The 72,089-nt window shown below is 25.5% G+C and overlaps 2 protein-coding genes across 2 annotated transcripts; both read right to left on the reverse strand.

Moving 5' to 3' along the window:
• Window positions 1–15,406: 15,406 nt before the first annotated feature.
• Window positions 15,407–22,502, reverse strand: LOC145833254 (sialate:O-sulfotransferase 1-like). The gene is made up of 9 exons (XM_082940446.1): window positions 22,484–22,502; window positions 22,066–22,179; window positions 20,464–20,593; window positions 20,034–20,212; window positions 19,299–19,497; window positions 18,330–18,461; window positions 18,024–18,169; window positions 15,923–16,135; window positions 15,407–15,774 (listed from the first exon to the last, which is right to left on the reverse strand). The coding sequence occupies exons 1-9, from the start codon at window positions 22,500–22,502 to the stop codon at window positions 15,407–15,409; spliced, it is 1,500 nt and encodes a 499-aa protein (XP_082796572.1).
• A 15,346-nt stretch (window positions 22,503–37,848) lies between these two features.
• On the reverse strand, window positions 37,849–51,746 carry LOC145835256 (GDP-mannose 4,6 dehydratase-like). Its single transcript, XM_082942828.1, has 7 exons — window positions 51,659–51,746; window positions 49,723–49,931; window positions 47,917–48,102; window positions 47,306–47,528; window positions 47,029–47,122; window positions 42,754–42,868; window positions 37,849–38,516 (listed from the first exon to the last, which is right to left on the reverse strand). The coding sequence occupies exons 1-7, from the start codon at window positions 51,708–51,710 to the stop codon at window positions 38,313–38,315; spliced, it is 1,083 nt and encodes a 360-aa protein (XP_082798954.1). The 5' UTR covers window positions 51,711–51,746; the 3' UTR covers window positions 37,849–38,312.
• Window positions 51,747–72,089: the final 20,343 nt, after the last annotated feature.

Raw genomic sequence — 72,089 nt, forward strand, 5'->3', positions numbered from 1 at the left:
ATAACAAGTTAGTTATAAATAGTTAGTTTAAAGTAAATCTGCTTACTCTTTTATTTTAAATTAGTAAGTGTAATTGAATACCTCCACTTGAAAAAGATCAACGATTTTTCTATGAAACCAAGTGTTTAATTTTACTTTAAATTAAAACTTTAATATCTTTGTTTAATCTGTTTTGGCTATGATTAAATCGCCACATAGTTACTTAAGCATGACCTTTTAGTTAAAACTTGTTTACTATAGAAAAAGTTTTATTTTTAGTATTCTTTGTTTTTAACAAGTTACAAAACTGCTTGTAATTTTTATAAAAATTTATTACAAATCGAAGTCTTATTATATTAGATTGTTAGTTATAAAGACTAAGCCAATATAACAAAAAAGAAATCTACTTTAGTATTAATACTGTAGTTAAGTTTAGTTTTATGTAAAAAGCATTGTTTTTATTTTTTGCTATTTGAATTAAGTTTTAATCAAAGAACTCTTAAGTATAATAAAGCATTTGTGACTAAGCAAAGAAAACTAAAACTGTGAAAATTAGACGTGTAGTAAGTAGAGTTTACTACTACAGTAGAGACTAGAGTCTGGTCTGGTCTCTACTATAGAGGTTAGGAATTGATATGTATCATCAGTTTTTATTAAATACCAAATAGCAACTTATATATCTTTTAAACTTGGTTTGCGTTTTTAACTTTTTATAAACCCTGTATACGTCATAATAATGCTATCAAAATTATATTTCCAAAACTGGACCACAGAAAATGTTTCAATAAAAAATAGTCCATTTTTTCATAAAAGTAAAAAGTCCATTTTATCTACATGACGTTGAATAAAGGTTTTGTACTTCATTTCTAGAAAAAGACTTTAATTTATAGAAGCTATAATTCAGTAAAATAAAGTTGTTAAAATTGAAGCAGTTTTTGGAAACTAAAAAAAAGTTACAAAGTCAGTTACAAAAAAAAGTGTTCTTTTTGTACAATAGTCAGTTTTACGTTAACAATTTTAGAAATAAATTTAATTTTAGTTTTGTTCACACTAGAAATAACACATACTTACAAATTATTATCTAAAATTAAATTTTGGTATTCATATCAGGTACACCACTAGATAAATTAGCAAACATTTTGGTTATTAAAAAGAATATAGCTGCACACGTTTGAGCATGATGCTTTTACATTTTTTAAAGGTCAGGCTGACTAAGGCTTATTTAATTTATTTTCAAAACTCAGGCTGGTTTTGATACTTTTTCCTAAATTTTAATCAAGGTCGTTTATACTTTTTTTTTATAATTATTTTTGCAATTAGTAATTCTTTTAAACAATTTTTAGGTATTTAATCTTGATCAACAGTTGTTATTTACATTTTTTGACTCAATGTTTACATTCTAATCTCATTTTAAAGTTCTTTTTAACTTAAGTAGCAGTACCATTTTTCCATTCTCAAAACCAAATTAGTTTTTGAGATACAATGGCACAAAGTCTGATAATTGAAATCAGGACAGCCCAATTTAAAATTTTGTGAAAACACTTTTTTTTAAATATATCTTCTATACTTGTTTTAGATATTTTATATGTAAATTTGACTTATAAATCATCATGTTGAGTTTTTTTTTTCTAAATCGTCTAGTACATTTCATATAAATTTCAATAATTTTTTCCTACAAATTTTAACTTTATAAAATATTTTTTTATTTTATAAAACACAGGAGAGAATAAATACTTTTGTGTAAGAAATTTTTATGAAAATTACTATACCCAAAAATTTTATTTAAGCGTTATAAATTCTTTAAACACTAACTTGAAGTTTTTACAAAAAGCTTTTATTTAAAATATAATGTTGCCTTTACTTATTCCCCTTATGCCTGAATTTTTATTCTTAACTAAAAGTTCTCTTATTTTAGTAGTTCACTAACAAATTGATAATTCCATTTTACTCACAGTAATGATTTTAGTAATTTAAAAAATAATCACCAGATTTTCCTGGGCTTTACTTTATTTTTAACTTGTGTTGGAACTTTTTTATATAATAATTTAATAAAGATGTTTTTAACAAAGTGTATTTATGTTACAGAGTTTAAAAACAAAGTAATTAAAGGGGATATTAAACAGTATTTTTATTACAGGGTTACTACTTTACCTGGAAACCTTGAATTTGAGAAATTTTGAAAAAAACTGGCAAAATCTGGAATTTTGAACAAAAATTACTAAAAAACTTGGAATATTTACAATTTTCACATATTTAGTAGTAAAGTTATGATTTGTCTCAAAAAATCTATCAAATAAGTAAAAAAAAAATTGTTAATTATTAAATATTTTTATTACAAAACATATTTAAAGTAGCTTGATAGTATCTTTTCAATGTTTTTATACTATTTAACACAGTTTTTTACCTTAAACTAAACTTTAAACTAAAAATAGACCCAAAAATGTGTACTTTTAAAAACGTGGAAGAAAATTTAAAAATCTGGAAAAATTTTTGAAAAACGAGTGGCAACCCTGTTATTAGGACTTATTAGTTTTCATTTATTCTGTATGAGGAGTTAAAGAAAAAAGGTTAAGTGTTAAAAGTGTAAAACTCTGTAGTTTTTTACTCAAGAAATGGTTGGCTTTCTTAGAATATTGTGTAAATATTGTTTTCTGTTAAGACTTAAGTATGCTTTAAAAATAAAATTTTATTTGTTTTTATTTGAAAATTAAAGTTATAAAGAAAAATTAATTTACTTTAGAAAGTCAAGGTTGCCAAAGACCTGGAACTTGTGTAACTTACTGCAAGGGGATTCCATTGTAATTTAGGCTAATATTATTATTAAATTTATTATGACATTAATTAAAAGTTATAATCTACTTCTAGTTGTTTTTTAAGTGTTTCAAACACATTTGTGTTACCTTTTATCTAATTTGTGCATTTTTTAAAATTACTACAAGCTGACTATTTTACCTGGAATTTTGAAAAGTTTTTGTACATATAATGATAAAGTTTAAGTTGAAATAGAAATTACTAATATATACAAAACAATTTAATCAATTTTGATTAGGTGTTTTATTATAAAAGTAAATAATAGCTTAAAGTAGCAATATGGTATCTTTCTATCAACTTTGTTAAAAGCATTTTCTACTGTATTTAAGTTTTTGATAAAAAAAAGTCAGCAAACTAGAACTTTTAAAAACCTGGAAGAAAGACAAGTGACCTGTATGTTACTAAGAATAAATAAGAAAATATGCTATTATAAAATACTTACTGTTAAGTTTCAGAGATAAAAAACTCTTTCAGTGTGTAATCTAAAGCATTTTTTAGTTTTCATGGGTAGCAAAGGGAAAATGTATCTACAGTATGGTTTTTACCAATACAGATATTTAAGGGTCCATAAACAGCATAAGGCCCACAGAGAAGCCGTGAGGCCATAATTCTAAACTTACACTAGATTTTCTTGAGTTGATGATGAAATCAAAAAAAGTCTTATGCGTATTTAATGGAAATTTTTTGAGAAATATTATCGGAGGGGTGCATAGCTTTTGTATTGCATTAAAGAGGGTCTTACATTACAGGAAAAAAAAAAGTAAAACTGCTTTTGCTGTTAAGAAAACTTAGTCTTAAATTGTCTTACGTTATCTATTTTAAAAAGTAAAAAAAAATGTTGTGTAAACATCAAGCAAATATTTTCGCATTATCTTAAGTTATTTTGCGTTACAATTTTTATTCTTTGATTTTAGCTTATTTCAAATTCTATAGACTTTTTTTCACTTGGGCCGTTTACTTAAATTTTGTGAAACATTTCGGTTCAGTTTAGAATTACCAAACTAATTTTTAGATTTGTAGACTTTTAAACGTTTAAAAGACGTTTAAAAGGTTTTAGACTGTTTTACTTATTTGTAAAAGCCTAAACTATAGTATTTACTCAAAATTTTAAAAATATTTAATAAGTTTTTTGGGTGCACGACTATTTAAATTCGGACAGTTCGAAATCGGACAATTCAAATTCTTAAATAAAAATTGAAAGTGTCACTACTAAAAAAGTAATGTATTTGTCAAATGTAAAATAACATATGTAGGTCCAATTAACATCTACAAGCCTTTTTTTTTCTGCAAAACATTAAATATTTTTTGAGATATGGCTTAAATGAAGTAAAAAACATTATAATTTTTAGTAATTTTAAAATACCTTAATTTTGCTAAAAAGAAAAAAAGTGGCTATTGATAACTATAAGATCTACATGTGTATTGTTTATTTTTTTCAAATTTATATTACTTATTGACATATATATACAGTCTTTTAAATGTTTTTTTAAGAATTTGAATTGTCGGAGTTTGAGTTGTCCGAATTTGAATTGTCATGTAATCTATTTTTTTATTGTTTAAAGTTTTAGTTTATTAGTAACAACTTCAATAGTTATTTAGTTTTAATGCTGCATTTGTAACACAAATTTTTATTTTATTTTACATCCGCTATAGATTTTTCATTACAAAAAATTCTTTTTTAATATACTACAGTATATTTTGTAGCAAAATTTATAAATAGCTACTTAACTTAACTTTTATCAGTTTTTAGTGCAATCTCGTTGCCTATTGTTTGTCTTTTATATTCAAAATACTACTCATTATTATTTAATAAAATTCCAAAACAACTCGGTCAGCTAGAGAATTTTTTTTGCAGCTTGGCCCGTAAATAGTTTTTTTTTTACAAAATTAGCACAATTTACAAAAATTTACATATGTTAGTTAACCCTAGCTTGGACAAAAGATGCTCAAATTATGGTCTGTAATGTACAATACTCTGGCTATAAATGTATTTATAATTGCTTGAGTAACCTAAACTAAGCTTTTTCACAATAATACTTTTAAAATATACTTCCAACCTTCAGTTTAGTAAACAGTATTGCTTAAGTTATGTTTATTTTACCACTATATGTTAAATTACTTATAAAAAACTTAGCTTTTGAACTTTAAAAGTTCCGACAATAATAAATTGTTATGAAAATACTCTGAGTAAAATAATGCTAAACTGATATTTATGTATGCAGTTTTTAATTTTTGTTAAAAGTCAAAAACTATCCTTGGTTAAAACTTAAACTAAATTGTTCTACCATTAGCCAATATTGTCATATTTCTTATCACAAAAACTCAGTTATTATCCAATTTCAAATCACTAAAAGATACTAATTTTCAGTGTAAGTAAACAAACGTTTATTTGGCAACATTGCTATTTGTTTTTAATTACTTAACAAATACTTTGAAATTCTATACCAAAACAAAAGTTAGCAAAAAATGTTTTTGAACTACAAAAGCTATTAGCTTGGCGATCTACTAATGTATAAATTCGTACTCCTCTAAGTTTTTTATATCGTACAACGTTAACTTTAAATGTTTACTATACTTAATATTTGTTGTTTAAGCTTATATAAAACTTTTAAAGTACATGTACAAGTTATTTTTTTAACCTAAAAAAATTATTTAAAGCATAAATATTAAAAATAAAATGATTTGTAAAAAGTCCTGTGGTGACTCTCTGACAACGTCGGTTGGAACGTATACTTTCTACGACTTTGAAATGACAAAAAATGACGCCACAAAGTTTTGTGATGATAAAGGACAAATTCTAGCTCCAATTACATCTCAAGAAGAGTTCGACAAAGTGCACCAGTTTGTAAACAAATGCTGTAGTACTCTTAATGCTTACCACGTTGGCCTCTTTGTTTTCGGAAAAGATGCTAAAATGTTTACAAATTGTGAAAAGTGGGACTCAGCTAAGCACGACAGTCTATATGAATTGGATTTGGAAGATGGCCCTTGTTATGAGCCTTACTACTTTCCAATGGACGGCAAAATGAGGGTTGATCAAGACCCTCGTTGCGGAACCACCGTAATGAATCCAATTTGTTTCAAGGCCGCAAACGCTCAAGCGCTTGTCAAGACTGAAAATTCCAACGCTTTTGCCAGCGTAAACACTCTTAGCGTTATGATGGCTGTTGCTGCATTGGTTGTTAGTTTGGCTGTTGCACTTTTCGTTTCAGTGAGAAAGTTGAAGCATTTAAAGCAGAACCTGCCAGTGTCAACTAATTAAACTTTTTTTAGTTTAACCTATGCATAAGGTGCTATTCTAGTAATAAATTCTTGAAAATAGTGCTGTTTATTAATAAATAATATAATTTTATTTATGTGCTTTTCTACATCTTAACAATTTTTTAGGCTTGAACTACAACTTTATGTTAAGATAAGTTGATGTTTAAAACTAATTTATTTCCCAGACCTTCGTGGTTTGTAAAAACTCTGAGTATCTTTTTTGTGGCAAAATTGTTTTTTTTAATAACACAGGGTTGTTACCAGTTGAGGCAAAAAAAATAGCCTGAGTGACCATAATTAGCTTTAACTTAAGATAAAAATACAAAAAAATAATCTTAAAATTCTAAAAACACATAGTTAATAACAAAAATACTAAAACATACATTTTATAAAAAAAAGGTTACGTTTAAAAAAACTAATCTAAAATTAAGAAAATATTTAAGCAAGCATAAGTTTTGAAAAAACAGCTTGGCCACATTAAGGACACTCAGAGAGACTTAAGGTAGTTTGGACGACCAAAAAATCTCAGATTGACTCAGGTCAACTCAGGCTAGTTTAAAATTTAAAGAAATTACGCTGATTCAGTCTATTTTAGCACAAGATAGTTTTTCTTTAAATCTATGGGTAGTTTAATTTTAAAAATCAGGATAGATTTATGGCCTGAAAACCATTTTCATTTTATAAACAAGTAAATATAACCAAATTGATTTATCTTTTAGTTTAGGCAGCAGTTTCTTTTTATTGATTTTTTAAACTTGAATAGGTTTTTGACGTATAAGGGTACAAAGTAAGATAATTAAAAAGGTTTCTTAAGAACTACACAACTTGAAATTCCGTAAAAAGGCTGTTTCATTAATAATATATCGTTTTTCTAAGCTTTTAGGCAGTTTCAAGTCTAAATTTAACTTAAATACATCATGTTGTAAATATTGAAAGAGTTTTTATTTGTACTTAATAACTTTTTAATTAGATACAATAATGCTCTTATAACTAAAATAAAGCTTATATTGAAAATGAAGATAAAAAATACTTTTAAATTAGAAACTTTTTAAGTAAAAAACTATATCTCCAAAATTTAGTAAAGCTTTTATATTTTAAAAAAGAACTTATCATTTTTATTTAGAACTTTCTTATAACAGCCTATTTTAATTTTTTTAATAATGCCTTTATCCCTTCCCCTATGCCCTGTTTATTTTAAAAAATAAGTTCTTATTTTCATACATTTTTAGTATTGTTTATCAAACGACAAAATACGAAAATTTTGGGAAACCCTGTTCTAATAGTTTAATAACAAACAGATCATGTCGATTTTTCTTTTGATAATATATAGAATTTACTTTGGTGACATTCAACTTTTATACTAAACTTTGAATTTCGAATTAGTTTAAGTATTAGTAGTTCTTCAAACTGTTTAGTTTTGGGTTATATATTAAATTAACTTTGTAATATGAAATATCACTATTATAGTATCTAGGGATTTTAGCATTGGTAGTATTAAGAAGATTAATTATTGGATGCAAGGTTTTATTTTATATGTTGAATTATTAGTTTAGGAATTATATAAAGAGTTTATAAATTTCAACTGTAAAAATCCAGGTTGAACTATTTTTCTAAACCCAACTTCAAATGAAAGTGTCATGCGAAAAACCATCAAAATCCAAAACTATACAACCTATTTTTTTGGATATTTTAAACCCCAAAAAAATAGTTTGCTTCATTACAACATAGTTTCTAAAATCAAGTGAATGTAATTAAGTATTTTAACTATATTTTGTAATTAAATTATTCCAAATTACAGTTTGACCCCGCAAAAAGTTTTGTTTTTGAAAATTTGGCCCGCGAATACTAAACGCCTGCCAACCCTTTATTTAAACAAAAATTTATTATTAAATTAAGTAAAAATTATAAATCAAACCGCTCTTTTTAATAAGTTAAAAACATACCTGGCTACTTTTAACCTGATATTTACATTTAACTCATCTTTTTAAAAAAGTTACTATAAATGAACATACAGTTTATTGAATGACAAAAAAAGCGCTCAAAATAAACTAGTCTAAAGACCTGGTGCACAAAAAATCTTTTGGTTATCGGGTTTAACACCATAAAGATAACTTTTAACGTCATAGCCAGGGCAAGCAAATCTATTTACATATGTCAAGTTTTTGTTTTCAAAACCATTCTAGTTAATAACTTTAAACTCCTTTCTTTTATCTTGTTTTGTTTTCCAGAGGTACCAATGACATCTGTTTACAATTTAAAGCTATTCAAAATATAAATTTGAGCGTTTGTTAACAAAATATCCTTGCAAAACAATTTCACTGAAATGTATAATAATAACAAATTATACAGTATCTCTCTTTTATAACACTGACATATGTTTCCATGTGTTAAACGAGTCAACACACTTCAACTGAGCTCTTTAAAAAAGTAAATACTGTAAGGAAAGAATAGAAGCTAAAGTAGATATATGAATGTGTCCATTAATAAAAATAGTTGCTATATATATTTAAAGGTTAATAATAGAAAGAATACTTAATGTTAAAACCGACTGTTATAAAACTAATTAATAATTGTAATTATTAAGTCTATATTAAAGTAAAAATACAAAAAACATAACAAATCAAAAATAAACTACTTACATGAAAATGAAGGAAGTACTTATTCTAAATGTTTACTGGTTACTAATCACTAAAAAGAAATTATCTAATAATTGCGTCACAATATGTATGAACATTAGGACTAGCTGGTAAATTTATACTACAAAGTTAGATAATTTATTCCTTATGTTTGGAAAAAGTAGAAGAGCGCTTTAATTAAAAAAAGTAATATGTAATCTATTGTAAATAAAAAGTAAAACAAAAAACATTAATTATTGAATTAATAAATTAAACGATAGTAAGGGCAATAAAAGCCACTGAAACTTGGTATTATTTATACTTTATTTATTAAATGTTTATAATGGTTAAGTCTAAATTATAACAAAGTTAGATACAATTAGAAAGCAGATTAAATATAAGTTTATAAGATATATTTTAAAATATTTTAAAACAAAGCACAAAGATTAAACTTGTTATTAAGCTTTCAAAGTCCTGACCAATAATTAAGTTACAACACCATACATAAACCACCATGACTTAAACCAGGGGCGTAGCGTGGGGAGGGACACTGGCGCATGCGTGCCACCCAAAAAAAGAAAAATGTAAAAAAAAATGTAATATCTTTATCCTTTATAGTTTATTTTTTCTGCTTAATTGCCTTTTTTCAACTATGTTTATCTAGTATTCAAAAAGTTAAACGAAATTTTGAATACCAATTAGTGACAAGTTAGGAAAGTACATGTTATTACTCAATATACTGATTCGGTGCGTAATTGCAAATGCGCACCGATGTTGATGAAAAACTCCATAAGGAAAAATTTTATAAGTTCATTAACTTCATAAGAATTTAGACTCAAAAAGTACGCAATTAATATAGCGCACCGCTCTAGTATAACCTTATGGGAGATTATTTTTCTACAAAAAGTTTACAAAAATACGTCACGCTTAAAGAAAAATTAAACAATTTTACAATTTTTTTTTATGCTACATTGTTAAGACTACTGCTAGTTTTCTGAACTTTATTTTTGTAAACATACAAGATAAGCATGTCGGCCTATGAGAAATAAACTTTGTTTGTGATTTTTATTTTAAACAAATACAATCAAATAAATTAATTTTAAAAAGTATACTTTTAACTATTTTTTAAAGTTGTAATAAACTGTAATAACAGTTATAAAGTTGGTCTATTTTAACTTCTGTGTAACTTTAATAAATTTTTTTGTAAGGAAGTGTTGTTATCACTGTTGTATAGTATATTAAAGAGATTGATTTTTTTTTTGTAAATAAAACAGATGCTTTCGTTTTATTGAATATATTCATTTTTAAAGATATAAAGTTTAATATAAGTAATAAAAACAATTTTTATTTAGTAAGTTTACATTTTTGCAAGTATAAGTGAGTCTAATGAAATTTATACTTTTATTTGATTGTTTAATTTTGTAATATATAAATATTTTTTAAAACAATTAACGAACTTATTTTACTTAATAAATTTATTTCAGTTATATTACTTATAAAAAATTTTTTTATAGCTAATTACAAAAGTTTTAATTTAGAGGGTTTTTTGAGAAAAAAATTTGCGCACCCCCTGACCAAAATACCACGCTACGCCACTGACTTAAACTACATGAAAACTATACAATAAGTAAAATCTTTAATTAATTGTTGTTTTAGAAAGGAGCAGTCATGTACTTAAACTACATGAAAACTATACAATAAGTAACATATTTAATTAATTATTGTTTTAGAAAGGAGCAGTCGTGTAGCTAAATTGAAGATCTTATACAGATGTTTTAAATATTTAGTAATTAAACTATGTATAAATTACGGTTTGTGTTTAATATGAAAGTTTAAATGTAAAACATAAAACAACAAGGTGTTTATATGCTAAGTATATTGCGCGTAGTAGGTAAAAAGCACGGTTTATCTGTGATTTGAATACAGGTTTCCAATTAAACTTGGAACTTAACATTATATAACTTAACAAGGAATTATAGTCGAAGAATAAAAAGAATATACAAAATGTCGGAGAATAGAAAGTGACATGTGTGAAATAATTAATGAACGTATGGCAATTGTAGCAGAAGATAGTAAACAATACTAAACAAAAGACGTGATATTTCAAACAACTGTGTACACAACCGACGGTTCTTCTTCAAATAACACCTTGGCGCTTTCTCACCATCCATATTTTTCATTGACCTTTCACATAAACACACACGTTCACTTAATATATTTTAATATAATTATATACCCTAAGTAAAATATAGTTTTATTCATTTAATTTTATATATTTATTTCAAACATGTCATTTTTTATTCTCCGACATTTTTTATATTCATCAGTCTTCCTTTGTTATGTTTTTTTATACAAGGCTGTTTTTCTGGCATTAAGCACTCAATTTTTTTCCAAAACAGTTGAAAACAGCTTTTGTAAACTTTTATTGGTGAGTTTTGTCTTAATTAGGCATTAATTAGTTTAAATACACAAAAAAAGCAATTTTATCTCTCAATAAACATATAAGGCTCTTTGTTTAAGTAGTCTATAAATTCTAGAATTTCAATATTTCCTGGACAGTCCTGGACAAGACGTTAAAAGGTATCCGTGGTGTGCGACTCCATAACCGAAAGTTTTTTCGTGCACCAGGTCCTAGAAACAAATATTTTAACCGTATGTTTTTATCGTTCAATAAACTATATATATATTAACATGTTTTAGTTGGAATAGTTTCTGTTGTAGGCTTAATTTAGATAATTGAATTTTATTCAAGGCTGATATAATTCTATTATGTTCAATTTGTTTTAAATTAAATTGATAAAGTATGTAATAATTTTCTACCAAGGTCAAGTTGTATGAAATAGAAAAACACAACAGTTTTTACTTATTTGCATTTTTTATATACTACCTCAAATTTTTATTTGGAAGTTAATATTAGGGAGTAGCCGGCAAACTCGGCAACTTTCCCTATATCGAAGATTAAATTTAAATAAATAAAAATTGAAACTTTGATTATATTTATTTAGGCAAAGAGATGTTGTGAGTGTCCTTAGTAGACACTTTAAAAGGCTTTTATTTTTATAATGCCAAATAAACAGAACTTGTGGCTGTGATTTTATGCATGACTTAAAGGTAGTAAGTTGTAAGTAAAGTCCTTTAAAAAATACCTTTAACAGGACATATTTGATTTAGTAGTTGAATTAATTGTGCTTCTAATATTAAAAGTTTAATTCAACAAGTTTTACACATTCAAAATACTTCTTTTTGTTTTTAATTATAAGTACTAAACAATAAAAAAAGTTTGTTATAAATGTATAAACTAACAGGTTGTTTTAGAAAAAAAAAACTATATTGATTAGAGCTATACCCATTACCACCCTAAGTGCTTAAGTGTTTGTTTTAGTCTCAAGAATGAAGCTTATATATAAACTATCGGTAATGTAGCATATAAAACTGAATTACATACTCAGATGAGGTATACATAACTATGTGAGTTTTCTTAAAGTTAGATGTTAATAACAATTTATTGTCTTAATTTTTAACCGATTACACGAAATGTGTTTGTCCAATTAAGCCAATATTTGCAATTCGAAGTCAACGGCCAGGTCGCAGTACTTATGCATTTCGAGTGTTAAGGCTCTGATACAACTTTTGAAAAACTTTACTGTTGTTACTTGGTAATACTTAATGTATATAGTAAAGGTATAACGTTTGAACAATATGTTAATTTGTACTTTTAATTTCGACTAAGAAACTAAAACTTTAAATAATTAAAATTATATATACTATTTGTTAATTTGCTACTAACTATGCTATACTGACTTAGTCTATCTGATGATAACTATAACCTACTTGTAATTTAACAAAACTAATAACAATTAACACTATTATTTATAATGTAATTTATACAAGTATATTTTTTATAATGCTTTCTTAACTTTTTCTTAAAGTTTTAACTTATGCGAAGACTGCGGTAAACAATAATACAAGCTAATAGTATACTAAATAAGCTCAGTTTTTTAAATGAAGTTTTATTTTAAGTCTGATACCGCTTTTTTTTCTGTTTTAAGAGGTTCTAGTAATTAATGTTAGTAATATTCATAATAAGTTTATGTAACTATCAGTAGTTTTTGTGCAAAATATTAAATTTAAACTAGAATTAAAACTACAAACATTTTAAATAGGTTTACAACAGAACAAAACAATTGTTTTAAAAAAATCGGTTTACCCTACTTATGCTTTAAATTAGTTTTACTTTATCAAATGATTTCAGAAAAGTTGTTGTATTCTGTTTTTGTATTTTATGAACTTTAAAAATACTGCTATAACGTTATCAAACTAACTTAAAACCGTATGTAGTAAATTGAGTGTACTCACCAGGGGCGTCGCGTTTGTGGGGCGTTTGAGCAAATGATCCACGTAAAAAAAAGCTTATTATAACATTTTAAATCCTTTAAAATTTGTATTAAAAAAATAATATAAACGATTTGATGAGTTTTAATACTTTAATCTTTCTAAAACTTTTTTTTTTTATTTTAGTCAAGGGGTTTTATAATAACCAGTAATTCGCACTCCAATCAAAAATACCACGAGTTGCCACTGGTACTAACTTCAATTTAGACCTCCTAAACTTTATGAACAAGTTGTTAATTTAATGGAAAACCAACTGCATAGTGAATACTACACTTAAAATACTTTTTTACTTTCTAAGAAGTTTCATTCGTAAAAATAAGTTTGACATTTTAGTTTTAAAGATTTTACTTATTAAAACTATATCAAGCGCCAGTACTTAAAATGGTTAGTTTTAAACAATAAAACTTTGACATAAAACTTTGAAACAATTAAAAAAAAATCTAAAATTTGAGTCTAGTCTTGTGAATCTTTAGTGTATAGCTTTTTTGGTATATAAAATTAGTTATGATATGAAATACTTTTTACATATAAAGTTGTTTTTAGCTGCAAAAGACTTTTATTTGACTTTAAAAAGTAGTTTGAAGTAATCAAGCAGGTTACTAATAGCTTTTAAAGAATTTTGTTGACTTTTTCTAACAATAATGTTGTAATAAATTTTATTTTTTCAAGATAATCTTTACAAAAAAGTTTAAAAAAGTGTTAAACTTAACATTTTACCGAACAAATACTTTTAAATGTTATTTTAGCTCTAATATTTATTCCGCAGTTAAAACAGTTCGAAAAAAACAAAAAAAAATGGTAAATACTACAAACGTGGCATTTCAACCAATAGAAGCTTGTATACTTTATACCACAAAATTTACTCTCAAACTAGTTTTTGTTTTCAATAGTCTTTGCTCAATATTAATAATTTAGTATAAAAGCTTATTTAGCTTAGTAGTTTTTAAAAGGTACTTTGTTTGTTATAAGTTTGAAACTTTTCATGTTATGTCAATACTACAGGGATTAAAAAACTACGGGCCGATTTTTTAAGAACGTCCAATTTAGTTAAAGTTAAACACTGCATGGAAACAAACAAGTTTATTTTATCGAAAGCAAATTAAAAACGCGCTATCTTTTAACGATAAGTAAGCAATCGTAATAAATAGTATTTCATTTAAAACAAGCATTTTGAACATTTGGTACTTTTATTTTTCATAAAACCCTTAAAAATCCTAAAAGAATTTATTTCTAACAAATCAGTTCTATTTATAACAAAAGCCGCCGACCGCTGGTCTACTACTTTAAATGTTTTATTAATTGTTTACTTTATATAGGAACTACACTTATGTACGATAAAGCTAAATGGCAACAGAAATATGTTTAAGTTTAACGAAATCAAAAAATAGAATAAAATGCAAGATGCAGCTACTTGCTAGTTGTACACGATGTAATGTACAACTTTAAATTTAACTGTGTTGGCTGCAATTTCAAAATCTATGAAATTTTACTTTGGAAAAATACAAAATTAAACTAAGTCAAGGTCTTACCTAATTTTGAAGTTTACAAGTAATTAGCTTTCATATAATTTTTAACTACTTATTATATATTTTTTTATTAGGTAAAAGTTTAAACACGTTGTTTAGTTATAGCTTTTTGAACGATAAAAACGCTAAAATATTTAAGTTTAGTTAACACACGTGAAGTCTTTAAGCTGTTTTTATTACTTTTGATGAAAATAAAAGTTTCTCTAAGTTAACAAAATTTTTTAATAAGAACTTTTCTTATTCATATAAAACGATAAAAGACATCAGTTGTACTATAACGGTAAAAAAAACTTAAACAAGCTTGCTTAATATTCTAAATTACTATCACTGAAAGTATAGTTGTGCTGCATAGTATTTGTATTTGAATTTTACTTAGTGGCAGACTTTTAACAAACAAAACTATTATTTAAGCTGAAGCAAGTCAAGTAAGTATGAAATTCAAGGTTAAAGTAAAAAAATGCTACATTAAAGATACATTGATAAGGAAAGCTGTAAACACGAAAGTTTTAGATATGAGTTTTAAATAAGTTAAGTTTAAATATATAAATAAACAAAGTAAAAACTGTTAGTTAAATACTTATCTGCAAACATTAAAGTTAAAAAACAAATTTTTAACATATTAAAAATACTTCGACATGTTTTATTAGTTTTTAAGATTCAACGTACTTAAAAAAAAAATTGCAAAACTTAGCTAATAAAAACAAATTACTTTTTTAAATTTAGTTTTTGAAACTTCAAGCCTTACGTAAAAAGTATAAGCTCGTGTAGTATCATAGTTGACATTTTGTTTCGTAACTAAGAGAGATTTAAAGTGCAAAAGCTTTAAAAATCAGGTCTTGTGTAGTTCGGTATAACAAAACCAGCTTCTACCAAAACTTTTCTCGTTTGTCTGATGTCTTCATTTAATATATCTACTACTTGTTTAGAATAAAGATGGTCATAATTCAACTTTTGTTTTTTTCTTTTGAAAAGACCAGTCAGTTGAGAAGATAAACACATTAATCTATCTTCAAGTTCGTTACTGTTTGGAAGAATAGGTTTTAGAGGCGCAAAAGTTGTCAATAATTTTCTTATTTCACCAATGGGGTCTTTTACGAGGTCTTCGTATACAATTACGTACAGTGGCACTCCTTTTGAAGTCAGTGATTTGGAAAGTTTAGAAAGGTACATCGGGTTAGATATTGTTATTTCTGTGATAGTAATATAAAAATGCAAATTTGCTTGAATTGAAAAGCTAGAAAAACACTGAATTATAAATTAGTATGATGAAAATTGAATTTGTGAAAAGTTTATGATCTCATAATGGCAAAACTTATTACTAAAACATACAAACTAAACCTTTTTTGATATTTTCGAAATTTACCATTCCGGTATGACTACCGGTGTTTACCCTCTGAAAGTCGGAAATGATGGTGTTGTAAGGGTTCCTCACAATGAAAATGACGGCAGAATAAAAGTTGCTGACGTCACTTTCCAAAGGCACCTCGTTTTTAACTCCGAAGAAGTGATCTTTTATAATCACGGTTTCAGAGCTAGACTCACCCAGATAACCTGTTTAAGTTTTTTAAATATGTTGTATAAATAAGAGTTTTTAACTAAAAGTCAAAGTAATTATTCTGTTGTTAAAAACAGGGTCCTAGACTGTTATAGAATGTACAAAAGTATTTAATAAAATTGCGTTTATTTAACTAGGCCAGAATAAAGAATAGCACTGAAATACAATTATATAAGTTTAACTTATAGTTTTAACAAAAACATAGTCGACAAAAAAGTTTAAATGGCAATACTTAAACTTTTTTTAAAAATGTTTACAAAAAAAAGTAAATAATTAATCTTACTAATTGGTCTTAGCTTTTTGTTTTGAACCAAGAGTTGCTGTTACTAATTAATTAAAATTAACTATAATCAGCACCAAGTTTTTACAGAAAAATAATAAAACTGTAGAGGATTGTTTTAAAATTCTACTGTGCAATCTCGTATTTTTACCTTAAACCTTTTAAATAGCTTTTATAAGTTTGCTTTTAAATTTCTGTAAAAGCTTGTTTTATACACGCACATAATGGTTTTGAGCTTTAAGTAATATAACTATAGCAAAAACAGATAATTATAGCCGTCAAAAGTTGTTTAAGGAAATAAGTGGAACTTAAAAGTATAAGAGCAAAACTACTAATGTGAGTTATGTGACAATATGTACAACATGCTCATTAAATTAATACCAGCATGATATCTTTAAAAGCTTTTTTTATAAAGCACCATTTAAAGAAATTCACTGTTATTCGAGTAAACCATAATTTAAAAATTCTTAATAAATAGAGCATAAAAAACTAACGAGTTTTTGTAAAATTATAGATAAAAAAATATCTCAACTAGTTACCTAAAGTAGTTTATAGGTAAAAAAAAGAGTTGTTGGCACAAGTCCACCAAATCCCACGCTCTGATAAACACGAACTAGAACTTTGTTAATGAAGTCAAATCATTCAACTATGAAGCATAAGTAAACACTCAACAAGCTAATATAACTGAATATTATTCATTTTTAGGGTTCACAATCGTAAACAGTCAAACAGCGGTGATTGACAAATCGAATTCCATAAAATACATTTAAATTACGTAATAATATTTAATTTAAGCAGTAACTCTCAATTTAAAATTTATAATTTAACTTTAACTGCGTTGTGAAATTTATATAAAATTCATTAAAACACATAAATACTTATTCTAATAAGTACTTCTTGAGTTTACAAATACGAGTGTAGCCACAATACATAAAATCTAACATTTTACTTTTGTACTTTTTTACTAAAAGTACTTTTGAAATTGTTAAACACTGTCTTAATTCTATTTAAAATTTGTATTGAGTTCAAAACAAAAAATATACACTCATCCTTAAAACTGCTTTTCTTAATTTATAAACTCATAAGCAGGCCATTTTAATTTTCAAGACAACCGAATGGTTTTGGCGGCAAACAAATACTTCAAAGTAATTCGCTTGGGTTCGAAAACCGTGTAGTAATGATAAGTTTTATCAATTTACTTTTTAATAATTTAGTTAATAAAAATAAATAGAGCACCACCTTAAAATGTTTATAATATATATAACTTTTATTAAACATAACACCTAAAGTATAATGGTATGCCAGCCTAGCCAATAGATAATTAACAACAAAACTATAAGATCTATCTATCTCTACTAAATATTATTTTCATATCGTTTTCGTAAGTACTATCTACCTCTTAGCATCAATCATTATTAGGTTGCAAGATAATCTGTTTCTTGTTCAGTAGAGCGTGAGATTTGATGAACTAGAACCAAGCCACCAATAATAAAATGTTTATTTGTAAAGTTTGAATTTCTCTTAAGTTAATTGTTTGTAGTAGGAACATAATGTGAGCTTTGACCATTTTATTTAGAAGTTTTAAACAGCTTTGTTAAAAATGCCCTTTGAATAAAGCCGAGTATCTCTGTACACGCTCCCCGTGAAGTATCCTGAAGCTTTTTCCAAAAGATACCGAGTCCAGGTGTTTCCAGACGAAGGAGACGAAATTAAACCAACTCTTGATTCTTTTCCTATTCCGTTTTTCAATCTGGTGCAAAAACAAACAAGACGTTGCTTTATTAATAGATTAATGTCAACAAAATTTTTGCAAAAATTTGTAAATTAACGTAAATACTGTTCGTTATATGAAACGCTCGTTTTTTTACAATAAATATTTTTTATAACTGAAGATAAGAACAAAATATTACTTCATTGTTGAGCAACGTTTGTCTTCTACTGATGTTTTAAATAAATTCCAAAAGTTTACTGGTTCAAGATGCTCATTTCCTTGTAAATACAATGAACAGTTCGTATTTGACACCTTTTGTTCCAAATTAAAGCTTTAAAAAAGTTTTTTTTTTACTGTTAAAACTATAACCATAATTATACATTCTCTTATAATACTAAAACTATTATCGTAAATAAAAAATTATATAAATCTGAATATATGTAGTGATTGAAAACAAAATTATTTAAAAAAATTTATAAGACTAAAAAATAAAACTGCACCATTGTCTAAAAATAAACACTGGTTCAAAATAACAAAAACATTGTAAAACGTTAATGTGCTATCAACTTTTTACCCTACAAAGTATAATCATTTTAACTATAAAAAATATAATTAGCTGTAAGTTAAAAAATAATAATTATTCGGTTTATTATAAATTTAATTTTTTCAAGATATTTATTTTTTTGCTTTTAACAATGTAAAAAAAAAAAAAAAAAAACAACTTGTAGGTAAAATACTAGGTTTTGAAGTAAAATAATAGTCATTGTTATTAAAATTTATACTTAAACATTTGGAATTGAAACACATTATAAATCTAACCAATTAAAAGCTATTTAAGTGATTACTTATTGAATAAATAAATACTAAAAATTATATTAAATAAAAGCCAACTGTAAAAATTAAGTTTATTTAAAAACGTCTGAATGCTGTAAAAAAATATTACTGTTTGGTTTAAAACCTAAAATTTAATTGATAAAAAAAATAAACTCTTTATAAACTAGAACTTTAAAGAATAAGTTAAGTTAAAGTTAACAAGGAAATATACCAAAAAAATATTTTAAAAACAAATGATATCAGTTAAACGATGTACTAATTATAAAACACAATTTTTAATAGATAGCAGAAATCGCATATATATTATATGTTGTTTTCAATTTTCAAATCTTACTTTGATGTAAACTCTCCGCACAAGCACTGCTCATCGTAACTTCTATATCCTGAAACAACCCGACCTTTGTTTTCACAATAAGTAAAACAAGATAAAGTTGTTTGTTGTCGAGACATAGTCCATTTTTCTTCAGAAGATTTTTTGAGACTTTCATTGATCCTGAAACACCCTAACAGCTTTTGTTGAAGTGAGATAGGCTCTGAAAAATACAAATAAGTCACACATCGTTTTAGAATAGTTTAATTTATTCTAATAGATATTCTTTCTTTTAATTTTTTAAAAGTATAATATACACATCTATTAAGTTGTACTAGTATTTTAAAAGTTATATATGCTAACTGTTTGGCAAAATTTTCAGATGAATCTTAATACAGTATGATAATGGAATTTAATAGTAAATTTATTATAACCTATTATATTTTATCAGATTTAATACTTTACTTTAAATTTAAAATTAAAAGTAAACTATAAGAAAAAGTTTTATTCGCATTACGAACTTAAAAACATTTTATTCTAAAAGCTTGTTTAGACACGAATCTTTTTTTATAAAACTGTTTAAACATAGTTTTATTTAACTTAAAGTATTTCAAACTGATGATACATACTCTATTTTATAGTTTTTCAAAAACTTGAAAACTAGTTTATTCTAATTGAAAAATAAATAATTAATACAACTGCAATTTTCAATATCTAAACTTGTTTACTTTTAAAAAGTTTAAAATCTAAATGTACAACCTTTATTGCATGGTGACGTAATAAAGTACAAATCTACGCCGTTCTCTCCTCCACAACTATCTTCTTGATTTCCTAAACACTTTGTATCGCATTTATCGACATTTTTGATGTTTATAAATTTTCTTACTTCGTTTGAACAATAACATGTTGTGTATCTTAAACCGGCGTAGTTTGAATTTCTGTTAATTCTATTTTTATTGTAGTGATACAATTTGAAATAAATAATTTTTTTAAAGTTTTGTTTTTGGCCTTTCAGGTTTTTTATACTTAGTTAAAAAGAATTTCAACAAAATAGTTATTTTGTTTGATACACTATAGCAAAAAAGATAACTATAACTAAGTTTGTAAAAACTAGTGTTATTCACAATAAGTTACTTGATATTGAATTAATTCAGAAAGTGTTAGGTGATTAGATAGTGTTTACTAAAACCTTTCTGAGCAGTACTCAATGCACTTTTTTCTACTTGCCTTTTCTCCAAAGTCAATGTTTGTAAACTCACCTCGGACATTTGTTTTAAGTTCTGTTTTCAAACTAAACTCAAAACATCCAAACAGTTGACCTGTTTTATTAAAATCTTGTTTAAAACCATAGTAGTTTCAAAAAATTAAATTAAAACAAAAAACAAACAACTTAAACTATTAAAGAATTACACTTTAACTATGATTTTGAGATTAAAAACTGATTAGCTAACTATTTAATTTGAACAAAACGTAAAAGAAATTAAAAGAATTAAACCGTAGAAACCAAAAGTTATAAGAATTAAAGTTAATCGTTATCTTTTTATAGTTTAGCAATTACAGTAACCTCTCACATCTTTACGCACTCGTGACGTTACGCACTCTCGTTTAGTTACGCATTTTAGAATTCTAAACAATTCAAAAAACAAAAATTCTTACAATATGAATTTTCTAAATAATATTAGAAAGACTTTTAAAGCATTTGAAGTGAATAATTTAAAAAACACAAGGGATGATTTTTAACGAAATTAAAATGTTTCCACTTTTAGTTTGTTCCTTTTATAAGGAGCCTATTGTACGTCTTTGACCTTTATAGCTTAAGTGTCTTAACACCCCTACTTTTATACCTTTTTATTAATAAAGAATTTCAATTCCTCAAATTCTTATGGCATGAAATTTTATTCCTACTCAAAAAATCCATTAATATATCTTAAATACAATGCAAGACAAGTTTATTCTTATGTGGGCAAAGGTTAAATTAAGAAAAGTTGTAGTAACATAAACAATTTTTATTAAACATTTTTCTTATATTTTATATGTTTTTGTTCAAAAGAAGAAATCCATTACAGCAACAAGTTCATATTTTTGTAAAAGGCTATAGAAATAAATTTTAATATAGACACCAGTCACCACACCATTTCTTACTTTTAAACAAATGCTAAATTATAAATTAAACTTTCCAAGTAGAACAGAATACAAATTTTAAGTATCAAAAAAATCACATATAAATAAAGATAAAGATTAAATGTACTTATTATTAAAATTAGTAAAATTTTTCTAAAAGTATTATTATTTTATATAAATTGAAATACTTCTTTTTTATTATATTTATAGTTTTATCTTTTGTTTTCATATTCATAAATAAAGTAAACAAATTTTTAAAAGTAGGAAAGTCCCCGTCTACTTTTAACTAGAAGCAATATCAAAAAACATGCCATTATGGTATGTATATTTGGCACCTCTCGTATCTTTACGATCTCTCATATCTTTACGCACTTTTTCTGTGGACACAATGTGCGTAAATAAGCGAGAGGTTACTGTATTATTCTTATGACTTTATTTTGTTCTTAATACATAAATAATCAAGTATGTTGTTCAGTTTAACAATACAAAAGTATAACTGGTAAGGAAATACATTTATAAGGTTAAATTTATACTTTTGTTAAGATTTTTTGATAGTTTAACTAACAAAAAAATCTAACCATAGCTAGAATTTTTAAAATGATTAGTTATAATTTTTTTTTTTTCAACTTTACTTATCTTATTTTGTGTAACTAAAGTAATAAATACTAACTTTCACATCTTAAATCATTCACTTCATCATAAAAATTATTGACTTTATTGATATTTTGCTTTGAAAATGTTATTAGTTCCTCTTTTTTATTTATTTTTGCAGATGTAACTACGTCTACGATTTTTGATTTAATGTTTCTAAATTAATAAAATAGCTTTGTAGATATATCTAATATTTTAAAATAATATAAGTAAAATAAACAAAATAGAAAGCACGTAAAAGTTTAAAATTAAAGTAACAAACTACTTAAAGTTCTATAAAGTTAATAATTTAAAATCTTATGTTTTATTATTAATAAAAACTTTGTTTTTATATTTCGTTTAATTGAACGAGGTGTTTTATGAAAGCTAAAAAAATATATATTACTAAAAAAATTTTATATTTTTTTTATTTAATTCCACAAAATCTTAGAACTTACATTTCTTTGGGTGTATCATCAACTTTTCTACTCTTATAAACACAAAGAATAACAATAAGTAAAAACAATAGCGCAAATAGACTTGGTTTTATTGAAGTAATTCTTTTCATTTTTCTGTTTATATTTCCTGTAACAATTATCTTACTTTAATACCTTAGTAATGATACTGGTACCGATTTAAAACAATTTTTTCAAGTAAGGTAAAAAACAAGAAAATCTTTCAATTATTTGAGTTCTGACAAAGTTTAAGTTTAAAAATGGTCAAAAGCACTTTATTTTTGTCTTTTTCTACTTAACCAGTAGTTTAAAAAAAAAATCGGTAATTCAAATAGTATGGCAAGTTTATGACCTAATTAAACTTAATCATCCATTTAAGTGTAATTGACCATAACTATATTTGTTTGCGATAATATATCCTATATAAATCAATCTTTGTCAGAATATAACTTAAAAAGGTTTTTGCTTTTTCTACTATATACAAGTGACATTTACCGCGTTAACATAAAGCTTGAACTGCAATGCAAAAAAATAATTATAATAATTACATACTATTATACTATCATTGTATATAATAATAATAGCTCAAGCTGTATAACGCATAAAACTTGAATTATTATCTAAAATCAATTCATCAGTAGAATATTTGTTGTACTTGAAAGTTACTTATGTACAAAATTAAGCTTCCTCATTGTTAGAAAATTTACAACAGACGCTTTTTTACAATTCTGTTCTACAATAAAACTAAAAGGTAGTTTTATGTCAGTAATTTTAATTTTAGTTACTTCCTTTTTTACATTTCATCTATTTGCTACATAACTAAATACCTGTGTAATACTTTTTGGCATACCTAAAGTAAAAGTTCAAACTGAAAAAGGTCAGACAGTTTGATTTTTTACAAGTTTTGTTTTATGGTTAGAAAAATCCAAGCTTACTACATCTTATACCATTTATAAATGGTAACTGTTGTGTTTAAAAACTGTCAACGTAAACTTTATGGACACTTTGATTAGTTAGTGTATTTTTATCGAAAAACTACTTGCTTTTGTTTAATGTAAATTATATTTCTATACCATGAAACTAAAAACCCTCCAGATTAGTTATATGAACTATCATAGCTAGCAAAACATGTACTTAGTAAGTTTAAAAGAGCTTGCTCATTACAGAAAAAGTACTGACTAAAATAACGATTTTTGTTGCTTTGGTAAAAAAGTTTTGTATTTTATTATTATTAAACCAACTTTTTAAAACTACTAGATTTAGTATTTTATTTGCAATTAATTATCAACATATTTTAAAAGCATATTTGTTTTAATTGTCGAATCTTTTAACTTTAGTCTTCAGTCTTTCTTACTAAAATTTTAGCTAAAAAAAAACTTTTATTTAAAGAACAAAATCGTTAATTCATACTTCATCCGAAAACTTGAACTTGACAATTAAAGAAACAAAATTTAATCGATAACATAAAAAACACTGTTTTTTTTACAAAAAATAGTTGCTTATGTCTGTCCTAGACAAGACGTTAAACTGTATCCAAGTGGTGCACGACTCGATAAGCGAAAGTTTTTCGTATATCAGTTCCTAGAACAAATTATGTTTAGCGCATGTCGTTCGATAAATAATAAGAGTTTATATCAACTTTATTACTTTTCCAATAATACAGATTACAAATATATTAAGCAGCTTAAAATTGTATCACTTGGCAAAACAAACCTTTTTTTTTGTAGTTTAAATATTAACAGGATTTTAAATTAAACAAATAGTCAAGTATAGCTATATATTGTTTTGTTGGAATAATAACTTTTCTTAAAGTATAACTAAATAATTAAACTTTGAAAAATCAATTAGTAAATACAGTAACACAAAAAATCTATATTTAGCTGTGGTTTAACTGCAAACAATCTTTAATAGAGTTACAGTAAAGAGTTTTTTATTATACTGAACTGAAAGAAAAAAATAGATCAATTTAGAACTTAAACAATTTATGTTATGAGAAAACTTATTCACGCGGTAAATTATCAAATCGATCTTTTAAACTGAGGAGGAAAGTAAAAATTTTAACTACATCTAAGTTTGAATAAAATTTCAACAAATTATTTCAAGAAAATAATCTCTTAAAACTTTACTAACTGCTTTTAAACCTCTAAAAATACAACAATGATCGTAATACTTTGTTTTGATGAATGAAGAAAAAAGAAAGAAAAATAGTACTATTTTAAATTAAACTAACATTGTACTAAATCTCTATAACAATTAGCTTAAAATATTACTAAAACTGTATGTAAACAATTTTAAAAGGGACATCTAACTTGAAATACTTAATGCTTTAAAAAAATTTATCAAGAGTCATAAAAACCGGGTCAAAACCAAAATTTCAATTTTTTTTTCATAGTTATTGTACTGTGTTTAACTTATTGTGGCAAACGCTAATAAAAGATCGAAAACAGATTGTCAAATTAAAAATAAACCAAACAATAGTTATTTGAATGCTTTCGTTTTATTACAAAATTTATAATGAAACAGGGCTTATTTAAACAGAAATTGCTCTCATATAGTTGCAATGTTGATCTAAGACTAAATCAATAATTTTACACCAATTTATGTTTATTAAGTATATTTCTTGTTTTTTATATCTTATCTATTCTCTACAGTATTTAATCCTTTCTAATAAAAACCTTTCAACTAATAATAGCTGAGTGTAAAAAAGCTTAAAACCTAATAAAAACAGTTTTTTTAAGGCTTACTTTGTGTTACATAAAAATTTCAAACCTATAAAAAATAAATTACTTCTCTAAAAGTTTCGCACAGTAAAGTCTAAAACTTGTGCCCGCTAGATTATTTTTATATTTTTATCAAAAACTTTTAATTTCTTTCTAAAAATTTCTTATGTAAAACTTTAGTTCAACTACAAAATTTATCTACGGTTTTGTGTTGAATGTTAATCCTGTCATAAAGAAATAAGCTACTAAATGCTTTAAAAGAGAATACTAATTTATATAATCGAAGTTGAATGCATATAAAAAAGTACACATTGTAAATACAAATTTCGGTTCTTTAATGAAATAACTTTTGACCGAATTATTAAGTATATATAGTTTCTAAACTATCTCGAATTCAAGTTTTAATACGGCAAAGGATATAAACAACTTTTAAATACATATCTGTTTTTACTTTCATAACTTTTGTTTTTATTGAAATAAAGTAAAAAATAAAATTATTATAGTTTAGACTTAGTTAACATACTAAGATTATACAGAGTAAAAAAAAAATTAAGCAATAACAAAGAAAAACTGATTTTTAGGTATATTTACTCTGTTTATTTCTAAATTATAACTCTTTTACTAGCATCGACTCCGAAAAATATTACTCAACTTAAAACTACTGATTAAATAAATTAAACTAGTTTTAAAACAAAATTTATAATGAAACAGGGCTTATTTAAACAGAAATTGCTCTCATATAGTTGCAATGTTGATCTAAGACTAAATCAATAATTTTACACCAATTTATGTTTATTAAGTATATTTCTTGTTTTTTATATCTTATCTATTCTCTACAGTATTTAATCCTTTCTAATAAAAACCTTTCAACTAATAATAGCTGAGTGTAAAAAAGCTTAAAACCTAATAAAAACAGTTTTTTTAAGGCTTACTTTGTGTTACATAAAAATTTCAAACCTATAAAAAATAAATTACTTCTCTAAAAGTTTCGCACAGTAAAGTCTAAAACTTGTGCCCGCTAGATTATTTTTATATTTTTATCAAAAACTTTTAATTTCTTTCTAAAAATTTCTTATGTAAAACTTTAGTTCAACTACAAAATTTATCTACGGTTTTGTGTTGAATGTTAATCCTGTCATAAAGAAATAAGCTACTAAATGCTTTAAAAGAGAATACTAATTTATATAATCGAAGTTGAATGCATATAAAAAAGTACACATTGTAAATACAAATTTCGGTTCTTTAATGAAATAACTTTTGACCGAATTATTAAGTATATATAGTTTCTAAACTATCTCGAATTCAAGTTTTAATACGGCAAAGGATATAAACAACTTTTAAATACATATCTGTTTTTACTTTCATAACTTTTGTTTTTATTGAAATAAAGTAAAAAATAAAATTATTATAGTTTAGACTTAGTTAACATACTAAGATTATACAGAGTAAAAAAAAAATTAAGCAATAACAAAGAAAAACTGATTTTTAGGTATATTTACTCTGTTTATTTCTAAATTATAACTCTTTTACTAGCATCGACTCCGAAAAATATTACTCAACTTAAAACTACTGATTAAATAAATTAAACTAGTTTTAAAAGTTAAAGTTCTTACAATACTTTAAATTAAACAAATGACTAAGTATCGCACTATGTTTGTATTTTCCTATTTAATCTGTAAATTTTAAAAAACTTAAGATATAGTTCTATTAGAATACTTAATTAAAACCTTTTTTTTTTAGAAAAAATGACAAAAAGTGTGGATATTCAGCTACTGTCTAAATGCCAAAAAAAAATAAAAAATCGAAATTTACTGTTGTATCAAATTTAAAAACTGGTAGAAAGTAGCTCAAAATTTTCGAGAATTTGTTATAATGTAAAACTTATTCATGGAGTAAATTAAAAAAAAAAAATTATAAAATAGAGAAAAATATTAAACTACTTTGTACATGAACAAAAATCTAACAAAATATTTTTTAAATGGATCATTTTTTTTAATAATACTGACTAGTTCAAACTTACAAAAACCTAACAAAGCTCGTACCATTTTCTTATTTATTGAATTAAATTAATATAGAATAGTGTATTTCTTTAGATAAAAAACGGAAACTATATGTAATGTAATTGTTTTTTAAATTTACATGTTATTTAATAAAACTTTTATTTACTTTTAGATAATTACAACTATTTTCCATGAAATAATCGGTAGTTTTGTACAAAAGAATTTTATTTTAAGTAACTTTAAATTTTTAAAAAGTTAAGCTTATTACTAAATAAACCCTATTTTAGTTCATGGTTAAAGTTTTTTTACCATAAAAGATGACACTTTAAATAAAAAAAACCCTATTTATAAAGTTTTAAGTATACCTCTTAAAAACTTCAAGCTTTTAGTAGTCTCATACCGTTAAAAGTAGTAATCATCTTCAACAACTGTTTTGTTCACACTAGACTATTTATTATTTTTTATAAATTAAACTATTTATTTCGTTTAACAGTCTTATAAACAACTTTGATTTAATTACTTTTTATACTTGTTTTTGTGTTCAATATTGTAACTAAAAAAAAATTAAAGCTTGAAATAAAGAACGCTTTTTAACTCATTTGAAATGAGTTGTAATTAAAATGAACTACAAGTTCTAAAAATAAAAGCTTGTTACTCTGGTAAAACATATTTTAGCTGATTATAAAGTAAGAGTTACTTTTAAACATTCTATATTTTAATTGTTTATGTTTAAACAGTTTTTTAAACCTTTAAAACTAATTTTTGTTTCAAGCTTCAAAACTTCCTTTGCTAATTAAAATTTTCTTAAAAGTTAAAAAAAAATCGTTAGTATTCAAAATACATACAAAGTGTTTGTTATCAAAAAAATTATTTTCAATAAATTTAATATTTATGACTTATCAACAAGCTAAGATTAAACAAGTAAATGTACAAAATTTAGACGATAACCAAAAATAAACTAATCAAAGCTCAATAACGCTGACTTTTTGCAACAAATTGGCTACTTGTTTCGAGTTTCTTTTTCATTCAGCACTTAATCCACTCAGCATAGATACGAGGCTTAGCAAAAAAAAGATCAAAGTTTGTATTCTGACAAGGGTTTTAGTTGAAAAAATCATTAAACATTGCCGAATTTTAACAAACACCTGCTTTTACAAACACTTAAATCTCAAATCAAATTATAGATTTTTTCTTGACTACTAATAAAAAATAAAATGACAAAAAATATGTCTGATCTTTTGTCGTCTTTTATTTAAAAAAAAATTAAAATGTAAGTAACCTTTTGTTATATCTCTAAAACAAACTTCAAACTTACTAATGCATGGGTACTTTTTAATCATAAAGCATCTTGAGTAATGTTTTTTTCACCATCATAACTTTAATTCATTGGACCTTAAGACAATTTTCTTTTTTTCTATTTTGGTATATGGGTCTTTTTTTAATTTTGGTAGAACTTAAATCGTTGGAATTTAAATTATTGTAATTTGAACGTTCATTTAACCCAGTTTTTCTACGGCATATAAATTAAGCCTTGTACATTTTTTTAATGTTTTAAAGATCAAAGTTTCCAAAGAACTTAAAGCTGCGATCATAAATGATTTTTAAAGTAGGTTTTATAAACTCTAAGTAGGTAAATAATTTTTTTATTAAACATTTCTTAACTGATGATATTTTTTGTTACAAAATATTAGAACTTTTAAAAATATTTAAAACAGTAATAGGATGTTGTATAAAGTTATGTTCAAAATAAAAACTTAACATGCACAGGTACTCAATTTGTAAAACACTATTATTAACTAACATAAGTTTACTAAACCTAAAACATTTACTATAGTGTTTAAAAAATAATAAAGTGATAAAAAAGTTCTAAAGACTTTTACTTTAAAGTTTTAATATAAACCTTAAGCTGTAACATAATATTTTAGCACAATGAATTAAGCTGTATAAAATATTTACAAATTATAATTTATACCAACTTTTTAATACATGTTATAATAATGCTATTTTTAAAGTACAATTAGTTTTGTAAAATTTTGTACTTTTAATTAAAGTAGTTAGAGAATAAAACATTCAATGTTTATAGCTTTTGTTTTCATACAAACATTAAGTCTTTTATGCTTAAAACGTATTTTTTGCATATATGATAACATTTTATAACTTTTGCTAATTTTTAATCGAAGTTTTTGATAAAAACTAAAAAATAAGTCATTTTTAGGCTTTTTCATAAAAATAACATTCACGACAAATTAAAAACTAAGTAAATAAACATTTATTCGAAAATTGTCAAGGTATTCGGCAAAGCTAAGTTTTTAGAACTAACAAAACTACTTAAGCGTTTATTAATTTCAAATATGCCGCATAATTTCTGTAAAAAATATTAAATACTGTTATACATTAGTTTTAGTCTATTCTTTAGTTTTAATTTTTAGTTCTTTTTCACTTATTATTTTTGATTAAATTAAATGTATTTCTATTAATATTAATGAACAACATATTTAATTTTATTCAGTGTTTAAAAGTTCACTATTTTTAATAAGTGTTCTAACATGTAACAAAATACTTTTAATCTATAGTTTTTGATATAAATAAAGTTTATTAAAAAAAATACATACTATAAAACAGATAAAAAGTTTAAGTATAGTTAATTATTGACAAGGTAAAAAAAATAGTTTGTATACGATAAACTCCCATACGATTATTCTACTTTTGATCGATTTATCTCAAATTAATAATATATCTAGATCAGAGTTTTCTAAACTATTTTTAAAAAAACTTCCTTAAAAGAAATAAAAATCTATGCCCCCCCCCCCCCAACTATATATCTCAAAAAACTACTATTAAAACTGCCTAAGACCTTTTTTTGCTCTTTATCATCAACTCCAGAATATCTAGTGTGAGTTTCAATTAATGACCCCCTTTGCTGCTCATGACCCCCTAAGTTTCTGCAACGAGCCCCAAAGATGCCACTTGGCCTAGTTTGGGAAACCCTAATCTAGATAAACCAAATAAAAAGATAAATAAAGTTCAAATTTCTTAAAATCCTAACTATTAAGCTTGAATTAGGTGCTTTAATTTTTAACTTAACTAATATAGATGGAATAATGTTTTTAATTTTTGGGTACTTAAGTTAAACTAAAACCATCTTGTATAACAAGCTTACGACATTATTAACTTATGAAATGAAGTTTTAGCTTTTTAAACTGTGTTTTTTACGAGTAAAACCATTAAGAATTCATTGAAGTTGAAGAAAGTTTAATCGAAAATATTTAGAAAATTTTTAGTTTAGTCATTTTTTGTCAACTTCAATATTTTTTTAACAATAAAATTCTGCTAAGTCCACACAGTAAGCTACACTGAAAACTTTCTTTATTATTGTTAGTTTTGCTTTTTTATACGCATTTTACACTTATGTTGCAATCATGCGGTATGTAAATGTCTATTGCACTTTTCATTATTTTGTTTATCTAAATTCTAAACTTTTATGAGTTTTTAAGTATTTTTTATTCCTAAGTTTTAATCATGAGGTATATAAATTTAAATTACACTGTTCGTTATTTTCGTTAAATAAATAAACTGTGATATGCTTGTTTTAATTATTAAAGTTTTTATAAACTTTTTAAGTTCGTAACTAACTTTTTAGTTCCTTTAGTTTTAATCTATTTAAACTGATATATTTTAACTTTTTTCAAAATATAAACTTTTTGTTACTAACTTAAGGTTTTTTTTTACTTTTAAGTACAAAAATGCATTTTGAACACAGCGTTTTTCGACTAAAAAGTGCGTACTATACCAGCAGTTCGTGCCTAGAAAGTTCATTCCTTGGTAGAAGGTTACTAGATTTTTTATTTAAAGCTAAATTTTTAAATATCTTTGAATAATTTGGCATTAAAACGAAAAAGACCTTTAATATACTGGTAAAAAGTTCTTGCAGTTTGTACATCTCTTTCCAATGAACTTTCTTGCTCAAGTATTAATAAATAAATCGGCGTTAAAAAGGTTTCTAGATTTTTAAAGCTACGTAAACAGTTTTCATTGTGCATATCTTTAACAAAATTTATAAATTTTTATATAGAGTATATGCCTAAAAGCTGTATGTCTCACTTAAAGTGTACATAAATGTGTGAACCAAAACTAGTTTATTGTAATCAGAGTTTCTAACATCAATTAAATGTTATTTAAAGACAATTTTTTCTTTTGCAGTTTTCTAAAGCTAACCTTTTAATTTTATTTAATTTATTAACAACACATTGTTCAACAGAAGCAAAAAATAGTTTAAGACAAATAATTTTTGCAAAAACTTGAATATCTAGTGGCTGAAAATATTTCAAGCAGTTTACTTTGCTTCGATTTTGAAAGTTTTGGAATTGTTGAACTAGTAAAAAGCTAGTACTTTATAATCGCTTTTGATAAATTTTCTTATAGACTGCATGTTAGTCGTGCGCAATATAGCATTGCCTGTTTTTGATCTTTTCAGTTACTTAATATCTATAAGCTACAAAAAAAATGTTGCTAATATCGTTTTTTCTTTATCAACATTAAAGCATTTGTAAACAGTATCTTTTCAATCTTCTTATTAATCTTGAACGAAATACGATTTATACTAGCAGTATTAGATTCAGTAGCTTCTTAATTTAAATGAGCTGTTGTAATTATATTTTATCACTAATTTTAAGTTTGTATATCAAATAATAACTTTTTACTATAACTAAATATAAACTATTCAAAGTTAATAAAAAACAAGTATGTAGTTGCTTTATTATTTTTCAAAATGTAAATATTTCATAGCTTTTTTTCTAATTTATTTTACACACAGAAAGAAAAAAAAAATATTCAGCTCATTTAGTACTGTTTTGTTTATTTTTTACTGAAGAATTTTCTAACTTTCCTTGAACTTTTTACAAAGTTTGTATTTTTTTTCATTGTTATCAACATTTTATAAAAGCTCTAACGCTCGTTCAAAACATTAAAAACTGTACTGTTTAACGTTAGTTAAAATCGTTAGCAATATCGCATAGAATAACTCATTAAAACTTTAGACTAAAAAACAGCACCGAACTAGCTAAATACATCTGTTTTTTAAAGAATAACTATATCAAGTATAATAACAATATTACTATTATTATTGTTTATTGAACGATATAAAAAATGCTCAAAAAGTTTGGTCTAAAGACCTTTCGGTTATCGAGTCGTACACCACATGCTTATAAAGTTTCTTACGAGATATTACACATAGCTCTTTTTATCATTTAAATCTTTAGTTATAAAACAATTAATTAAACGAAAAGAAAATAAAACTAAACGAAAATTAACTAAGTTTTGTGTTTAATAATGTACTATGAATCTTGTTTAGTAACATAAGAACTAAAAAATATATATAACTTTAAATTAACTTTTAAAAGAAGATAAACAACACTAGTAAAAAACGTTTGAATACTTAAATTATAGGTTACAACTTCTTTAAAGAAAGTAAAATGTAATAAGCTGAAATATTTTTAAGAATTTTTTTTTATAAGTATTTTGTGCTAAAAAGGTAATTGTTATTTTATTTAATAATTTAACTTGAACAGTAAAGACAACTTTAAATTTGAACAGTATAAACTATTGTAAAAATTTTCTTAAGAATTTAAAAGAAGTGATTTTTGCAATATCTGAACTTAACTTTTATAAATGAAAATATGAAGATAAGCACTGTAAAATTTATGCTTTTAATAAGAAAAAAAAACTATAATAATTTTAACAATAATGATATTAACAACAGCAAATTTCCTTCTATTTTAGTTTTTTTTTTTGAATACTTGTCCATAATAAATGGAATATCATTCACTACATCGGGAGGGAAGAAAAATCCACAGTATATGTAGCACTTGCAGCCTCGAAAAGCTAGAAATAGCCAGAGCCAATAAAATAAACAACTTAAACAAAAGACACAAACTGTTTGCTAATTGTCCACACTTAAAATAACTTCACTTTAAGACTTGAGCGCTTGCAAGCTAGTTTTGCATGTTATTTTATTCACTTAAATTCATTTTTAAGTACATAATGTTTTTGTCCTACTTCAATAACTTAATAAAATTCAAGCTCTAAACTACAAAAACTAAATACACTAGCATTAACTTAGTTCAAACCATATATTAATTACGTCATAATTATACAAGCAATATTATTCAAAAATTTTCAACGCATTTTACAATTAGTTCGATTTAATTTCAGTCAGCTAGTAGCCTGTTAAGTTATAAATTTAAATCCCTTTGTGTACGGTAATATGTAAACTAGTTAGTTTTTTTATTCACTTAAAGCTAATTGTTTTTTTTTAAATCTAGTAGTTTCATGTTCAATACCTAAGTTAAAGTTTTCAATTTATATAGTAATTCTTTTACATACAGTTTTCATGTTTAAGGCTCAAAACTTTTTAGTTATTATAATATGTTAAATAATAAATTTTATTAAACAAAACAATGTTTCACTCGTTTGAAGACGAGATCTTCAGTTGTTTAAAATCTTAAAGTTTATCAATATAAATACGAGTCTAAAGTTATGATTTAATACATTTTTTTTCTAATTTGTTGAGCGCAGAGTGCTAGCTAAATATGTGTCTTGTAAAAATTCCAATTGTTTAACTCTGAGCAATCTTCAAATATTATAATTTCTAGTTAAGTATAATTTAATAAATGTTTACAGTTTTTATCTATTAATTAAATCATGAGTTATTCTTAGTTTTTTAAGTTATTATACTTTTTTCAACAGTTTTTAAAATGAAACGCTTAGAATTTGTTGGTTTAATCTTAAGCAAACTTTTGTTTTAATTGTTGTTAGTTTAAACTGTTTTTAGTTTCATCCGTGATTATATGAGAAAATAAACATTTCAAAAAATAAAACAGCCTAACAATCTTTTTTTTTTTGCTAAATAACTAAAAAAGTTATCTTTAAAACTTTATTTTATTTACATTTTAATACTGAAAACAAAAAAAAATGTTGAAAAGTGTTATATTCGATTTAGTAAAAGTGCGAGTCTATGTATACAAAGTATTAATTTTGAATGTTGTCGTTTGTTTTATATATTTATTTGAACTTTTATGCTAAAAAATTATAATGTAGTTTTAAGGGTGTAACAATTAAAAAAAGTTTGAAGTAAAATAAAATTGCATCAAAAGATTTTAGACATCGTTTTTTTTTTTGAAAGTCTGCTGTCAAAATGCTACACTTTCAAAATGGATATATTAAAATGTATAACCGTTCAAAAATATAGGTTTAATCGTTTGCTAACAAAAGATCCTAGTGAAGTAACTTCACTGGAATAAAAATAAAAACAAATTGTACAGTAATCTTACTTTATTGTACCAACATATGTTTATGCGTGTTAACGAATCAACACACAGAATCATATGTTGGTACAATAAAGAAAGATTACTGTACAATTTGTTTTTATTTATATTAAAATGTAATCTTTTTTAACAGAACTAATATGTTTGCAAATTTTGTTTTTACTGTTTATATACGTAATATCTTACAGGATTTTAGATAAAAATTTATAACTTTCATTATGCTATTTGTTACATACACGATAATATCTTATAAATGTTTAATAAATGCTGTTATGATACATTAGCATAAAACTATTGTTTCATAAATAAATAGTTGATATTTTCTACAGATTTACATTTGGTTTAATAATATATATCCTTCAAGACAAATCTTAGCCAAACTATTTACCAAAAAATTAGAGATTTCTCCATTTAAAAGAAAACTAGAAATTTGAATATTTTCCATTTTATAATTTTTTTTTGTTTTAAGTAACGTTTTTTTAATTAGTTTTAGCCTCAATTTTACAAAACTTGATATTAACTCTTAAAAGCTTGGCTAATTTATGTCTCAGTGGCGTCGCGTGGTATTTTTCTTAAGTGGTGCAGAAAAAAAATCTAAGTTGAAGGTGATCGATTTGCCCCTAATTGAGTTGTCCCTACTTGAGTTGCCTCTGCTAGAGATGCTTTTGCTCAAGTTGCCTCTTCTCGAGTTGCTTTTGCTCGAGTTGCTTCTGCTCGATTTGTCACTTCTCGAGTTGCTTCTTCTCGAGTTGCCACTTCTTGAGTTGCTTCTTCTCTAGTTGCCTCTTCTCGATATGCTTTTGCTCGAGTTGTTTCTGCTCGATTTGCCTGTGCTCTGCCTAGCTCTGTTTTCATTTTTTGTTTACAATAACTTGTGGAATGATACTTAAACCTGTACTGTTTCAAGGAATTTTCGACTTAGCTTACTTACCGCAAGATATTGATTTTGCGGTAATTCTTGAAGAAATTTTGCTGTTTTGAGTTCATTTGCGGCAGTCGGTTAAGAGTTTGCGGCAGTGAAGAGTCATTTTGTAGAAATTCCGGAAATCCCCTACTATCATTAGTTGATTAAAATTTAATATCAGGGACGAAACATGCTCAAAAAATTCAAATCAGTAACAAAACTTCAAATGTTTAAATAGTAAATTATAACTGAACAATCAGAGACAAAAAAATAATTATTATCTATTGTAACATTTATCATCATATCGCAAAATCTAATCTGAAAACCACTTATCGACCGCTTATTGAGCGAAGAACATATATGAAGAAAAAAATAAATTCGAAAGGTTAAATATACAAACCGATAATACACTCAGTTTGCATATTTCACCTAAATCAAGATCATAATATGATACAAAAATATTTACTATTTTTTTAGGGTTAAATTTTTAAAATAAATTTAACTTAAATTTAAAAAAAATAAATATATAACTACACAAAATTAAATATTAATAGTTTGATCAGATATTAAGGATGAGTAAAAATTATATTTTAATTTTAAAGTAAAATTGCAATTGACAAACAAATTTTAAATCAACGATATTTTTTTAAAGCAAATGTTTTGACATAGACTTAACATTTTTATAAAAGAAATAAACTGACGTTTAGAAATTAAAATTTTGTTTATAATACAAGATTTAGAAGAAAATTATTGGTATTTACGTTATAAAATCGATTTTCATCAATAAGAACTTAAGAATTAAGATTAAGTTTATTTTTAATTATAAAGCTAATAAAATCAAGTTTGTATTAAATTAAACAAAAATCTTAAAATTTAATATACAGTCTAAAATTTACTAAAATTTAGACTTTTATTATTATTTTAATTATTTTCTATAACTAAAACTGTATAGTATGTGAAATAAATTGCCTAGTCAACTTAAGCATATAAGATACAAGCAAGGCTAACTATTAAACATATAAATTATCATATAAATACAAATTTTAAGTATTTTTTGTATAGAATTTGAAAAAATTGTTTTAATTATTCTTAAAATCATTATAATACTTGAACTATACTTAACATTTACACTTTTTACACTATACTTTATATTTTTTACATAAACAAGTTTATATAAAGTTAATTTTAATATATTAATAAATAAAAAATTCGTTATTCGTTATACTAATACTTTCGTTTAAATCTTGCTTATATAAATTCAAACAAAAAAATATTAGACCAAAAAGTTTATACAAATATTCACTAAAAATTGAACTAAACAAATTATTAAGTATAAAATTCAGCAGTATTGTTATGGCTTGCTATAATAAACTAAAAAAATTGCGTAAAAAATTTCATGCAATTGATATATAATTTAATTACTTACCAAAGTCTGTTTAACTAAGTAATTTCTAAGCATATTTCAGTGCAATCTAAAAGAGTAACTGCTTAAGCCAAACATTTATTAATTTAATTAAATAAATAGTTTTTTGAACGGCACACTCACTAAGTTTATATTGAAATTTATAAGTAGACTATGTTTTGTAGCGATTTTCAATGTTTATTTTTTTATTGAATTTATAAATATTCATTTAAAAAATTTAGTTTTATGAGCGTTTTGTATATTGCAAACAATCAATTTTCACAAAACAAAAATTATAGTCTAAAATGAATATTTATGCCTCCCCTGCTATTAAATCTTTCGTAAAAATTAGTTACTTAATGCACAACTGACAGTATAAGAATATGCTTCAAAGATAACAAAATACTTAACTTTGAAAAAGTGTATCAAATTTAAATCACTCAATAAAAGATAAGCTTTTCTTTCATGAATAGTGAGTAAACATGCTTGTCAATATTTGTCCAGCAGCTTTTAGCAACTCCTGTTATTTGAGTTGAACGGTTTTGAGAATTTAAAAAAAAATATTTAAGTAGATACAGAGTAGAAACTTTGACGTAAAATTTGGCTTCAAACCCACAAAACATTATATTTTTGTAATATTGAGTGATGAACTTTGATTTATCTAAAGTATAACAACCTTATTTTGAAAAGAAACACAAGTCTGATATTTACAAAAAATAAGTCAAAATAACCGGACTTTGGTAAAAACAATTTAAACTAGCCTGAAATTTTTAGAATTTTCTAGCTAAGTGATTCACATTATAGTAACAAATATACCTTATGAACTTTTTACTGTAATAGTCATACTGTTTTATAATTATTATAAATAGTATAATTAATAATAGTATAATTGATACAAGTATAATTAGTATAATTGATACAAGTAGTAGTGATAATTTGAATCGAATAATGAACAAAACAAAACATCACTTTTTTAAAAACTGATTGGTTTATTAATACAACGATAACAATATATAAAGAAGTTAAAAGCCTATTTAAATAAAAATATTAGTTTGATAAATTAATAAGTTAAAAAGTGGTTTTGTTAAACTATTAGTGCAAATATGTAACATAAAAAATAGTGCTCGTAATGTACTATAAAGTTTGAAAACCGAGTAGCTTCTCCGTCGCTTAAAATTTGCATGCATAGAACAAAAACAACAATATACAAACAAAAGGCTTTCCGAAAAAAACGCAGCTTCAAAGACAAATCTCTCTATAAAAATTCACTGTACAACGTATATAAATAAAATGACATAAAATTTAACTTTCTGCAATCTTGCAACAAAAAACACAGCTATAGAATATTTTCTGTTGAAGAAGTATGGTAATTATAACTTTTGAAGATAAAAAAAAGTTGAAGAAAATTTACACTGTATTATGGAACGTACTAGTATTGCTACGTACAAAAATAAAACGTTATATGTTGAATAAAATTGAAGAATTCAAGCTTTGGGGTTGCTTCGCATCAGTTTGATGTCGGAATCCACCATTTCCCTGACCAGCTGGTCAAACTTCACCTTGGCTTTCCATCCGAGTGACTTGTGCGCTTTCGAGCTATCGCCTAGCAACAGATCCACTTCGGTGGGTCGGTAGAACTTCTCGCTGATTACGATTCGGCGCAATCCGCTTTCAGCGTCGTAACCGACCTGAGAATAAAAATTATATAAAAGTAAATTACAAATTAATAAACATAAAATAAATTTAAACAAAGTTATGTGCTAAAAAACTTTTACAATTTCTCAGTTAAAACTTTAGGTGCAAAATTTTTACATAAATAAAAGTATTACACACTTTTTCGTTAAACTGTTCATACTTATAAACAGTATATAAAGATTCAGTTAGTTATTCTAAAAAAACTTATATATTTTTTTTTGTAATAAACATTATTTGATATGAAAAAAATTCTAAGCAGCTGTCAGCAACATTTAAAAACAGTTAGTTTTATTTTAAATAATTATTCATAAACGTAAACAAGTGTTCATGTTTTTTATTCGGTTATTAAAATGTTCAAAAAATGTTGCTTGTTTAGTATTTATTAGTTTGGAGTGCTTGTTGATTGAATAACTTTATCTGAATGCTTATATTTTTTGTTTATCTTAATATTTTTAGTTTTTGAACTAGTTGAAAATTTGATTATAATCTTTCATATTTTATGTACAAAGTTTTAAAATAATACGTGTTAAAAAAAAAAAATTACTTGTTAAATACATGTACAACAAGATATGAAAAACCTATATGATAAAATTATCAAATCAAAATGATTCAGGTTTGAAGAAGTCTGAATAAAGTGAAAACATTGTCTTATAGAAGTATTTAATTATTATATTTCCAAAAAAAGAAAATTACTTCGAATAAAATACTTTAAAAAGTTAAAACTTCAATATATTTTAAACCAACCTTAAGAAAAAGTTTAAATCAAAAATTAAAAAAATAATAAGTATTGATAAAAGATATAATCAGTTACTGCTTGTTTGTTTTAAAGAAGTCTAAAAGAAACATTTTAAAGTTTAAGGAAATTTGTAAAACAAAATTGCTCTATACACGTTTAAAATTTTTTGGTCATTTTCTAGTTCTAACTAGAAGGAAACAAGCATGAATCAAATCGGAAATAAAGTAAAACAAAACAAAAGAAAAACGATAATTATAATTAAACCAGGTATAACCCACACACTAAGAATTTTTGACTAGTTATGTATATTTTCCTTTTAATAGTTTATAAAAACTTATGTAAACGGTAATTGTAATGTAATTTTTAATTATTTTATATAACTGATAGATATATATCTAATTATTTAAGTTTTATTGTACATTTAGTTGTTTTAACACTAATTTTTAGTTAATTTGCACAGCTTTTATTTGAAAATGACTAATGAAAAGTCGAAACAGTGTCAAAATTATTTAATAAACTATAAATCTACAATGTGTATCTCTCTAAATTGGTATTTAAAAGTTTCAACATCCCCTTCTGTATTTTCAAAACGATAATTCTCATTTTTAGGTAACCAGGGTTGCCGAATGTTTTAAATTTTAATCTCCAGATTTTAAAAGTACACAATTTTGGGTCTACTTTAGTTTTAAGTTAAGTTTAAAGAGTATTCAAGACCACTGATAGAAAGAGTCAAAGAACATCTAAAAGGTAAAATAGCTGTATCTGACCACATTAGTAATTGTAACATTTGTAAAGATGTAAGAATAACTGATAAAAAGTTTGATACTTTAAAAGAATGCAGAAACAAATTTGAGACCATGATTAGCGAAGCGATTTTAATTAAACGTCATAATCCAATTTTGAACAAACAACTAAAAAAACGGTGTTAAATAGAATAAAAAAATTGAAAAGAAACTGTAAAGCTACTTCAAATGTGTTGTTTATTAAAAACAAGTTTTCATGGTGATAAAAAAATTTATTTATACGGTAGATTTTTTGAGTCAAATCAAAGCTTTTCTACTTAACATGTAAAAATTGTTTAAAATTCCAGGTTTTTCCAGGTTGCCAAGTTTTTTGGTAGCCCTGTGTAACGTACTCTTTTGTTTTTGCATAGAAAAAAAGATACATTTTGAATAGATATTGTTCCTTTAGATACACATATAGAATAAGTGTTCACGCGTGTAAAGCCACGCCTGAAATCTTATTCTTTGTCGTAACAAAAGAAACTTAAATAAAATAAAATACGTAGGCAATTTTTTTAACGGTTGACGAACTCTGGATTAAAATACTTGCTACAGAAATAAAATCATATGAAATTGAATAGCTATCGACTTGAGCTTTTCTTAGAGATATTTATTTTTATTTTTTAAGCCTTTTTATAAAGGTTTTAAATGTATGAATAGAAATAAAAAAGTATTGTTTAAAAAGAAAATTCATTTTCTTAATACGGACACGTAAGCTAAATATTGCGCGTGAAAAACTAATTATGAAAGTTTTTTCGTCATGAATGCATGATTTTTTATAAAAATTTACTAATCACATTTACTTACATAGTTAAACATAGCATACAGATTACCCATATTGATAAAAGCAACAAAAGTTGAAAAAATCTAATGATGCTGAACTATTTTATGAAAATAGTCTGAAAAATACGCTAAACAGTAAATTTTACAGATCATTAATACTGAAAAATCAAAAACATAAATGCAGGACAAGTATTTATACAACAAAGTTTAGAAATCTATAACAGAACTAATGAGATTAGAGGACCAATGAAGTGTTGAAAATAACCAAAAATTCCAAGTTTAAATATTAAACCAAGTAAAGAGGCTTTAGTTGCTTTGCAAACTAAAAAAATAGTTGTTTGTTACTATTTAAAATCTATTTATCGTTATGTTTATTTCATTTAACAATATTTAAATTCATCGACATACAGGGTAGCTGTCTTTACATCAATTTAAATTACTTATACTTAGCTAACTAATTATCATATGTGTTTACTCTAGACTTATTTAAATTGAAGTTAATTTGGTTTAAGAAAGTAAAGTTAAATCTATAAAATTATACTGCTGATTAATAAAACAGCCAAGTACTTCAAATAAGTTAAAATTAAATTTGAGCAAGTTAAAAAAATCAAACAATATAAATAAAAAGCAATTACTAAATTAAATTTTGTAGATTAAAAAAATCACATCGTAATAAATTAATATGGTTCTAGGTATTTAATTATAGATAATTTTGTTTTCACTGTTTTCTTAACTTTCGGTTTAATTTCTCAAAATCTTCCATTTATCTAATTACTTAATTTTAATTACCAGCAATTAACAATGTATGCTTTGAATTAAGTAAAACTAGAAGTTTTGACTAAAATTAGTTTAACAAAATGTGATTTTTATATCTATACAAATTAACTTAAAAAGAATTTTTTGTGTACACAATTTATTTTAATTTTGCTTATTGAAAAATATTTACTTTTTAATATCATAAACTGAAATTTTTTTGGTTGATAATAAATTTCAAAAACTTTTGCAAAAAAAGCTGACATTGTAATTTTCTCATAAATATTTGAGAATTAAGTTAATTTAGTTTTATATTTCACAGCAATATTAACTAGTGCCTACATCAAAATTTAGAAAGAAAAAACACATATATATATTCGGTGTATAGAATAAAATTTCAAAAACTATATAGATATTTTGAATATAAATAATTCAACTTTAAGTATAAGAATAAACTAATATCTGTTTTTATTAGACCAACTTAATTGAGTTTAAAAAAGTCTTAATTGTTTAAATGACTACAATAACTTTATACAGGATTGACCAAAAATTTTTGGCAAAATTTTCTCTAGGTTTTCAAAAATTGTTCCACGTTTTTAAAAGTACACATTTTTGGATCTATTTTTAGTTTGAAGTGAAGTTTAAGGTAAGAAACTGTGTTAAATAGTATAAAAACATTCAAAAGATACTCTAAAGCTACTTGAAATTTGTTTTTAATTAAAACAATTTTTGATGATGACAAAAATTTTTTATTTATATGATAGATTTTTTGATTCAAATCAAAATTTTACTAATTAACATGTTAAAATTGTTTAAAATTCCAGGTTTTTAGCCTAAAATGTCAAATTCCAGGTTTTTCCAGGTTTAAAGATTTTTTATCAACCCTTTATATACATAAAGAATATATAAGACATAGCAAATTGAAAAAAAAAATTAAATATATTTTTCAGTTTAATACAGTATTTGTTGAATAACAATTAGTTTATTATGATTCGTAAAAAAATAACTTTTTAAATTGAACAAACAGCTTTCTAATGAAGCTAGAATAGAAAAATACTGTTATGTTTATGTGCTAAAGTGCTGTATATCTTTTTAGAACACAACGGATACTTTCTAAACTTTCTCAAGTATATACATATGTGTTATAAAATATAAATATATTTTAACACAACAAACTTCGTCGACGCCTTTGCCTTCCCACCTAATTGTGACGTTGATGTGAGCGAAAGCTTTTTCGACAAATTCTCTAACACTGTGCGTTTCATTTGTCGCCAGCACGTAATCAGATGGCCTGTTCAACACAATAGTTTTAACTTTAAAAGAATAAGAAATAATTTGTATTGTATTCTTTTTGAGAGAAAGTAATAAAGCGTATGTGAAAAACTATTATAAAATGACTTCATTTAACTTTTTGATGTTAAATTAAGCTGTATCACATATATTTTTAAATAAACTAAAAAATGGGCAAATAGTTATTGTATCTGAATAAGAACAACTTTTTAGTTTTTAATATAATACCATTTTATACATTTTCATATGTAAACTGTTTTACTTTAAAGTTTATTGGTAGAATATTTTGAGCTATGTTCAATTTTTATAATCGTAAAATTACACTAAATTATGCTTCAATTTATTTACCCTCTTTAAAACATCAGCATTAACAAAAGACAGGCTTACTAAAGTTCAGTTAAAATTTAAAAAAATATTGAAGCCCTACCTACTTTTCAAAAACTCTAACAAGTAGTTAGTGGTAGTATTTTAAAACTTGAATAATATTGTTTCAGTTCTTAATTTTGTTTGAATCTAAACTTCTACTCTTTTCAGTTAAGGCCATAGGGGGGGTAGGCCATGTTTTTTACAAGTTGATCTTATTTTATAGAGTTTTTACTAAGCTTCAAGTTGATTTTTACCGTTTTTAAAAATTCGAATTAGTTTTTGAGATATGACCGGCCAAAGTCGGGCCGCATAACAGGTTCCTTATGGGGAAGGAAAAACTAAAACGGCGAAAAAAGACTAATGCATTCAAAATCTATCTCCTCCTTCATTTTTTAAGCAATCTTCTTCAAACTTTCACAGTCTATTCTTTATACAATAACAAAAAAACGTTATTTGTGACTTTAAAAAATTTCAAGTAAAAATACCATTTTTTTGAAAAAAAAAATTTTTTTTTGATAAAAAGTAACTTTTTTTTTTTTTTGGTCATAAAATTTTTATTTTTTAAAATTATTAAAATTCACAAATAACGTTTTTTTCTCATAATGTAAGGAACATTTCCTGAAAATTTGAAGAAGATTGCTTGAAAAATGAAGGAGAAGATAGATTTTAAAGCCCGTTTTTAAAAACTCGAGAAAAACGGCTTTAAAGTTACCCTTTATAAAGACAACCCTTTATATAACCGGTCATAAAAAAAAAGTTACTTAATATTTTTAAAATCTAAAAAAATCATCTGAAAGATTATGAAATTTACTATAATATAAGTCTATATGTTATTTTTGGTCAAAATGGTGCTTTTTCACTAAGTTTTGGAAACATATTCATTGAACAACACCAATATTGCTCAAGAGTTTTGCTTTCAAACTGCATTTTGATAAAACGGTTCATGCATAATTCAATAAGTTCATCTTTAAACGGTTCATCATCGGACATGAGATTCAAATTAAAAGAATATGGATTTTTTATCCATTCTTCAGAAATTTCCAGTTCTCCTATTTTAAAATATCCGTCAAAAGACTTGGATAGTATTTCCAAATGGTTCATAATTTCTTGACGCACACTTGGAACGAAACACTCATCTTCATCAGTCACTTCGTCGAGTAATGGAAAGTTTGATAAATTTCCTCTTTCAACTCGTCGACACCAGAGATTTAACTTTTTTTTTAAAACATTTATTATTTCACGACATTTTAAAATATTTATATTTCTCCCTTGCATGGAAACACTCATGTCATTCAAGCGGCTGAAAATGTCACTTAAGTAAGCTAGTATTTGAATAAACTCTTTTGACTCCATTTCTTTGAAATGGTCATAGTCACGTTCCTTAAGAAAAGCTTTTACTTCTTTCCTCAATTCAAGAAAGCGCGTTAAAGCTCTTCCACGTGATAGCTAGCGGACCTCCGTATGGAAAAGTAAAACTGAATGTTCACTACCATAATCTTGACACAAGGACTTAAAAAGACGGTGATTAAGAGCACGACCTCTAATCCAGTTGATTGTCCTCACACAAATATCAAGGACATTTTTAAATTTCGAGGGCAATGTTTTTGATGCCAAGGCATGTCGATGAAGAAAACAGTGAGTACTCTGCAAGTGCGGAATATCCTGTTTTAACAAAGCAAAAAACCAGATTTATTTCCCAACATAGCAGGGGCACCGTCAGTACATACAGAACATAACTTGCATGTCTAAGTCATGTTTTGCAAAAAATTCTTGACACATCGAAAGATGTCTTTTGCTTTTGTAGTTCTTTTCAGATCTTCACAAAATAAGAAATCTTCTTTTATCGAACCATCATGCACATATCTCACTAGTACAATCAATTGACTGCAATTTTCAACATCGGTTGATTCGTCCAACTGGAGAGAGATTTTTAAAGAACTAGCTTTGATTTCAGCAATGACTTGATCCAAAACATCCGAACTTAAATCTTTAATTCGACTTTGAATAATATTATTAGATAGCGGCACTAACTCAAGCTTTTTTGAAGCTTCTTTTCCGTATTAATAAAATTAATTTATTCAGAAAATTAGCGCCAACTACTTTTATAACAAAATGTACTTTTTAACTTTATAAACTTTATCAGAGAGTGAAAATCTCCTTATTAGTCATACAAAAAATAAAAACCATCTCGCACCCCCTGGAATGTTGCCTCGCACCCCCAAGGGGTGCGAGCACCCCTGGTTTAGATAGTTGCCTGCAACTAGGAGGGTTGCCAATTGTTTTTGGCAAGTTTTTCCAGGCTTTAAAATTTCTACAAGGTTTTTAAAATTACACACTTTAGGGTCTATTTTCAGTTTAAAATTAAGTTTAAGGTAAAAAAAATGTATTAAATAGTATAATAACATTGAAAAGATATCTTTAAGCTTCTGTAATATGTTTTTTAATAAAAAAACTTTTGATGACTACAAATTTTTTTATTTACATAATAGATTTTTTGTGTCAAATCTAAATTTTACTACTTAACGTGTAAAAGTTGTTTAGAATTCCGGGTGTTTCAGGTTTTTTTTAAACCTAAATTGTCATATTCCAGGGTTCCAGATTTTTTGGCAACCCTGAACTAGCGTGTCTAATAAATTCTATAAGCATAAGCGGAGCCTAGAAGACTTAAGGTTATTTCAGTTACCTAATAACAAACGTTTTAGTCAACGTTGAAATCAGTGAAATTAGTCAACGTTTTTGAATTGAGTAATGCGTAGGTTACAAAACAAAACGTAGAAATAAAACGTAGAAAATTTTGAGTTGGGTACAAAAACTAAACAGTTTTACTTAGATTGTTGTAAAAAACTAATTGTAAGTTGTTATTGAAATGTCTTGGTTCTTCAATAAAAAAAAATTAAAAATACTATTATCAAAATGTTTACAACAGGTTTACTTTAGTTCTGGTTTAGCATTAGCTAAATTATATAAACAAAAGACCAAAAAAAACTCAAAGCATGGCCATCAAAAAAATAACTATAGTAAGATTTTTATCTTAATAAAATGTTTAATTCACTCAAAAGTATTTTTTACTACCGTAAAACTTTTGAAATAAAAAGCTCCTCCCAAATCTCTACAAACTAATAATTTATTTTTGCTCACTAGCTGTATCATGTAAAAGTATTTTATTACGTTATACAAAATTTTTAATACTTTATGTTTTGCATTGCTTTTTATAATTTAATCTGTGTAAAAAATAATTTAAACAACAACATTGAAATCAAAATAAGATAAAATTCATGGCTATATTTTAAAATCTAGTTTACTACAAATTTTTTACCAAGCCTTATATTTTTTCAATACAAGTTTAGACTTCTTAAAATACACAAATACGATATACCACAGATGTTTTTGTGTCAAAACTTTATTCCGACTAAAGGCGTTTCAATGCTCTCAAATAAATTTAAGAACAGATATACGGAGTCTCAAAAAATAAATAAATAGGATATATTTATAATATAAAAAACAACTAATTTTCAATTCGTTTACTTAGTTTCAATGCTACTGCATCTCTTCTAAATAGGATATAGATATTTTGACTAACTTTATTACACTATTAAAATTTAAAATACATCTTTAAATAATTAATTTTCACATTAGTTTAGCTAAATAGTATGTCATAACTAAGCGTTAAAAACCGAATAGAAGTCTCTATTAACATAAACTTAAAGTAAACTTGCTTAAAAAAGCAATCAGTATAACATTAGGATGATTTCAATTTTTTTAGGATTAAATTTTAAAAAATATTTAGTAACAAACTCATCCTGTTGCATCATCATCCACATTCCTTTCACGTAATCTTTCGCGTGTCCCCAATCACGCTTTGAATCCAAGTTTCCCAGTGTGACGTACTCTGTAAACACATTCAACGCTAAATAAGTTATTTTAAAGCATTGTTTAAAAGTTAGAAAACAAAAACTTTTTTTTTTCTCATCAAAATTAAAAAGAACATTAAATAAGTTAATCATCAAGAAAATAAAAAGCATATTTACAACTAAACATAAAAAACCTCAATTTATAAAAAAAATCGAAATACCTTGAAGGCCGAGGTGTATCTTGGCAACGCTCCTGGTGATCTTGCGGGTGACAAAGGTGTTTCCCCTCCTCGGAGACTCGTGGTTGAAGAGGATCCCGTTGGATGCGTGCATGCCGTACGCCTCCCGGTAGTTGACAACTATCCAGTAGGCGTACACTTTGGCGCAAGCGTACGGCGATCGGGGGTAGAACGGGGTCAGTTCGCTCTGAGGCACTTCTTGAACCTGAGTTGTTTTAATAAATTTTATTGAAATTAGTTTGTGTTCTTTATTTATGCAAGCTGTCACAACAAGTAATTTTAACTTATTTTAGATTAACTTTTAGCTTACTTAAAAGTATAACTAATCACCAGTTGCATGAACATGGTTTGAAAATTGTTTTATAATTTTAAATTAAAATATATATATATATTCAGTAAGTTATTTTATTACTAAAAAATTAAGTATATAACAATATAATAATAAGTTATTGAATGATGACTAATTGTTTAACATTAGAGAAATACAAACAAAGCCAATGAGTCATAATGGTTAGTCCTTTAACACCTCTTATCATACAAAAACTTCAATGTACTTCCAAAACAAGCATAAATAAATAAAGTTCTAAACCAACTTTGCCATACATTTCGCTGGTGGAAGCCTGGTAGAACCTGACTTTTTTGTGCAGGTTGCAGGTGATGATGGCGTCAAGCAGCCTCAGCACTCCCACACCGTCAACGTCAGCAGTGTATTCCGCCTGGTCGAACGACACTTTCACGTGGGACATCGCGCCCAGGTTGTACACTTCGTTCGGTTGAACCTGTCATGTGCTTTTGTTTGCTTTTTTTGTTAACATTTTTGTTTGATACTAAAGTTAGTTGTTAATATATTTTGATTAAGTTAAAAAAGTTAAAAGATCTTTGCTTATCATAGAGTTGGTTGGATAAAACAAAAAAGTTTAAGTATTATATACGGAACACTTGAGATAACCCTTATTATATTACATCTGCCAAGAAATATATTAATAGTTGACAATGATTTTCAAATGATTATTGTTTTAAACTTAGTGTCATATTCGAATTTACAAAATTTGAATTGCAAAAAAAAAAAGAATTACAAATGCAGCAGTAAGGAAAAACTGAAAACAAACTTAATGAATTTAATTTGCTTAGTTGAATAATGTATAGTTTTCACTTTTTGCATTATACATGTAAGGTCATAATTAAATGTCGATAAAACTACTTTATTGAGTTTTGTATATGATATGAACCCACTAACATATTTTTAATCATGCTTAGTACATCATATGTTTAAAAGTGTGCAAGAATACATTTACGCACTAACTCACAAAATATTTAAAACCTTAATGTACAATTATATAAAGAAAACAATAAGTTTTATCTATATTATTTTTAGTAAAAAACTAATAGGTAACTGTGTTACAATTCGGTATTCTTTGGCAGATTTTAATGAAACCTATCAGCTGTATCAAAGTGTTTTTAAAAATTTTAAATAATTGTGAGGTGAAACTTATTGATATAAAGTTGAGTTTAGTAGGTTTTTATGAAAGAAGCAAACTAAAAGCAAAAACTATTTAATTTTATTTTGTTTTTTCAAGTTTTATCCATTATACTTACACTTTCTTCATCTAATTTTTTTTAATAAAAACCGAATCGTAGTTTTAATATTTTTTGCTTAAAAAACTATTATTATAAGACCTTTTTTTAATGTTATAGTTTTTATTGGATAATAATTTAAAATTTTTGTTAATCATGCAAAAAAACTTTTATTATTAAGTTCAAGGTAGGTCCTTAGGTAAAAAACATTAAAATATATAGATTTTTAATCAAAATTGAAATTAGAAAACTTACCCACAATACTTTTGTTTAGTGACTTTTTTCAAAATTTATCTTATTTTAAAAGTTGAACTTTTTATATTCTACCAAATCAACTTATAAATTAGTACTTTAAGCATTCATAGAAAAATTGGTATCAACTTTTGAAAAATGTATTTAGACTCCAAAAACAAATAACTAAGTGTTTTCAAGCTATAAAAACTACTTAACTTAAGTAATAGATACTTTTACAGTATGTTTTAATGATGCTAAACAGTAATATTAAATCTACTAACTTAGTATATTAAAATCTAGTCTTTTAATTACTTAAAGTCAAACAAATCTAAAAAAATAAATATAATAAAAATATATCTAGCATGTTCAAATAAATATTTGATAACAACTATTAACAAAAAATTATTTTGAAGCATAATCATAGTAGAAAAATTAAACGTTTTTTGTATAACAACAAAAAGATAAACACAACAAAACTGATAATTTAAACTCATTTTACTAATATTACTATCAGTCCAATAAATTTATAAAGCTACAAAAACTAAAACAAACTACATTATGTTAGTTTTATAAACCAAACCATCTCAAACCTTTTGAATTATTTTCACCAGACATGTGCTATCACTAAGATCACCATAGTGCAGGGTCATCTTTCCATGCTTGTGAGTTTTCTGGTCAGCATACAAATGTTCAATTCTTCCGGTGTTCATAGTTGAAGCTCTTCTAATTATTCCATGAACCAAGTAACCCTTTTCTACAAGCATCTCAGCCAAGTACGATCCATCTTGCCCAGTTATTCCTTTAAATTGTAGCAAAAATTTGAAAAAAGTTGAAAATTATTTTATAAAATTAGAGTTGAAACTTATTTGAACATCTTTTTTTGAAATTTGATCTTATTTTATATAGTTTTTACTAAGCTACAAGATGCTTTTTACAGATTTTAGAAATTCAAAATAATTTTTGAGATATAGCCGGTCAAAGTTAGAGGCAACAATAGGATCCTTATGGGAGCCACAAACTAAAACAGCAAATAACTAAAAATCTATCTCCTCCTATGTTTTTTGAGATAACTACCTAAAACTTTTAGGAAGTGTTCATTGATATATTTAGAAAATTCTGTCGGAAAGAATTTAAAAAAATTAAAGTTTAATATAAAAAATAAACAAAAAACAGTCTTTTTTTTGTTATAAAATTTTTATTTTTAAAATTTTTCAAATTTTGTTTCGACAGAATTTTCTAAACATTGCAAGGAACATTTCCTGAAAAATTGAGGTAGTTATCTCAAAAAACGTAGGAGAAGATAGATTTTTAGTGAAACAGTCTATTTTTGGCGTTTTAGTTTGCGCCTCCCATAAGAAATTTTATTTTTGGTGAATTTTCATTAGTAATATCAATTTCTTTTTTAACCTTGAGTATCCTCTGATATTTAAACATTTAATACATACAATTTTATGTTTTTAATGAAGGAAGTATACTTTAAAACAAATTTACAGTTTAACTTAAGGGCTAGGGGAGGTAAACACCCTTTTTTGGTTTTAGATCTTATTTTATATAGTTTTTACTAAGCTACAAGTTGCTTTTCACAGATTTAAAAGATTCAAAATAGTTTTTAAGATATAGCCGGTCAAAGTCAGAGGCAACAATAGGTTCCTTATGGAAGGCGCAAACTAAAACGACAAAAATAGACTATTTCACTAAAAATCTATCTTCTCCTACGTTTTTTGAGATAACTACCTCAAATTTTCAGGAAATGTTCCTTGATATATTTAGAAAATTCTGTCTGAACAGAAATTAAAAAAATAAAATTTTATACAAAAAATATTCAAAAAAAAGAGTTTTTTTAGTCTTTTTGTTATAAAATTTTTATTTTTTATTTTTTTAAATTCTGTTCCGACAGAATTTTTAAATATTGCAAGGAACATTTCCTGAAAATTTGAGGTAGTTATCTCAAAAAACGTAGGAGGAGATAGATTTTTAGTGATTTCTAGTTATTTGCTGTTTTAGTTTGCGCCTCCCATAAGGATCCTATTGTTGCCTCCAACTTTGACCCGCTATATCTCAAAAATTATTTTGAATTTTTAAAATCTGTAAAAAGCAACTTGTAGCTTAGTAAAAACTATATAAAATAAGATCAAAAACCAAAAAAGGGTGTTTACCCCCCTATGCCCTTAATATATATCTTTTTTTTAACATTTTTAATAAAATATATATTAAGTTTTTATATTGAAAAAAAAAAAAATAAATAAATAAATTTCATAAACATTATTTAATATTTTATAAACAAAAAAAAAGTTTTATAACTAGTGATTTTTTATTTGAATAAAACTTTCTTTAAAACTTCATAAAAAATTATCTGTAAATGGTTATAGTGTTAGCATAAGTCATTATAAAAACATCTTGCAAAAAAATAGTTAAAACCAAAGCCTAAGCAGAATTAAAAATAATTGAATAATAAGTACATAAACTAAACCAGAAGTGGATATTGTGTAAATATATGTATTCAAGTATAACTAAATAATGAAAAACCTGTAATTAGAGCAACTTTAGCATCAACTTCCATATTTCTGTTTTGATCCATTTTATTGTGGTAGCTTAGTTTTTTCAAATACTTATATTTTCTAGAATTTGTTAAATTTGTAGACATGAAAAAATTTACCCAATATAGTATTTGAGACTAAAAATTATATAGTGATAATCTTAATTCTACATGGAGGGGACTAACAGAGAGGATAAATCTAGATAACGTAAGCAACTTTACAACTTTAGTTTATAATTATACGTTGTTTAATACATAAAAAATATCTACAAATAACAACAGCTTGAACAGTACTAAATTAATCAAAAACAATTAAGAGTTTAAAAATTATTTTTTTAATACTTAAAATTATTTAATGAAGAAAATATTATGAAAAGTTGTGTGGTAAGTAACTGATTAACTTTTTAAACTTCAAATTTTTAAGTTTAAAAAAAGTCTATTAATTTCTATTATAGAATCTTCTATGTAGAATTTCAATAACAAAAACTACTAAACTAACTCTGTACAAAGTGAACTTTGTTAATGACTGTTCTAATTAATAGTATGTTTACCCATGCATAGAGCTTATGTGCTTGATTTTTTTAAACAAATACTTGTCTTCTATTATGTGAAGTACTTTTTTAACACTAACATTTATTGTGCTAAACTAAGTAACTTATGATATATCAAATCAAATTTGGTGAGTTCAACAGGTTAAAAAAGAGGGTAAAATAAGACTACATAACTATACATTTACCTCTTCTTTCAATTTTTAAAGTAAGTTTATTAGCAATATAAAAATCATTCTACTAAAGAACTATTTAAGTTTCTTTATTATCTTTTAATTTTAATAACTTTAAAAGTTTAACCTAGAAATATGATAACTAACTAATGAATATTTTCTTAAAATTTGAGACATCTAGTTCTATAATAAAGAATAATTTATAATCCTTGTATTGTAAACTTTTTTCATAACCGACTGTATTTTAAATATTATTAATTTTTTTTATTTTCTATAGAAAGTGACTTATAGTTTATATGTTAAGCTTTTTTGTATCTGTGTCAACTACTGGGCTTTGATCTTGCAAAGTTCAACCCAGAAAGTTTTCAAAACTACCATTAGGCCACACTTAGTAGGCAATGACAATTTTTTCTAAAAAGACTTAATTATTAAGCTGCAGGTAAAGTTATACTCAACTAACTTGCTTGCTTGAACTTTTAAATTATTTGACTTTTGTTTTAATCTGAAAATAAACAAAGCATAAAATTTTCTATTTAATCATAGCTTAAAAATATAAATGTATAATCTTGTATAGAAGATAAATAGTATGAGGGTCAATATCACATTTATATTTGTTTGATTAGTGTTTATTTTTTAATTTTTCATTATATCAGTGTTACTAGGATAACTAGTTAATACTTCTTGTTTTTTATTTTTGTTTATATTATTTTGTTGTTACTAAGAACAATTTGTTGAAAGTTTTAAAGTTGAAAGTCGAAAGTCTGCAAAAAACGGGGAATTCCGGAACATGTACAATCGGACCCGTGAGCAAAATGGTCGTTTTCTAAATTGGAGTTTGATAAGAGATTATGTTCTAAAAAATAACGAAAACGTTATAAATACTTAATTTTTTCTTACAAAATTTTAAGGTGGTGCAGTTGCGGCAATGCAACACCCCACGCGACGCCCCTGGTATGTCCTATCAAAAATTGTATCTTACTTAATTAAACCGAATTGAAATAAGATTATAATGTAGTTTAAAGTTTAAAAATATATAATGACGTAATAATCGAATGTAAAAACTAACTAAATGCCTATACTCTAGAACTTTGCTGTACAGTAACCTCTCGCTTATTTACGCACATTGTGTCCACAGAAAAGTGCGTAAAGATACGAGAGATCGTAAAGATACGAGAGGTACCAAATATACTTACTATAATGGCTGTTTTTTGATATTAGTTCTAGTTAAAAGCAGACTGGGGACTTTCCTACTTTTAACAATTTGTTTACGTTATTTATAAATATAAAACAAAAGATAACACTAAAAATATATTAAAAAAAACGGAATTAATTTTATAAAGAATAATATTACTTGTAGAAAATTTTACTAATTTTGATTATAAGTAGATTATAACTTTATCTTAATTTATATGTGACTTATTTGATACTTATTTATACTCTATTCTAATTAGCAAATTCAATTTATAATTAAGCATTTGTTTACAGTTAAGAAATGGTGCGGTGTCTATAACAAAATTTGTTTCTATGGCCTTTTAAAAAAACATGCAGTTGGTGCTGAAATGGTTTTCTTCTTTTGAAAAAAATATATAAAATAGAAGAACTTAAACTAAAAAAAAACCGTCAAATAAAAATTAGTGATATGCTTAATAAAAAAAAAATTGAAATTTGTGTTAAGTGTAAGCTCTATATTTATTAAGTATCACTGCTACTTTTTGCTTTAATTTTACCAATATTTACCAATATCAATATTTTTATACTATTTAACACAGTTTTTTACCTTTAAGTTAACTCTAAACTATAAATAGACCCAAACACGTGTACTTATAAAAACCTCGAAGACATTTTGAAAATCTGGAAAAAAAATTTGAAAAAACGAGTGGCAACCCTGCAAAAAATGATAATGTAGTTTTAAGGGTGTAATAATTAGAAAAAAAAAATTGAAGTTTAATAAAATTGCATCAAAAGTTTTTAAACATCGTTTTTTTTTTTTTTTGAAAGTCTGCTGTCAAAGTGCTACACTTTCAAAATGGATATATTAAAATGTAATCTTTGGAGCAGAACCAATATGTTTGCAAATTTTGCTTTTATTGTTTATATACGTAATATCTTACAGGATTTTAGATAAAAATTTTAAAACTTTAATTATGCTATTTGTTATATACACAATAATATCGTATAAATGCTGTTATGATACCTATATTACATTAGCATAAAACTATTGTTTCATAAATAAATAGTTGATACTTTCTAATGCTTTACATTTGGTTTAATAATACATATCCTTTAAGTCAAATCTTAGCTAAGCTATTTACCAAAAAATTAGAGGTTTCTTCATTTAAAAGACAACTACAAATTTTGATTATTTTCCACATTCTTAAACTTTTTTGTTTTAAGTAACGTTCTTATATCTTGGTTTTAACCTCAATTTTACAAAACTTGTTATTAACTCTTAAAAGCAGGGCTAATTTAAAGTTTTTACGTGTTTTGCTAAAAGTATGTAAAAATCACTGTTTTTAAGTAAAAAGTGTCAAAAATTTAATTCTACAAACTGTCCTACTTTACAACAGTCAATCGTTTGTTGAAGCATTACCAACAAAAAAAAAATTAAACGGGAGAATAAACATATTCCTGATAATAAATTTATTTAAGAAATTAGATAAATCTATTTAGTTATTAGTCGTCGTAACTAGCAACTTTACAGTTTTAATTTCTCCTTTTTCCGCTCTAAACTAAGTTCTTTTTAATTAAATAGTTGAAGAATACATAAGATGTTTTTGTAGGAAAATAAGTTTGGTTTTTATGCTAGCCTAAAAAATTTGTCATTTTTACAATGAAAACAGAGTTTTTTATTACAGCAAAATAATATCCTACTTAAACTTGCAATCGAAACCGAATAAGTACTTTTCTAATTCAAAATTGCCAAGGTTGACACTTTAAAGTTGTTTTAAGGATAATCAACGTGATTTTAAGTTCGGTAAGTTGTGCAATCAAAAGAAATCTTCATGAATATCCCGTGCTATTTTCTTCTAGTGCGAAACAACACTCCTTTTTGAAGTTGGTATAAATACTGTTCTTTATTGCTCAAATATAAAAATAAACTGTACTCCTCGATTGTATTTTATATTTTTTGTGATAAAGACTCGAATAAGGCATGCAATATTTTAAAATATAAGCTAGTACTGATTACAAAAAGTAAGTCAATAAAAATTTAAACAAAATAAAAAGAAAATCTTCAGCGTGTTTTAAACAAAAGTATTATAGATTGAATAACAAAAAATATACATTTGACATCTTCAATGTCTAATTTCTTAATTAAGCATGTTAATAACTAAAATTTATTTTTTAGTATCGAATAATGAAAGAAATTAATGAAATATTTTTTATTGAAAGTTTATACTTGAAAGAGACTCAAGATTTTTTTACTGATTATTAAAAAAATTATAACAAAAGAAAAGAATATTTTCTAAGAATATAAATGACGAGTATTTAAATTCTAGGCTTTATCGAACATAATTTTAAGTGTGAAAGCGAATGCTAAAGTAACATTTTAAAAAATTATTACTATGTCATGAAATAAATTCTTAAAGCAATCTGAAACTAACGGTTTTTTTTTCAGAACTCATAAATAAATAGGAAAACAGTATAATATTGTTTGTTAGTATTACAGTTAATGGTTTTGTTGATTGTAATTTGTGAAAGGTTTATTTGATTTAATCTTGTAAATAATTTGTTTAAGAGTAGACTTAAAAAAAAACAATGATTAAAAATTACTTGTTTCAAATAACATAACTAACATATTATGAAAATTTTACTTGAGTATTATTTAAACTGTAAATTACAAAATCATATGTTAAACATAAATCAATACATAACTAGGAGCAAATTTGTACTTTAATAAGGTTAAATAAATTAATTAGTAAACTAATTTTTACATAGTGATGAATAATTTGTTAAACTTATGCTTACTATAAAACGTTCGATTAAATCAATTGAGCTGGCACTTATTTTGAAGTATAGCTGATTGTTTTCTCATTATAAGTACATTTGGTAGCATGTAAAATAGGTTGTTCAAAAATATTTTGAGGTTCAATACTATTTTTACGTATGTAAACGTTGCCTTTCATAAGTATAAGTTAATTTATTTTTCAATTGTGAAAAATTTAAACTTACTTTTATTCTAATAGTTTAATGTGTTTATTTTGTTTTTATAGAACTTAATAAATTCAAACCTTGTTGAAATCATAGTTCAAGAGAACAAAATTAGTTTTTTTAAACTGCTTAAATGAATTTATAAGCGATTTAAGTGGTAACTTACCGATCAAAGTATTTAAACTTTTTTTTAAATCTAGAATTCAGTTTAAAAACACAAAGATTAAATCGAAAATTATTTTTAAGTATGTAAAAAAAAGAAAAACACTTTTTTATTTATTTATTCATTAGTTTTTGATGCTCACTGCCTTCCAATTAAGCAATTATTATTTGTGTTAAAAATAAAAGAAGTTTTTGTATAAAGTTATCGTTTAATTAGACAATAAACATTTTACTGAATTTTTTTATCGGTAGAAGTAATTGGAGAAAAAATAAAATTGACAACTAAGTTTTGTAAAAAACACTTTTATTACAAAAATTCTAATTTGCTACCTAGAACTATAAACCAAATTAAAAGCAGATTTTTAATCAGATTAAAGGTAAAAAAAAAAATTACAAAGATTTCAAAATGTTCAAAGGAACATTAAGCTTTTTAGTTTTACTAATTTTTTCTCCCTTTATTTTAGCACTGAAGTGCCCAGATAAGTACAAGAAAGCAAATTCAACAGTGCCTACGTACCATAGCGACTTTATAAGAATTGATGCATTACAAAGAGGTCTGTTTTAAATTACAAAAAAAGTAAACTGTTTAAAACAAAAAATGGTTTTAAATTTTCATTTAAATTTTGTTTGAATTTTTTCAAAAGGTTTTCAAGGTTTTAATATCAAACCTATGTTTTGCCCGTTTTTGTTGTGAGCAGCAGTTACAAGCCCTTAAGTAAAGATTTTATAAAGCATATTTGAATTAAAGTATTTTTTAACAGAATATATCAGGCCTCGTACAGAATATCGCTCAAAAGACTCTGCTGTTGTCAGCTACAATCTGAAAAGCAACGTAAAAAGCTTGTGCCACCGCCTACATCGACCTTCCAGGATAAATAATCCTTACAAAAAAATATCTGCTATCAATTACAAGTCCGGTCGGCGTTTCAACTTTCATGGTAAATTTTTATTTAAATGCTATTTCAAGTAAGATGAGTTTCAGGTACCATATGTTGTTTAGAATTATAAAATAACAAGTGTTTTTTTTTTTAATTTTTTAATGAAATAAATTTCATGTTGTATTTATTTAAAAAAGTTATGTTATTGTTTTTTTTTTAGTTTTAATGTGATACTATAAAGGTGCATAAACAGAAAAAAGTAAAACTAGAGTCTTTTATAAATACTTTACGGTCGTTAAAATTAAAGAAAATTTTTTAATATTTGTTTAGATTAGGTCTTCTTGCAGCGGGTAATATCGCCCCTGTATATCCGACTGTGGTTATCTGGGGGCGTTACTTAACAAGGCAGCGAAAAATTAAATGTATATTGAGCTAATAAAAGATTATTATTTATTAAATTTCTGCCTAGGAAATATTTATTAAAATTTATTTCGTAAACCCTGGTTTATATACCTCCGCAGTTATTATTATAATTTATTTTGAAAACTTTAGTGATTAGTTTATATTATATAAATTTTATATATCAACTTGCAGATGCAACTTTTAAAGCGTCTGATCAACAATTAATAGCAAAAAAAAAAATCCAAAAACGCATAAAAACACAAGGGAATTTTTCAATAATGTGACTAGTTTAGACTAGCTATCTAAATTATTGTAGGTATAAAAATTGTATTGTAGATAAAGAAAGTTGCAAAATGGAGCTTATCAAGTACAACGAATCGACGATATTTCATCATGATTTCGATGTGGACAACATAAAGGACAGTCATAAATACGGATTTTTTCTCAACAAAAACTATCCCGCAATAATGACATCTAGCAATTATGTTCGTTCAACGTTCTTTATAAATTAGTAATAAGATTTTTTTAATTTTTACTTTAAAGTAAGATTTTTTAACTCCAGATCATCAGCACAGATTCTTTTTCTGGTAAACTCACCAGGTAACTATTTTCTTCCAGTCTGACACTAACTGTCCGTGGTTTCGATGCGGGTACGAAGAACACAGTTACGAGTCTTGCTTCTTGTTCGACAATTGCACAGTCATGTACGAAACAACAGCGATTTTAGAGCACAACCGACCTAGAAACAAAACCTTCTCAGTGACATAAACTTGAAGGTTGGCGATTTTCAATCAATAACAGAAGTAACTAATAAAAATGAATAAAGATAGTTTGTAATCAAATTGAAAACTTATAGAAAATCTCTGAAACCTTTTTTCTGATTTTGCAAGCGAATTTGTTATGACATATAATAAATTCCTGAAATAAACAATCAAGTTTAAGTTTATAATTTTAAGAATTAATTTCTAACACAATCAAAAAATGCTTTTATTTACATTTAATCTAAGAAAAAACTCAATTCAAGCCGGATAATTAAATTTATTTGTTTTTACTGCTCTTGCTACAGAAAAACGGTAAAAACTAATGACGATAAGCATAATATTGTTTGTATTTTTCAACTGTATCTAAACCTAGTTAGCTTTATTAAGTTGAAATAAGTAAAGAAACGAAAATATTAGGTGAGTTTTGAGAACGGAAATGTCACAGTGCGTAGGTTTAGTATCTCAATGGGAATTCGTGAAGACAACCCGGTAGAACCTTTCAATGTGTGTGCGAAGGTTTTAAAGCTTTTAGTTGTTTAACTAAACATTTAAGTTATTCAAATAGAACAAATGAATACATACCAAAACAAAACTGTATGAGTTTTTAAGATAGATTGCCAATTAAAAAAATTAAGATTTACAGTACGTAAGATTAAGATTTAAACTGTTTTGTTATGCTTTGATGCTTTTTTGAAAACTATAATTAAATTTAACAAAACTTAACTTTTATTTTCTTAAAAACTCAAGCTATTAAATTTTACGGTTCTATTTTAAATGATAATTAATCTTCATTAGCTTCAAAATTGTTTATTCTACCAAAATCTTACGTAACTTACAACTTTGATAATTATAAAAAAAAAAGTTATTTGTTTGTAATGAAATTAAAAGTCATAATTGCTTTCAAAGCCATAAAACGCATTTTTTATATCTACAAATAAATTCTTACCTAGAATTGCTGTGAACTAGTGAAAAAAATCATTTAATAAAAACAATATTTTAGAACTAAGCAAAATTAATAATATTTTAAGTTTACCATAAGTGTTTAGTTTATAAATTATATCAAAAATTGCTTAGCTTTAAAGTGTTAACTTAGTATTTTAAAAATTTAAAAATATGTTGCACAAATTACTAAGTATTTTTATATTTTCAGTGCCGACGATTCTACTTTTTACAATGAAAATGTTCGAGCTTATAACCAGAGATTGGATCCTGACAATAAGCTTGTACATTCCAGCTTTATTCGGGTAAGTTTTTACATTGACCTTTTTAACAAAATTTGTTCACATACGCAATACTAAAATTATAAGTATAAAATGCCGTTTAAACTGTTTATAGCTAACAGCTTTTTCAAATTTAAAAACGCTAACAAGTATTTATTTTGATGATTTGTGTAGAACAATGATAAGTTTCTAAAGAGGTTTTATTGCTCTTTATCTAATGCCACACACTATTTAAAGTATTCAAAGACTAAAACATTGATAAAGTGCCGAACTTTTTCTTAAGGTTGCAAAAATAATAGCATGTTTAAAAACCGTAAAGTTATTAAGCAAAATAATAACAAAGCAAAAAAAATGTCTCTAGAAATTTTATGTTTTAGTTCGACATATTAGTACAAATAGTTTTTTTTTATTTTAAGTATAGTTTTATTATTAGTACTTTTTATATTTATATTTATATAATTTATACAACACTGCTTATATTTTATATGCTTACGAATGCTAATGACTCTTTATTTAGTTTTTTTTTAATTAAATTATAACAACGCTAAAACGTTTAACTTGATAAGTCTCTTTATAAAAATAATTAGGCTTTTATTTACTTTATTTATTTTAAGCTACAATTGGTTAGGTAAAATCAAAAGTTTAGTTTACTAAAATTTTAAGAAAGTAAGATATTAAATAAAAAAATATGTTTTTTTATTTTTATTATTAAAGTTTATAACATTAATAGTTACATTACAATTAAAATTTCGAAAATTCAATCTTTTAAAAAAAGTATTTAAGAGACAATACCTCAAAAAGTAAAATATTTTGAAAAAATGGCTTGTAGATGTTAATAAGACCTACATACATGATTTTTATCTTTTTCAAGCATACAAATTTTTTGAGTTGTGACCCTTAAATTTTTTTTTAATTTGAATTATCGGAATTTAAATTGTTAGATTTGAAATTTGTCGTGCATCCATTAATAATGTGGTTAGAAATTTTTGTTTAAAACTTTTGCTACAATAAAGAAACTCCAAAAAGTTTTTTGGCTTTAAATACAAGCTGCTTTTCAGTATCGATTTAAAAACAAGTTATTATATAACAGCAACTTGACAGGATACTAAAAATAGTCATAGTGCTATTTATTTTGAACTAGCTTTTTATCAAAATTTAATAAGTTGCTTCTAAAAACGGTTTGCTTCAAAGTAAGCAAGTTCTTTAAGATTCTTGAAATGATATGGTTTTCACGAAAGCGAACAATCCTTTTAAAACATTAATAATTTACGAAGGTTTTACCGTTACTGCCTATTTTATTTTATTTTTTAAAAATCCAGTAAAGTTTAAATTATTCATTGAGCTAAAGTTTACTCTCTAAGAAAACAGTTTGGCTATTTTCTTTAGAAAAATATAGTTTAAACTTTTTGTTATGACCTTTATTTCTTTATGATTTGTTTTAAAAGTTTTAAAGATGATAGTTTAAATATGTATAGATGTATTTTTAATTATATACATAATCTTAAAAATTCTTATATTATTATTCCTTCAAACAATAAGTTTATATTACTAAATTGCATCTTTGTTTAACCGAAGCATAACAAAAAGCAAACACTACATTTTTTTAAAGTTTATTACGACAAAAAAAAAGCAAGCTACACCTAAAAAAAATTACTACATCTAGAGCTCTATACTTCATCTAAAACAATTTTAATTTAAAAAGCATGTTGAAAAACCTGAATAAATTTTGAAAACAGTAAAAGCGCTCGTGCTCGCTTTTAAAGTTTTCAGTAACGTCTTACAAAAACAACTTCAACGAAACCAAACAAAACACAACAGCGAGGTTCATCCCCAGCTGAGATGAAGAGTTGCACATGTCCGAGTAGCAGCATTCAACTTCCGTGTTCCCGGCGAGTTCCAACGTTCCGTCGCAGAAGGTTTTCGACACGCACTGCTTCGTCAGCAGACCCAACGCGTTCTTGTAGGTGGCGCAGGCTGCAGCGACTCCTCCGAAATCCTGGCACGGCGTCGTCACGCTCTGGCCGTCGCACGAAGCGTCAACGCACGTGGGGCACTTCAAGGAAAGGGCGAAACCGGCGAGGGTCAGAAGCACGAGGGTTGTCAAAGCGGCTTTCATCGTTGCACAACAAGTATGGTTTAACTCGTAGTCGTGTGGCGTGTATATTGCGTTTGAAATCGCCTTTTTTCTTCGATCGTTCTCTCGCCGTTTCAGCTTGTTACCTTCGGATGACTTAAACTTCCGTTCGAAAATTTTTCCTTTTTAACTTTCGAAAGGATGAAAAAACCAATGTCACTTGTTTTTAAACTTTTACTTAGACTTTTTTTTGATTTATTTATTTTAAAAATATGAGGTTTTGTAGAACTCTAAATACTCAATAGTCAACTAAAGTTGACCATTGGTGTTGTTGTTTATTGGTAACTAGTGTTATTTTGAACATACTAAAGTGAAAACTATATTTTGAAAACTTTTTAATTGTAAATATTTATCAAAAAATAGCCTTGCACATAAAAAAAAAACTCATTTTAGTTTGAATAAACAAAAATTTTATCAAAAACAAAACAAAACAGTTGTTAGATTTTTACATTTTCTTTTTTTTTTTAATAGAATCTAATATCATTTAAAATAATTTTCACAAGATTACGTACTTTAAAAGAGTTGATGATTTGTAAAGTTTGTTTTATACATAGGAGTCTATATTTATTAAAATAAAAATTAAAACAACATGCACTGCGTAAGTTAAATAAAAAATTGTAAGAAACATATATTAAACAAAACTGTGTTGCGTAAAAAACAGGGAACGAAACTTTGTACAAAGTCGACATTTTTAAACGCCTTTAAGAATAAAATTCAAATGTAGCCCAATACTATAGCAGTTAATTTTTTAATTAAATAAAAGTTCTCTTTAGAACAAAAGCTATCAGACTTTAAGTAGAAGCGCTATAAAACGATTTTGCTTTATGATTTTTGTTTTTTACGAAGCAGGTTTAAGTCATAATATAACAGCTTTTTGCCGATTGTTGAATGTAAAGTGTAAAGTTTTTATACATTAAAAGAACACGTTTTACTCCACTTTTTTCATGCTATAAAATGTATTTTCGACTGATTTCAAAACTAAAAAAAGGTTGTTCAAAAAAATACAGCATTGATTAAAGGTTAAATCTTAATTATATCATAATCTACTTAATCTAAGTTTTTTAATAATACAATACCAAATATTATTTTTAGTAATCTTAATGAACAAAAGTAATTTTTTTTTTGTTTAATTTTAAATATTTACAAAAAAAAAACTTTGATAATTTTTTTTTTTTTTGAAACGAATTCTTTTTATTGTAAAAACTAACATTTTTACTTCAAACACTAGCTTTTCAGCTATAACAACGTAAAACAGGTTAAAAATTATGAGTAACATATTATTAACGCATCAAAAAAAGTTGAACTTAATTTGTAAATTATATAATTTATTAGTTCCTTTAGTATAGATTATACAAAAATAATTTTAACTAATAACATTTATTTATTCACTTAAAATATTTCGTAAAAACAAAAACATTTATCAATTAATTAAAGTCACAAAACATGGGCTTACCATGATTAAATTTAAGTATACCTACGCAAGGCTAAACAAAACCTTTTTTTTCAAAGAATTTAACTGAGCAATAATTTAGTTTTTTTTCACTTCAACACTGATTTTAAATTTCATGTGAAACTCAGAAAGAAGTTCAAATGAAAACTGCAAGAATCGCAAACAAGTCAAAAGTAAGATTTTATCTCACTTTGCAAATTAGTTGCATAGGCCGCTCCTATGTAGCACGTTGCAGCTCCTCAAATTTCCCCGCTCTTTCATCGCTCATTTGTTTCCAGAGTGCAGTTTTCAATTTGCAAGTAAAGTGCTTTCACAAACTGTTCAGGGCATTGTTTTATGAAAATCTAATTTTCGCAAATTTCTTGCTTTCAGTAGAAACAGCTAAGAGTCTAAATCGGTTACGCTGAACAGTACAAATGCTTATAAAATTTTTAATTTCTTTTGCGAAGCTATGAAACGGTATTTCGCCTAAATCATAGAATATCAAAGTTCTGTTTTACATCTTACACTACAGCTTTTAAAAATCCAATTAAATTTTCAAGATAAGAGTAAAGCTGTCTTAAAAATCTTTTAATTTTAAGACTAAGCAGCATTTGTAGTTCAAGCTTATAAATTATTAAACTCAAATATTGTTCAGGTGATTGAACTTTTTTGTTATTTGTTTTAGCAACAACCTTTGAAACAGTTTTATGTAATGTTAAACTCAAGTACAATCGTTTAAAAAGCACAAAAAATGCAACCAAAATTTTTTTTTAAGTTTTATACAAAGATGTTTTAGTTTTATACAACTTAGTTTAGTCGCAAAAGTTTGATTTGTATTTATTAATACTTAGTAAAATACATGAAACAAATAAAAATGCTTTTTTTAGATGCTTTTGTATTTTTGAGCCTTTTTTATACGTGCTTGTAGGCTTACAGATTATATCTATTTCTAAAACTATTTGTGCACCAGGTCCTACTAAAACCAAATTTTTTGAGCGCTTTTATTTTTTTAGCTTAATAAACAGCAATATACCTTAATGGTTTATCAGTTACTAGAAAGAAAGTTTAGTGTTTCACCTTTTTTCAGAGAAAAAATTATGGCTTAGTGTTAAATTGGCTCTGTTTTAACTTTAGAAATATTTTTTTGTTTCACTCATAAAACAGGGACCAAATAGTTTTTTATGTTAGTAACAACTTGTTTAAAATTGAAAAAAAAAAAAATTTTACATTTAGTTATACTAAGGCAGATTTCCTTCTCAATATTTTCATTATAGATTATTTGTTTTTGTAGTTTAAATTTGATTTTAATACATACAACATGACTAACAAGTGACCTTACTCTAGAACACTATGCTAATTTGAAACAGTTATTATTTTATATATTTTTTAACTCAGAATATTTTTATATAATTAATATAATAAAAACAAATTACAGTAACCTCTCGCATCTTTACGCACTCGTGACGTTACGCACTCTCGTTTAGTTACACATTTTAGAATTCTTAAATGTTCAAAAAATAAAGTTTTTAATATTTTTCTAATATCGCAAAAATTAGGTTTATTGTATATTTTTAATTTAAGATATTTTTTAAATGCTAACTCCTTGGCGTTGACCTTTATAGCTAAGGTGTCTTAAAACTCCTCGTTTTATACCTTTAAATAAATGTAAAATTTTTAATTCCTCAAACTCTGGCCGATAATTAAGTTACGGCGACATACATAAAACCACAATGACTTAAACTCCATATATACTCATCGAAACCCAGATGCCACGCTGTTCTAATACAATAAGTCAATCTAATACATTTTTGTTGCTAGTTTTGATATTTTCTAAATTCATAGGCTTGTGTTTTTTGACTTACGTTTTATTTCTTAACACTTTTGTTAATGTTTTTATTTTCTAGGCATTTAAGCTTTATTATTAATGGTTTTTTAGGTTTATAACTATATCATAATTTTTATATTTTTGATGTTTAGGCCAACTCAGGCGGGAAGCTGAAATTTCGCAGATACTCAAAATCAGACATTCGCATTTTGAAAAGCTGTTTCGATCTATTCGCTATAAACACGTTTTTGTAAAAAATTAAGGAGCTTACAATTCTTATTCAGTTTAGACTAAAAAATCTTAAACAATTCGTATTGCTTTATATAAATGAGATTAATAAAAATTGAACACACATAAACCAATTGTTTGAATTACATGTAATTTGAATTTAATAATGAAGTATTGTATACATGTAATTTATATTTGGTAAACTTATAAAAGTAGTGGTTTGCTCTTATGTGTACTATTTTATGGGCACTATTTTATGTGTAGAATTGCTTAAATCAATTATGCCCATAGTTTTATATGGCTTCATTTAAATTATGGGTAGTATTTAGATGTTGATGTAATGTAATTGAATAAAAATAAGATACTGTCTACTTTTAAATCAAACAATTGGTTTAAGTGTATTCAAGTTTTTTTTTTTATTAAATATTACATAAAAAAACTATCCATAATCTTTTAATAAGTCTATCCACTACTTCTGTTAGTTTACAAAATACAATTCAAATAAATGTACAAATAAATCAAACTATTGGTTTATGTGTATCAAGTTTTTTTTATTTGTTTGTTTATAAATTTAAAACTACAAAAACTATCCATAATATTTATATAAGGCTTAGAAATTATTTTATTTTTCATTTAGTTGCAGCAACATCTAAATACTACCCATAATTTAAATTAAATCAAATAAAATTATGGGCATAATTGATTGAAGCAACTCTACACATAAAATAGTGCTCATAAAATAGTACACATAAGAGCAAACCACTACTTTTATAAGTTTACTAAATATAAATTACATGTATACAACTATAATTCAAGCAATTGGTTTATGTGTGTTCAATTTTTTTTGTTTTAAAATCTTAAATAAATAAAAATTTCAAAATATTTATAATATGTCAAGCCTTTACTTCTGTTAATATAAAAAATATAAATTAGATAGATATAATTGGTTTAAGTGCATGCAAGCTTTTTTCTTTATCAAATCTTAAAAAAAAAATTATTCATAATCTTTTAATAAGTCTAGCCACTACTTCTTTTAGTTTACAAAATATAATTTAAATAAATGTACAAATAAATAAAACTATTGGTTTATGTGTATTCGAGTTTTTTTTTAAATTTGTTTGTTTATAAATTTAAAACTCAAACACTATCCATAATATTTATATAAGGCCTGGACAGTATTTTATTTTTCATTTAATTGCAGCAACTTAATTGCAGCAACATGTAAATACTACCCTTAATGTTAATGACATCACATCAAATTATGGGCAGAATTGGTTGCAGCAATTCTACACATAAAACAGTGCCCATAAAATAGTACACATAAAAAGTCCTACCGCTTCAAAAGTACCCAAAGTAAAGTTGATGACATCATCAAAATATTGGGTACTTTTTATTGCAATGTTGCTGCAATTAAAAGTACCCAATATTTAAAACTACCCATAAAAAGTCCTACCGAATAAAGTTTAAGGCATTGCTGACTTAAAAACAGTAAAAATGGTTACGTAACATAATATTTGAAGTAAAATTAAAGTAAATTGCAAAATTTCAAACGCTTTTGAAAACCCGATCGTCAACACTTGAATTTATGATATCTTTTTTTACTTGTGATCAGTTTAAAAGTTTCAAAAATTAGTCTTAATGTGGTCTTGCTGTTTTGAAAACGCATTAAAAAGTAGTGCAGCAATTTTAAGCTGATTATAATCAAGTCTTAAAGCAGTTTTTAAACATGCGGACGCTTATTTGCTTAGAAGCAATTTGCTAAGTTTTTACAACAAAAGTTGAACATGTGTTCACAGCTTAAATAAGAAAAAAAAAGTTTTTTGAGTTTAACACCACTAATTTCAAAAGTCTGAACATTTTTCAGATAACTTGTGATTTTACCACTCACCATGATAATTTTCGGTATGACCGCGATGACAAGGAAGAAGAGCGAAGTGACGCAAACGAAGTCGAAAGGAGTTGTGAGCGCGGCGACGTCAACGGAGAAAAAGTGAAACATTATGGCCCCGTAGTAGCAGGGCTTCACCCACCTGTGCACGTACACTGTGAATTTTAATTATTTTTTATTTAAAAGAACTTAGTGGACTTTAAAAAGTCAGTGCATGGAATTGTGACAAATAATTAGTATCGAAATACTTGATATTGAATTAAGGTGGTTTATAAAAATAAAAAAAAAGTATTTAGAAATAGAAATCTAATTCAGTTTGCCTGGACTACAATTCTATAAACTGAAAAGTTAAAAATTTTAAATAAAACTTAAAACAAAACACAGATGACATGTTTATAAATGTTTTGTATTACTTACCTTACATAAAAATACAACTGTTACAGTTTTATTGTTTTAAAGGATTTATGCTGCCTTTTAGGATCATAAAAAGTTAATTTAAAAATTTGTTTTGTTAGTTATCATTTATTGAACATAAAAAGCTATTAATTTTTGTAACAGTTTTGTATTTTTTCTATTTCTACAAACCTAAAAGTACTTCTTAATAAATTCAACTTTCAGAGTCTATTTCAACGAAACACTTTTAGCATCTAACAAAATTTATAACACTTTATTCCTACTCTAATAAATAACAGGCAGGAAAAACTTGGTTTATTTACAAAACTGATTTAGTTTTGATAAGCAGAAAACAGATTTGCTCTTAACTTTTTATATCTTAAAAGGCAGCATAAGTCATTTAAAACAATAAAACTGTAACAGTTGTAAGTAATACAAAACATTTATAAGCTTTAAAATTAAATAAATTAAATTATGTATATAAAGCTTTATAAGTTTTATATATATATGTGTTTTGTTTTTAAGTTTTATTCACTTTAATCTATTTACGAAAAAGTATTTTAAAAAGACCAACGCGTGTTGAAGCCTCCGAGAAAAGACGCGACCCACAGGACTGACGTCATGACGTTGGTTTTAGTTTTACTCAGCTGCCGCATCTTAAACACGTTCTTGATGGCGTAAAACCGAAGAACGCTGAGCAGCACCAAGTGGTAGAGACCAGTGGCGTCGCGTGGTATTTTTCTTAAGTGGTGCAGAAAAAAAATCCAAGTTGAAGATGATCGATTTGCCCCTAATTGAGTTGTCCCTACTTGAGTTGCCTCTGCTAGAGATGCTTTTGCTCGAGTTGCCTCTTCTCGAGTTGCTTCTTCTCGAGTTGCTTCTGCTCGTTGCTTCTTCTCGAGTTGCCTCTTCTCGAGATGCTTTTGCTCGAGTTGCTTCTGCTCGATTTGCTTCTTCTCGAGTTGCCACTTCTCGAGTTGCCTCTTCTCGAGTTGCTTCTTCTCGAGTTGCCACTTCTCGAGTTGCTTCTTCTCTAGTTGCCTCTTCTCGATATGCTTTTGCTCGAGTTGTTTCTGCTCGATTTGCCTGTGCTCTGCCTAGCTCTGTTTTCATTTTTTGTTTACAATAACTTGTGGAATGATACTTAAACCTGTACTGTTTCAAGGAATTTTCGACTTAGCTTACTTACCGCAAGATATTGATTTTGCGGTAATTCTTGAAGAAATTTTGCTGTTTTGAGTTCATTTGCGGCAGTCGGCTAAGAGTTTGCGGCAGTGAAGTGAGCAAAATGGTCGTTTTCTAAATTGGAGTTTTATAAGAGATTATGTTCTAAAAAATAACGAAAACGTTATAGATACTTAATTTTTTCTTACAAAATTTTAAGGTGGTTGAGTTGCGGCAATGCAACACCCCACGCGACGCCCCTGGTAGAGACAGGCGAGGAAAGCGGTGGTCAGCAGTCCGGCGCAAATCAGGCTCTGGACGCCCCAGTCGAGCTTTTCGGCGATGGCGTTCTCGGGAAAGGTGGACAGTTTCTGGTTCAACGTCCAAACGACTACTGGGACGTAAGCGAACAGAACTATCGATGCTGTGGTTTTTTTATGCAGAATAAGCGAGTTTCTACTTATCAATGTATTTTGATAAAAAGCATACTAGCTGTAAAGTTTTTTAAAACATGCAACTTCAACAAAAAAAAACAAAAAACTTGCCAATTAAAGTCTATATCTTTTGTATATGTTATCTACCGATTCAAAAAAAAATTGTTATTTTTCTTAAAAAGAAAAAAACAGAAAAAAAGCTGTTGTCAACTTTTTCTCTTAAAGCCTAGACTTTCAACCACTACTTAACTACTTCCAACTATCTTTGTTAATATTTTCCAAATCTGAATAAGAGTTTGCTTTATTGTGTTTAAACCGTATTAAAACTTTAATTTACTTTATACCGGAACGATCCAAATACTTCAATGAAAAACATACTACTTGTTTTACATAGGTTTTTTTTTTTTAATATTCTTAACACAGGGCTATAAGTAATTGTTTTAATAAAAGTTTTCAGTATAAATAAATATGTACAAAAGTTTTTTTGTGCACCAGGTCCTAGGACCAAATAATTGAGCGCTTATTTTTTGTTGTTCAATAAACAATAAATATTGATCACAGTTTTTAGTTATTAAGAAAGCTTATCACAGGCTATTGTCAAAACTTTAATAAAATATATTAATTAATATGATGTAATGAAAAATATTTCTTCTATTAAACAATAAGTTCATTCTAAAAAAAGTACTGCACAAGTTGCAAGTTTTAAAAAGAATGTTTCAAATACTTTTATAACTTTGACTATACTACACTTGATTTGCTCCAAGTAAAAGTTTTAGAGGGTAGAGAACCGTGTCAGTGAATTTCTTTTTTATCAAAACTACAACAGCGTTTTTGACTTGATAAATTGTAAAAAGTTACGCCAAATAATAAGAATACGAAAGTGTTGTGTTAAGATGTAATATAGCATCTGTCAACCTTTTATGGGCTTGTGAGTTTCTCTGCTAAAAAGTGCTATATTTGACAACTTTTTGAAAATATTATTTTGCATTTTTTATACAAAAGTTTTTTTTGGATTTAAATTTCAATACTGAGTTGAAAATCAGTTATCATTTGGTACGCGTCAGCGTAGTTATTGATATTTCCAGCCTTGGAGCACGTTTTAGATGCAGACCATTCCCTTTTGAACACTGAGTAAGAACTTACCGTGACTGTTGACGTTCTTCTAGATCTAGTTATGAAATATAAACACCCGTTGAGAAAAACAGCTCGAGATCGGAAAGAGTCGGACTCGGTGAAAACGGTTCTTAAAATTTTAGAATTGCCGTATAAACTAAGGATTAGAACAAATTAGTTTAAAACAGAAAATGTAAAAAAAGAAAAAAAATAATATATCTATTCACTTAACTATAAAACAAAAAGAACTACATCAGTAAGAAAATAGTTTGTAACATAGCCAGACTTTCTTATTGTAATAAATTTCGGATTTACGGAAGTACTTAAAACTAATTATAATAAAATGATCAAGTAAAAATATTTAACAAACATAATTTAACTATTAACTAAAAAATATTTAGATAGGGAAATTAAAAAAAAATTAAACATAAAAATTAAAAAAAGTGAATGGTTTTCGAGAAAATCTAAATAAATGGAATATTTATACGCTTCTTTTTAAAATAGAGGTCTAAACTTTAACATATAAATTTAGTTAAAAGTTTGGTTGTTTTACAAATTTTGTTATAAAGTTTAAAAGAACTTAAAATTATAAAATAAACACTGACAATATTCAAATGATTTATGATGAGTTTTTTTTTTCTAACATTCCTTTTAGTTTATTAAAAGTTGTTATATAAAAATTAAGAAAGTTGAAAATATAAAAAACTTTGTATTCAAAGCTTTACTAAAAGAGACAATTGTAAAACTTTGGTAGGCTAAGCTTTTTTTTTTTTGTTAGTCTGGAGGTTCCTTTGCGAAATATTTTTTAACTGCTCAGTGTTCAGTATAAATAGTAAAAAAATTGTTTGATAGAAACAAAGTTATCTAAATGAACTTTTAAAGTAAAGTTTTTAACGAAGTTAGTTTTTACCAAAACAAAACTTGTCCGAATTTTAAATCACTAAAACACGAAAATATATCGACTAAACTTTATTTAATTTTGTTTTTAGACTGTTACTCTACGTTTGACTGTATTTAACAAGTATGGAAATAAAACAAAATCTCAATGAAAAAAAAAAACTTAAATAAAATTGTTATACTGAGTTATCAAATGCAAGTTTTCTTTGTTAAAGTTTTTCAAAATTAGAACTGGTTTAAAAGTTTAAAGTAAATTGACCCTCTGGGCATTTAGCTTTGAAGCAAAAAATTTTCTTTTTTTAATATCAACGAGCATTTAGCAACGAAAACTTTTCGTTAATTCTAAAGTTCTAATACAATAACAGTTTTTATAACAATAAGCATCATATGACTATAATAATTTTTTAGTTTTAATAATTTTATTTATTTCGTTTCTGCTAAAAAATATCTAGTGTTTATATAATACTTTTTATACAAGTTCCAAGGTAGTTTAAAACGTTAGTTGAAATTAAATTAATTTTTTTTTTCTTGTTCTGTATTAAACAACTGAAGATCTCGTCTTCAAACGAGTGAAACATTGTTTTGTTAAATAAAATTTAAAACTATAATTGATCAATCTC

This window comes from Thalia democratica, chromosome 4 (assembly GCF_965202585.1).
Source record: "Thalia democratica chromosome 4, ktThaDemo2.hap1.1, whole genome shotgun sequence".
In the NCBI taxonomy this organism is placed as follows: Eukaryota; Metazoa; Chordata; class Thaliacea; order Salpida; family Salpidae; genus Thalia; species Thalia democratica.

Excerpts from the sequence above, each read along its gene's own strand:
- LOC145833254 (XM_082940446.1), bottom strand. Across the intron at positions 20,594-22,065 it reads GAATGATTTAAGATGTGAAA|GTCAACTGTTTGGATGTTTT; the intron begins GTTAGTATTTAT and ends TTAATAAAACAG. Across the intron at positions 18,462-19,298 it reads TGCGGAGAGTTTACATCAAA|CTTTAATTTGGAACAAAAGG; the intron begins GTAAGATTTGAA and ends ACTTTTTTAAAG.
- LOC145835256 (XM_082942828.1), bottom strand. The coding sequence starts at position 51,710 with ATGGATCAAAACAGAAATATGGAAGTTGATGCTAAAGTTGCTCTAATT. Across the intron at positions 49,932-51,658 it reads TAAAGTTGCTCTAATTACAG|GAATAACTGGGCAAGATGGA; the intron begins GTTTTTCATTAT and ends TACAATTTAAAG. Across the intron at positions 47,123-47,305 it reads GATACACCTCGGCCTTCAAG|AGTACGTCACACTGGGAAAC; the intron begins GTATTTCGATTT and ends ATGTGTTTACAG.